Source organism: Caretta caretta, chromosome 1, assembly GCF_965140235.1.
Source record: "Caretta caretta isolate rCarCar2 chromosome 1, rCarCar1.hap1, whole genome shotgun sequence".
In the NCBI taxonomy this organism is placed as follows: domain Eukaryota; kingdom Metazoa; phylum Chordata; order Testudines; family Cheloniidae; genus Caretta; species Caretta caretta.
Window position 1 is genome coordinate 24,372,426 of NC_134206.1, and position 72,089 is coordinate 24,444,514.

The 72,089-nt window shown below is 44.9% G+C and overlaps 1 protein-coding gene across 1 annotated transcript; it reads right to left on the reverse strand.

Moving 5' to 3' along the window:
• Nucleotides 1–18,961: 18,961 nt before the first annotated feature.
• CTSC (cathepsin C) lies at nucleotides 18,962–52,809 on the reverse strand. Its single transcript, XM_048841906.2, has 7 exons — nucleotides 52,510–52,809; nucleotides 48,903–49,048; nucleotides 31,644–31,810; nucleotides 30,172–30,327; nucleotides 26,874–26,989; nucleotides 21,396–21,527; nucleotides 18,962–20,164 (listed from the first exon to the last, which is right to left on the reverse strand). The coding sequence occupies exons 1-7, from the start codon at nucleotides 52,673–52,675 to the stop codon at nucleotides 19,662–19,664; spliced, it is 1,386 nt and encodes a 461-aa protein (XP_048697863.1). The 5' UTR covers nucleotides 52,676–52,809; the 3' UTR covers nucleotides 18,962–19,661.
• Nucleotides 52,810–72,089: the final 19,280 nt, after the last annotated feature.

A 72,089-nucleotide genomic window follows, 5' to 3' on the forward strand; every position in this document is an offset into this window, starting at 1 on the left:
GAGAAAGGCAGATATGGGGGGGCGGGGCCACGGTTTGGGTGCCTGTGCTATTTATACTGGTGCTAGCTGAACAAGAGCTAGCATGAGTTTGTGTACATGAGCAGGGAAATCACACTGCTAGCTCTAGAGGGGTCTCACAACAACATTTTTGGTGGCCTCAGAGTGCGGCCACCAACTGTTGCTGGTGGCCGCTCTGACCATTTTTCCTAAAATACTTAATTAACTTGAGGAAAAAGAAACAAATTTGCACATATACATGTCCAAATCATTGTAATTTATTTATGGAGGGTTTTTTGCAGACTCAATAATAACATAATACACAGTTGTCTCTATTCTTTAGTGGACCTAAACAGAATAGAAAAAAATAAGGTGCTTTACATGTTCTTGTCTTTTTTGTTGTTTCTTTTGATTTCTTAGGCCTTGTCTACACTACGAAATTCGGTCAATTTTATAGAAGTCGATTTTTAGAAACCGATTTTATACAGTTGCTTCCATATGTCCACACTAAGCGCATTAAGTTGGTGGAGTGTGTTCTCACTACGGTGGCTAGCATCAACTTACAGAGCAGTGCACTGTGGGTAGCTATCCCACAGTTCCCACAGTCTCCGCTGTCCATTGGAATTCTGGGTTAAGCTCCCAATGCCTGATGGGGCAAAAACATTGTTGCCGGTGGTTTTGGGTACATGTCGTCAGGCCCCCGCTTCCTCCCTCCCTCCGTGAAAGCAACGGGCAGACAATCGTTCGCGCCTTTTTTCCTGGGTTACCCGCTCAGCTCACCATCACCATACGTCTCCTGGGTGCTGCTGGCAGACATGGTACTGCATTGCTACACAGCAACAGCTCCTTGCCTTCGTGACAGATGGTGCAGTAGGACTGATAGCCGTTATACATCTCCTGGGTGCTCCTGGCAGACCTTGGTGAGGTTGATCAGAGGCACCTGGACAGACAGGGCTATCCTCCTCTTAGAGCTCCAAGTGAGAGCCAGAGACTCCAGGTCATTCTCTTCTTCAAGTTTCATCTCATGGAGATTCAGTCCTGCCTGGAATATCATGAGAGCAGGAGGCTTCTGCCTCAGTCTGCTCTCCCAGCCAGCAGCACCACATGGTCACACCTACCCCTTGCTCCCATGGCTCATGAAGCCTGGACAGTAGTAAGGAGCAGTTCAGCTATAGGCTGAGCAAGTGCAGAATGGTGGTAGAATGTGCCTTTGGATGTTTAAAAGCTCGCTGGTGCTGTTTGCTGACTACCAACATTCCCATTGTTACTACTGCTTGCTGTGTGCTCCATAATATCTGTGAGAGTAAGGGGGAGACATTTATGGTGGGGTGGGAGGTTGAGGCAAATTGCCTGGCATCCGATTTTGAGCAGCCAGACACCAGGGCGATTAGAAGAGCGCAGCAAGGTGCGCTGCACAACAGAGAGGCATTGAAAACCAGTTTCATGACTGGCCAGGCTTCAGTGTGACAGTTGTGTGTGTTTCTCCTTGGTGTAAACCCCCCCCCCCTTTGTTGATTTTAATTCTATGTAAGCCAACCACCCTCCCCCCTTCAAAATAAAGTAACTATTGTTTTGAAACCATGCATTCTTTCTTTATTAATTAAAAAAATATATATGAGATAACAGACAAGGTAGCCCGGGTGGGGTGGGGGAGGAGGGAAGGACAAGGCCACATTGCTTATTGTAGCCACACTAAAAATCAAAATGTTTGAATGACAGCCTTCTGTTGCTTGGGCCACCACTCCAGGGAAGGAGGGGGACTCACACCAGCTGCCTGCCTCTCCGGCATCTGTGGTTCCAGAGGGGGACAGGGTCCAACCCCTGCTGACAGCCCTGGGAGAGGGACCATGCTGCCCCCCCTCCCGCCCCAATCACTGCCCAGGAAGCTATGGCCGCACAAAAAGTTCTCGGTGGCCACATTTGAGAAACACGGATTGAGGTAGCCTTAGTAGGGAAAAGGGTGACTGTCCTCCTGCTCTTTCAGTCTTTGGCTTCTTTGTGCAGGCAAAGGTAATAGCCTCAAATTGGTTCCTCCAAAACAATCAGGGCATATTTTTCCGAGGAGTGTTTAAAATACAAATAAATAATAAAATAAATCAATAATAATGGGACTAGTATCCCCATTATAAAAACAGCCACCATGGCAATTGTTACTAATTAGCAGCAACAAGGTCCAGAAGAAAATGAGGTTTCGTTTTCTTAGAAATGAAATGCTTTAGTTTAACTAAAGTCATTGGGCTCAATATAGGAAAATCTGGGTAAAAATTCAGAGCCTGTGCTATACAGGTTGTCAGACTGGATGATCTCATAGTCCCTTCTGGCCTTCAACTCCATGGCATCTGTTAAATGAAGTCTGATGAGTGTATGTCTACACTGCGAAATTAGGTTGAATTTATAGAAGTCGGTTTTGTAGAAAGTGTTTTTATACAGTCGATTGTGTGTGTCCCCACACACGTGCTCTAAGTGCATGTAGTTGGCGGAGTGTGTCCACAGTACTGAGGCAACCATCGATTTCCGGAGCGTTGCACTGTGGGTAGCTATCCCACAGTTCCTGCAGTCTCCGCCGCCCATTTGAATTCTGGGTAGAAATCCCAGTGCTGATGGGGCTAAAACATTGTCGTGGGTGGTTCTGGGTACATATCATCAGGCCCCCCTTCCCTCCCTCCCTCCCTCCATGAAAGCAAGGGCAGACAATCATTTTGTGCCTTTTTTCTTGAGTTTTCTGTGCAGACGCCATACCACGGCAAGCATGGAGCCCGCTCAGCTAACCGTCACCATAGTCTCCTGGGTGCTGGCAGATGTGGTACTGCATTGCTACACAACAACAGTTTATGGCCTTTTGGCAGTAGACAGTGTAGTTTGACTGGTAGCCATCGTCAATGTAGTCCAGGGTGCTCTTTTAACCGACCTCGATGAGGTCAGGGACACCTGGGCAAACATGGGAGTGACTCAGCCAGGTCATTTCCCTTTTAAGTTTTGTCTCATCATGATTGAATCCTACCAGCAGTGCACTGTCTTTCAATCTGCAGCCAGCAGAAGACGATGGCCAGCAGTCATACTGCACCATCTTCTGCCGAGCACCCAGGAGATGACGATGGCTAGTGGTCATACTGCACAGTCTGCTGCCAGCAAGATGTATAAAGATAGATGAAGTGAATCAAAACAAGAAATAGACCAGATTTGTTTTGTATTCATTTTTTCCTCCCTCCCTCTGTGAAATCAACGGCCTGCTAAACCCAGTTTTGAGTTCTATCCTTGAGGTTTTGAATTCTATCCTTGAGGGGACCATTCTGTTTCTTGCAAAGTCACCCCCTTTGTAGATTTTAATTCCCTGTAAGACAACCCTGTAAGCCATGTCATCATTCGCCCCTCCCTTTGTCAAAGCAACGGCAGACAATCATTCCGTGCCTTTTTTCTGTGCAGCCACCATACCATGGCAAGCATGGAGCCCACTCAGATCACTTTGGCAATTAGGAGCACATTAAACACCATATGCATTATCCAGCAGTATATGCAGCACCAGAACCTGGCAAAGCAAAACCGGGCCAGTAGGCGACATCAGCACGGTGACAAGAGTGATGAGGACATGGACACGGACTTCTCTCAAAGCAAAGGCCCTGGTAATTTGGGCATCATGGTGTGAATGGGGCAGGTTCATGTGGTGGAACGCCAATTCTGGGCTCGGAAAATAAGCACAGACTGGTGGGACCGCATAGTGTTGCAGGTCTGGGACGATTCCAAGTGGCTGCGAAACTTTTGCATGCGTAAGGGCACTTTCATGGAACTTTGTGACTTGCTTTCCCCTGCCCTGAGGCGCAAGAATACCAAGATGAGAGCAGCCCTCACAGTTGAGAAGTGAGTGGCAATAGCCTTGTGGAAGCTTGCAACGCCAGATAGCTACCGGTCAGTCGGGAATCAATTTGGAGTGGGCAAATCTACTGTGGGGGCTGCTCTGATGCAAGTAGCCAATGCAATCAAAGATCTGCTGATATCAAGGGTAGTGACCCCGGGAAATGTGCAGGTCATAGTGGATGGCTTTGCTGCAATGGGATTCCCTAACTGTGGTGGGGCCATAGACGGAACCCATCTCCCTATCTGAGCACCAGAGCACCAAGCCAGCGAGTACATAAACCGCAAGGGGTACTTTTCAATAGTGCTGCAAGCACTGGTGGATCACAAGGGACGTTTCACCAACATCCACGTGGGATGGTCGGGAAAGGTACATGACGTTCGCATCTTCAGGAACTCTGGTCTGTTTCAAAAGCGGCAGGAAGGGACTTTATTCCCAGACCAGAAAATAACCATTGGGGACATTGAAATGCCTATATGTATCCTTGGGGACCCAGCCTACCCCTTAATGCCATGGCTCATGAAGCCATACACAGGCAGCCTGGACAGTAGTCAGGAGCTGTTCAACTACAGGCTGAGCAAGTGCAGAATGGTGGTAGGATGTGCATTTGGACATTTAAAAGCACGCTGGCGCAGTTTACTGACTCGCTTAGACCTCAGCGAAACCAATATTCCCACTGTTATTACTGCTTGCTGTGTGCTCCACAATATCTGTGAGAGTAAGGGGGAGACATTTATGGTGCGGTGGGAGCTGGAGGAAAATCGCCTGGCTGCTGGTTACGCGCAGCCAGACACCAGGGCGGTTAGAAGAGCACAGGAGGGCATGGTACGCATCAGAGAAGCTTTGAAAACCATTTTCATGAATGGCCAGGCTACGGTGTGAAAGTTCTGGTTGTTTCTCCTTGATGAAACCTCCTGCCCCTTGGTTCACTCTACTTCCCTGTAAGCTAACCACCCTCCCCTCCTCCCTTCGATCACCGCTTGCAGAGGCAATAAAGTCATTGTTGCTTCACATTCATGCATTCTTTATTCATTCATCACACAAATAGGGGGATAACTGCCAAGGTAGCCCGGGAGGGGTGGTGGAGGAGAGAAGCACCGGGAAGGGTGGTGGAGGAGGGAAGGACAAGGCCACACAGCACTTTAAAACTTTAAAACTTTAAAACTTATTGAATGCCAGCCTTCTGTTGCTTGGGCAATCCTCTGGGCTGGAGTGTCTGGGTGGCTGGAGGCCCCCTTACCGCGTTCTTGGGCGTCTGGGTGAGGAGGCTACGGAACTTGGGGAGGAGGGTGGTTGGTTACACAGGGGCTGTAGCGGCAGTCTGTGCTCCAGCTGCGTTTCCTGCAGCTCAACCATACGCTGGAGCATATTAGTTTGATCCTCCAGCAGCCTCAGCATTGAATCCTGCCTCCTCTCATCACGCTGCCGCCACATTTGAGCTTCAGTCCGCCACTTACTCTCCTCAGCCCGCCCCCTCTCCTCCTGGTCATTTTGTGGTTTCCTGCACTCTGACATTGTCTGCCTCCATGCATTCGCCTGTGCTCTGTCAGTGTGGGAGGACAGCATGAGCTCAGAGAACATTTCATCGCAAGTGCATTTTTTTCGCCTTCTAATCTTCACTAGCCTCTGGGAAGGAGAAGAGCCTGTGATCCTTGAAACACATGCAGCTGGTGGAGAAAAAAAAAAGGAGAGTGGTATTTAAAAAGACACATTTTATAGAACAATGGGTACACTCTTTCACGGTAAACCTTGCTGTTAACATTACATACATAGCACATGTGCTTTCGTTACAAGGTCACATTTTGCCTCCCCCTACCGCGTGGCTACCCCCTCAACCCTCCCACCTCCCCGTGCCTAACAGCGGGGAACATTTCTGTTCAGCCACAGGTAAACAGCCCAGCAGGAATGGGTACCTCTTAATGTCCCCTTAAGAAAAGCACCCTGTTTCAACCAGGTGACCATGAATGATATCACTCTCCTGAGGATAACAAGGAGAGACCAAGAACGGATGTTGTTTGAATGCCAGCAAACATATACTGAAATGCTTTGTTCCACAATGATTCCTGAGTACATGCTACTGGCCTGGAGTGGTAAAGTGTCCTACCATGGTGGATGGAATAAGGCTGCCCTCCCCAGAAACCTTTTGCAAAGGCTTTGGGAGTACATCCAGGAGAGCCGCGAATGTCAGGGCAAATTAATCATTAAACATGCTTGCTTTTAAACCATGTATAGTATTTTAAAAGGTACATTCACCAGAGGTCCCTTTTTCGCCTGGTGGGTCCTTGGGTGGGTTCAGGGGGTACTGGCTCCAGGTCCAGGGTGAGAAACAGTTCCTGGCTGTCGGGAAAACCGGTTTCTCCGCTTGCTTGCTGTGAGCTATCTACAACCTCATCATCATCATTTTCCTCATCCCCAAAACCTGCTTCCATGTTGCCTCCATCTCCATTGAAGGAGTCAAACAACACGGCTGGGGTAGTGGTGGATGAACCCCCTAAAATGGCATGTAGCTCATCATAGAAGTGGCATGTTTTGGGCTCTGACCTGGAGTGGCCATTTGCCTCTCTGGTTTTCTGGTAGGCTTGCCTCAGCTCCTTAAGTTTCACGCAGCACTGCTTCGGGTCCCTGTTATGGCCTCTGTCCTTCATGACCTGGGAGATTTTGACAAATGTTTTGACATTTCGAAAACTGGAACGTAGTTCTGATAGCATGGATTCCTCTCCCCATACAGCGATCAGATCCTGTACCTCCCATTCAGTCCATGCTGGAGCTCTTTTGCAATTCTGGGACTCCATCATGGTCACCTCTGCTGATGAGCTCTGCACTCACCTGCAGCTTGCCACGCTGGCCAAACAGGAAATTGACATTCAAAAGTTCACAGGCCTTTTCCTGTCTATCTGGCCAGTGCATCTGAGTTAAGAGTGCTGACAAGAGCGGTCACAATGGAGCACTCTGGGATAGCTCCAGGAGGCCAATACTGTCTAACTCTGTCCACAGTACCCCAAATTCGACCCAGCAAGGCCAATTTCAGCACTAATCCCCTTGTCGGGGGTGGAGTAAGGAAATCGATTTTAAGAGCCCTTTAAGTCGAAAAAAAGGGTTTTGTCGTGTGGACGAGTGCAGGGTTAAATTGATTTAATGCTGCTAAATTTGACCACAACTCCTAGTGTAGACCAAGGCTGAGCTATATTTGTCCCTTCAGGTCAATTTAAGGGTCCACTGGCAGGGCAGTATAGGGAAGCTGTTGCTGCTGTTGCCCATGCTATACTTCAATCTGCTGGGCTGTCAATCCCTCCTTGGCCTGAGCACTAAATTCAATTTCTTCTAAAGGAAGAAAAAAATGACAAACAACATGGCAGAGAGCTTCTCCGTGGATGGAATTTTAGAGACTGGAGGAGGAAGGATACAGATTCACCAGTATCTGCACTCCTGCAGCTGCAGGGTAGTTTATAGCAGGGTGGGGTCTTAAGCTTGTTTGTAGTTCACTTCACACCATACCCTGATGGAGGAATGCCAGATGAAGACAACCTCCCAGCCCACTGGCCATTGCAGGGTCCATCTTTCCCCTTGCAAGATCCATGTGGCAGCTATAGCAATTATAGTCATTTCCCACGTAAACAAATACAACGATAGTATTTCATGTGTCTAGCTTCTTGGGAAGCAGTTTAGCTGTTGGTAATGAGGAGGAGAAGCCAGAGGAAAGTGAACTTCTCCCAGGGTGCTCTGGGGGTGGGGATGAAGAAGGAAATTCTTCACAACTGTAAAGCGCTGATCACTTTAACCATACACTTGCGAGTGGGAATCACCATGATATTTAAACTGGGAATATAGTGATTTTTTTTCCCTTTAGCCTGTATCAGATTTACTACCTTATTTATTTTACACTAATTTTTCCCTCATTCCAAAAAAACCACCTTCATTCAAACAGAGAAATGACTCAAAAGACATTTGGAACCTTTCTTAAATGGTCATTAACCTTCTGCACAACATTCTTCTTTGGCCCCTGGCTCCCATTCACACATTCTCCTCTGCAGTTCCCATCTATCAAATAAGTGCAGGATAAGCTGCAGAAAGGCATTCAGGAGCAGAGCAGAAAATTATCCCTATGTGGTTATTTTAAAAACACTTTGCCTTTGAAGTGTTTTTCCCCAGCAGCTCATGATAATTAAACAAAAATACAATGAAAACAGCTTTAAAATTACAAAGTTGTCAAACAGGGTGTGTGCATGAGAGAGAGAGAGAGAGAGCAAGTCCCACAGGGAGGAAAATAGGGGCCTGACAGCTGCCATAAAGATCGAATTGGGGGGATGGACTGGATCAAAGGCTGTCAGAGCAGTCTGCAAATATTAGGCCTGGTTATACTCATTACACAGGTGTAAACTGGAAAGTGATAAATCAGGCACAGTAAGGCCCAGGAGCCCTCTGAGGTAGTGGCAGCAAGCCCTGTATTTGCAGAGAGGTTTGTGCATACTGTATTATATTCGCAAAAAGAAAAGGAGGACTTGTGGCACCTTAAAGACTAACAAATTTATTTGAGCATAAACTTTCGTGAGCTACAGTTCACTTCATCGGATGCATCCTATGAAGTGAGCTGTAGCTCATGAATGCATCCGATGAAGTGAGCTGTAGCTCACGAAAGCTTATGCTCAAATAAATTGGTTAGTCTCTAAGGTGCCACAAGTCCTCCTTTTCTTTTTGTGGATACAGACTAACACGGCTGCTACTCTGAAACCTGTATTATATTTGTTACCCTGTCTCAGCCCACTTGCTTGTCCGATCCACCTGTTACATCTTGTCTTTTTGATTGTCTTTGAGGCAGAAATTGTCATTTATTATATGTTTGTACAGTGCCTAGTGTAACACACACTCACCAGTGGGTTACACTAGCATAAAGGGACCCCACCTGTCTGTGGCCTGTTGTTGCTACTGCAACAACAAAGGTTTAATGACTTATGACACGAGTCATTGGCAGAGCTGGGAATAGAACCCAAGAATCCTTACTCCTAGTTTCCTGCTCTTACTACTAGACAACACTTTTCTCAAGCCCACATGAATTTACATGCCCAAGTTCTGCAGAAAAGCTTATCAGAGGGAAAAGAAATGAATCACGCTAGGGATAGCAGAGAATTACATAGCTATAGCCATGTTCACAATTTTGTTATTTAACCATACAGGAAATTAACATTTTTACATTGTTCAAATCACATCCGAGAGGTCAGGTGGCTCTGGAACACTCTTGGGGCTCCTCACATTATTTCAACACACAGCTAAACAGCCCCATCTGCATCAGATGGTCATATCATGCTGCTCTGATAGCTCGTTGTTACTGACTCCCACCCATTGCTGTAGATATTACAACACCCAGAAGTCAAGCTGGCTGAAAAAAATAAAATTAATTGAAAAGTAATTTGGACAAAAAATGGCTTTTCCTCAAAAAATGGACATTTTAATGGGAAAATATCATTTTAATAAAAAGAAAAGGAGTACTTGTGGCACCTTAGAGACTAACCAATTTATTTGAGCATGAGCTTTCGTGAGCTACAGCTCACTTCATCAGATGTATACAATGTTTCATATTCTCTGTGTGTATATAAAGTCTGCTGCAGTTTCCACGGTATACATCTGATGAAGTGAGCTGTAGCTCACGAAAGCTCATGCTCAAATAAATTGGTTAGTCTCTAAGGTGCCACAAGTACTCCTTTTCTTTTTGCGAATACAGACTAACACGGCTGTTCCTCTGAAACCTATCATTTTAATGACATTGTCTGGGATGGGAGGAGGGAGCTCGCCAAAAATCAAAAAGTGAAAACTAAGAAATTTTCAGTAAAAATAAATTGTAATTTCAAGTTTTCTAAACGGAAAATGTTTACAGCATATATATATATATATATATGAGATTATTTTTATTTAAAATCGGTTTTAGTTATTTTTTCCCTGAAAACAACAAAAGTCATAGAAAATTTTGACAAAAACAAACAAAAAAAACTTTTAAAAATTTCCTGTGAAAAAACATTTGCCATTGTCCAGCCAGTTCAGTAATTGCCTCCTGAAAATCAAGTTTTTGAGGAACAAGGATTAAATACCCACTATGCCTAATGATGTGTTGCTTATTCTAGAGGGAGTCCTGTCCTAGGAAGAGTAGAAACCTTAAGGGTCCCAATGATCTTAACCTCAATGGGGCATATATAGAGAGGAATTTGTTCACAAAACTGGCTACCAGATCATTCAATCTCACAGACCTAAACAAATACCATAAACTGAACTTGGAAATAACTCATTTTCTGCCTCAGCTAAGATACCACTTAACTTCAGCATCATATGTGTGATTTCTAGTAGCATGTACACAAAGCAGTAATTCGGGAGATGAAAACTGATAAAACGCAGCTGTAATTTAAGCATTCATCATGTTTAGGGCCTTGCATTAAAGCTGCATCACTGGATGGGAGCATGATGAGTGAGGTCTCCAGCACATAATAAACAAATACTTAATCCTAGCATACCAATGGCTTGTATAACATCCTCCAAACCTTGCTACAATGATAAACTCCATTGGTGCAAATTGTGGCTTTCCGTACACTATAGGCTTGCACTGATGCAGGTACACTGCTTCCTCGACAACGATGGCTAAAAATTGGGCTAATTAATCCTCGGATGGACAAGGTCCCAAGATGACAGAACCACAGTGTTACCCTCAGTTTATATTTGGAATATAAACTTCACAGTCATATGAACTAGAAACTTTCGTAGGTTTTAAATGCTAAGACTAGAAGGGACCATTCTGACAAGCCAGTCAGGCCTCCTACATAACCCAGGCCATAGGACTTTCCTGAATTAATTCCTGCTTCAAGTACAACAGGTGGGTTTGTACAAGAGCAAATTTTTTTAGAACATCCAATCTTGATTTTAAAATTTCCTGTAACTGAGAATCTGCTACACAGCCCTCGGTAAGTTGTTCCAATGGTTAAGTAACTGTTAAAAATATGTGTCTTCTTGCCAGTCTGAATTTGTCTAGCTTCAATTTTGAGCCATTAGACATTGTTACACCTTTGTCTGCTTGACTAAAGAGCTCTCTATTATTTAATTCTGTTTCTCATGTAGGTGCCTATTGATTTTATTTCATCATCTGATATGACTATATCATCTGGGTTTTTCCTCAAACAGAGAACAGAAATATTTATGGAACACTTCTGCCATTTCTGTATTAACATTAACAGTTCTACCATTTCCACCTAGTAATGGACCAATCAGCGATGGCCCTAGATGTTTGGGAGCGTACAGCAGAAAATATTTTCAATGCCCCCACCCAAAGTCACAAGAGAACAAAACACTACAACTCACAGAGATTGGATGCTCCTGAATGTGATGATCTGGCATCCGAAATGTTGGCACCCTGGATGGTTGCCCAGGTCACCCATCTCTAAGGCTGGCCTTGGGACTAATACCATTGACGGGGTTCCAGTTGTTCCTGATATACTTTAAAACTCCTTATTGTCCTTAACTCTGGTGACCATAGACATCTCCTTGTGTCCTTTTGATTCCCTTATTAATTTTCTGCCTTCTAAATTATATTTATTACTATCAACTTCCCCTCTAGTCTATGTTATATATGTGGGTGTGGGTGTGGGTGTTTGTTTGACTGCCTCCTGCTCTCAGTTCCTTTCTAATCTAGGCTGTGGTTTTAATAAGTGTAGCCTTCTCTCTTGATTTTGGCTTTGGGGCATCTAATAAAGTGTCCTTAAGTAGTCCTCAATTGCCATCATATTTTTCTGAGTACATTCTTTCTGCCAGTTGATTTGGCTCAATTGTTTTCAGCTTTTTAAAACTGGCCTTTCTAAAGTACCAAATATATATATAATAACCGGTTGGGACTTTACTCTGTTTGCACATAGATGTAATCAAGTCATGATCACTTGTACTTAAGCAACCACTAATTTTTAGTTCTGTGATCGATTCCTCTTTATCTGTCAAGGTGAGCTCTAATACAGAATTACCCTAGGTCAGATGAAACACTTTTTAAGCTAGGAAGTTGTCACCTATGATTTTTAAAAGTTCCAAGGATGTTTTAGTATTGCAGCATGTCACCTCCAGTATATGTCACTCATACAGATGTCCCCTGATAATCCAGGTTCCCTACACATTATAGATATGTGCATAAGAAGTTCCTCATCCTGTTCTCTACTGTGATTTGGTGGTCTGAAGCAGACACTGAATAGTCCCCATCTTGCACTTTATCTGTTACACAACTGATCACTAAGTATTCAAGATCATTTGTGTGACATTACACTCCATATTCTTCATGAAAATATGCTTATGATATGGATATGACATAACTGAGAAGTACTTCATGCAAGATGGCTCATGTAAGGTATCATTGGAAAGGTTATAATTTACTGAATGTGTTTATCCAATTTGTATGCATGTATCATTTTTGTATCTGAAGCTGGGAATATCGACCATGTCTCTATATTTCAAATGTGCTACATTGGATGAGGCCAATGTTAGTGGCTTATTGAAGAAATGCACACAAGCATAAGGATCACCCCAGGAACTGTGTGCAACAGAAACCTCTCAGAGATAGCTCAACACAATGGGAACTGTTTGACCAAGGTCAGATAGTTCTATACAGTAGGAACTGTTTGACCCAGGTCACAGAAAAAAAACTTTCCAGCAAGTGGGGGAAAGATATAAAAGAGGGACAATGACAACATGAAGGGACCTCACTCTCCTTACCACAACACACCTGAAAACACCTGAGGAACAAAGACTGAACTGTGAGAATTGATGGTCTCAGGCTGGAAGGACTTTTAGCCTGTGTAAGAAAACCTGGGAAAGCCAAGGCAACTTGTGGCTTAAGAATCTGCCAGCCTGTTTATCACTCATGGTGAGAATCTGCAAATTTGTACCCTACCTCTCTAGTGTGTTAAGATAAGTTTGCATCTTTTGTTTATTTACTAAGGTAATCTGCTTTTTTCTGTTTGCTATCCCTTTAACCACTTTGTGACGGGTTGGATCACAGAACCTCCCTTGGGAACTGCCAGCTGATGTGCTGAGACTACTTCTAACCCATTTTCCCTGCCAGCTTGGAACTTCAGAAACTTGCCTTGTTTGAGCCAGACACGCTTGCCTGCTGCAATACAGACCCAGGTCTGAACCACATCCCCCTGAAAGCAGCAGGCTTAACTGAAAATGGCTTAAGAAGTGTTCTTATCTCTAACACTCAGATGCCCAACTGCCAATGGGGTCCAAACCGCAAATAAATCCTTTTTACCCTGTATAAAGCTTATACAGGATAAACTCATAAATTGTTCGCCCTCTATAACACTGATAGAGAGATATGCACATCTGTTTGTCCGTCTCTCCCTCCCCGCCCCCCCCAGGTATTAATACATACTTTGGGTTAATTAATAAGTAAAAAGTGATTTTATTAAATACAAGAAGTAGGATTTAAGTGGTTCCAAGTGATAACAGACAGAACAAAGTGAATTACCAAGTAAAATAAAATAAAACATGCAAGTCTAAGCCTAATACAGTAATAAAACTGAATACAGATAAAATCTCACCCTCAGATATGTTTCAATAACTTTCTTTCACAGACTGGATGCCTTCCTGGTCTGGGCACAATCCTTTCCCCTGGTACAGCCCTTGTTCCAGCTCAGGTGGTAGCTAGGGGATTTCTCATGACTGCAGCCCCCTTTTGTTCTGTTCCACCCCCTTATATAGCTTTGGCACAAGACAGGACTCTTTTGTCTCTCTGGGTCCCATCCCCCGCTGTCATAAATATAAAGGGAAGGGTAAACACCTTTAAAATCTCTCCTGGCCAGAGGAAAAACCCTTTCACCTGTAAAGGGTTAAGAAGCTAGGATAACCTCGCTGGCACCTGACCAAAATGACCAATGAGGAGACAAGATACTTTCAAAAGCTGGAGGGAGAGGGATTCTCTATGTTTGGAATCTAATTACCCTGTAAGGTATTTACCATCCTGATTTTACAGAGGTGATTCTTTTACTTTTTCATCTATTAAAATTCTTCTTTTAAGAACCTGTTTGTTTTTTTTCATTGTTCTTAAGATCCAAGGGTTTGGGTCTGTGTTCACTTATGTAAATTGGTGAGGATTTTATCAAGCCTTCCCCAGGAAAGGGGGTGTAGGGTTTGGGGAGGATTTTGGGGGGAAAGACGTTTCCAAGCGGGCTCTTTCCCAGTTATATATCTGTTAGACGCTTGGTGGTGGCAGCAATAAAGTCCAAGGGAAAAAGGAAAATAGTTTGTACCTTGGGGAAGTTTTAACCTAAGCTAGTAAAAATAAGCTTAGGAGGTTTTCATGCAGGTCCCCACATCAGTACCCTAGAGTTCAGAGTGGGGAAGGAACCTTGACACCCCCGCCACCCCTTCTAAATGGAAAAGCACCAGGTTTAAGATGGATTTCTATACCAGGTGACATGGTCACATGTTCTGTGAGATCCCAAGCCTTCATTCCTCCCAGCTTGACTCACAGGAAGGCCTGCAAGCAAACAGAGCCATCCACAGTCAATTGTCCTGGTTAATGGGAGCCATCAAGATTCCAAACCATCATAATGGCCCACACTTTGCATAACTACAATATCACCTCAGGGTTATATTTCATATTTCTAGTTTCAGATACAAGAGTGACACTTTTATACAAATAGGATGGCCACACTCAGTAGATTATAAGCTTTGTAATGATACCTTACAAGAGACCTTTTGCATGAAGCATATTCCAGTTACATTATATTCACACTCATGAACATATTTTCATAAAATCATATAGAATGCAACATCACACACTTAAAATCTACCTTCTGTAGTTAATGAACTTATTTTGTTTATTATTAAACCCAGGTTATGTCATTTCTAACTGGGGGGGTGGGCAAGAAGTCATGCACATCTCTCTTCACATTGAGGAAGAGGGTAGATTTTTATGAGCTTGGGCAGATTTTTCTATACAGTGCAAGACAGTATTATTTTAGGCTTATCTCCAGAAAGGGGTGTGCACTCGAGTGCTGGGGGAGTCCTCTCACACAGAGCTGACTTCAGTCTGTGTCTACAGCGGGGTGTGGCCCTACCTGTGTGTGTGTGCTGCAAAATGGCAGAGAGCTTAATTCAGCAAAGCAGGTAGAGGGAACCCAGGCTGGCTGAGCAGAAGAGGCTCAGTTAAACCCCAGTATGTCAGGTGGCATCCCGGACAGGGGGGGTTTAAAACCGTCACAATTTGCTTCCAAGTTACCTGTTTCCCAGCCACTGACAATGTCATTTCTGACAGAATGCCATTCTTCCTTCTCTTTGTCCCACTTGATCATATGTAAATAGATAGCTAAAGTCTTGTGGAGAAAGGTAATCCCATTTCATAGGGGATTTCAATATTTTGAAATTCGGTTGTGTTACGATTTGGAACAAAACCCCCAAAATTTCAAAATTCTCTGGGAACTACAAAGGCCCAAGGTCTGTAGCTAAGAGGTCTTGCGGGCTACCAAAAACTCAGGAGCTTGGAAGCCCAAATTGCTAAGGAGCTGGGTGGGTAAGCTGGTTTCCAAGGAACCTTTCCTGCTTTCCATCAAAACTTCATTGAAATTCAACGGTCTTAGAGGAAGAGTTTGATTTTGACAGTTCAGCATTCTCTGACAGAAAAATGTTCCGTCACAGAATTTTTGACCAGCACTAGTTATACCAGTGATAAACATTCCAGTCACACAAATCTTCCCAGTGAGTTTCAGAAATACCAACTAGGTTGAATTTATGCTCATAAGTGAGCAATTCAAATTCCTCTTATTACCCAGGCACCTAACATTGATGTATAAACAATGAAAGAGTTTCATCTTTTCATATCCCTTCGTGCCTTAATTAATTTTGTTCTTGACACCTTGATTTTGTGCTAAATGAGTGTTCAGTTGTTCTGCCTCTTCATTGTCTCTTTTTGTTGGTTCAATGCCCTCCTCACTAGTCCCCTGACTAGCCTGTCTCCCTGAAGATTGGTTGCCCTTTTCCTGAGATAGAAGCCATCCAAACTATGCAGGCTCCCTGTCCCCAACAAAGGTGGACCAATATTCCATGAAACCAGAATTTTCAATCTTACACCACTTACATAGACAGTGGTTCACTTCCAGAATCTTCTGTCTTCCTTTGCTTGTGGGACAGGAAGGATCTCTGAGGAAATCACTTGGCAGGCCACTGAAGGAGGGGAATGTCTGAGTTCTCTGGAGTAGTCTATAATCTGCAAATGCATCATGGGAAGCAGTGTCTCCACTGGTATTCACTATCACTAGTGGAGCCTTGCCCGCCAATTCTGGAATCCTATCCAATCTTGCAGCCACATCCTGGTTCTGGGAAGACAGCACATTGTCCTGGTGTCTCCATCTCTTGCAGACGATTCTTTCCATTCCTCTTAGCATGCAATCCCTAACAAAAACTAACAAAATCTTAGAATCCACAAAATCCAAGTGATTTATGCTGGCCATGTAAATACCTGAATTGGGCTGCGTGTTTGTCATTTCTGAAATATGATAATTAAATACAGTACACAGAAGAAAACAAATGAGTCTGGTTCTGAGCAAGAGTCTGTGACCACACAAGATTATGGGAAGACCACCACTATATTCAGCTGCCCCTGTGGGGTGCTAGTATAGAGGGGACACCAGTGTTTTTACTGGCTTGGAGCAGGTGTAGACAACATGGTGATAAGTAATAGTGAACACCAATGTCCTTTCTACACCAGCACTGCCATTAGTGCCCATAGGAGTGTAATGGTGGGAGATTTTAAATACACACCCACCCACCCACAGCAGTACAATGCCCAAGCTTTACAAAAACCCATGATATTTAAAAAAAAATCCATTTGGAATTATTTGCCTTCTGCACCTTTAGCAAGAAGCATTCATATTTTTAAGCTTATCTCCATAACCATAAGGGCTGCAACCCTTGTTTAAAGGAAAGCTGAGAAGCTGATGCATTCAATTAACTTCAGGGCTTTAAGAAAAACACCAGTTATCACTGAGTGTTGGCGACACAGTGATGACAGCCAAAGAACAGGAATCCTTGAACATACAATATGTTCAAAGTGTGTTACTAAGGATGAAACCATGACTATCCATTGTATAGTGGTCTCAGAGCATGAGACTGAAAACAGGCTTTTTTCCACTTGGAATATACAGCTCACATTCACAATCACACAAGTGTTTATAAGTTTGTCCACAACACTGCAAGTGCATTTGGTTGGAGCAAGTTATACCATGAATTGGGTCAACTGTGCACAGCTGCAGGACTAATATAGAATGAGAGTCCTGATGTTGCCTACACCAATCAGTTGGTCCTCACAAAAGAGCACAATACTCCAGTAACTGGCCTGTTTCAGAACTGGACATTTCCCATGGAAATTTCCATTTTGTTGAGAAAACTAGTTTTCATCAGAAAAGGTTAGAATGAAAAATGTTGACTGCAACAGCTTGAGGGAGGGCTGGGTTGGAAAAAAGACATTCATCATGGTTACAACTAGTCCCAGTGGCTCATGTGGGCACATGCCACCTTTGCAAAGTTACAATAATTGAGTTGAATGCTTGTAAACTGCAGTTCTTTAGTGGACAAGAACAAGCCAACAGATTGCTGAGTATCCGGAAGTTAAACAGTTTGACTGGCAGCCAGCCTAGTGGCAGTTAGCACCATTGCTGTAGTATACCAGCTGTTACGCCCTCTGTATATGCAAACAAAATGGGCATTTAAATAGCTCCATAGTAAAGCACAAGAGAAAGTGCTGCAAGCATTATTGATTTTACCACAGCAGAAAAATGCTATTCAGTGTTACACTAGATCCCAAGTAGCAACCTAAAGGATCTGTAAAATGATAGAAGAACAACAGGCTATGGATGACTGAGGCTGGTATCTAGTATCTACAAATAGCTTGTCTGCTTGTATTAAGTTGACTCAAAGATGGAAGAGGAGAAGAGAGTAGGAATAAGGGAAGAAGGAAATGAAAGGAGAAGCACAGCCTCAGATGACTCAGGGGTATCAGGGAAGACCTCTGGCCTTTTCTGATTCTGGGTGAGACAGCTTTGATGCTACAGCCAATTTTAGGGATTAGGATGAGACCTGAACGGGGGGCAGATTATCCCATATCTGCCTTCTTTTGCGGCTGCTCCCACCTTCCTCTGAAGCATCTCGGGCTGGCCACTAGTGGAGACTAGACAGACCTCAGATCTGATCCAGTCTGGGAATTCCTATGCACTGAGGGACTGTTGAGAGGTATGCACTTAAGTCTCTGCACCTCAGTTCTCCACCTGTAAAGAGGGATCAGAGCGCCTTTCTTCTACCCTTTCTCTTGTCTATTTAGACTGTAACCTTTGGGGCAGGGACCATTTTACCATGAGTTTGTGAAGCACATTGGGGCCCCCAATCTTTGTTGGAGCCTCTAGCTGCTATTGTAATACAAATAAACAAAGAGGCACTGTGAACAGAGTGTCTGTCTAGATATAAGGAGTGTGATTCTGCACAGCACTGATTTACTGTTGTATACCTGGTAAAAAGTACGAGCCAGTTAAGGACACAGAATGGACAATCCTGCATTAATAAGGGGCCCTGCTATGCGTCTGCCACATTATTCCTGTCTAGTTGCAGGAGGAAGCTATGTGACATCTCCTCCCTGCAGAGGAGGACTGTCTATGCTCACATCTCTTCCATCATGCCTGTTCACCATTCCTTTTCTTACCTACATACGGACATGGAAATAAGGGAGCAGACACATATGGGGCTTGAGGTATTCCCTTTTGGTGTAGAGGATTACAGCTGATATAGCCTTATTTACATCCACGCACAGATTATTATTAAAGAAGCTCTAATCATGGACTGGGACTGCACTGTGCTAGGCGCTGTACAAAGACTCTGCACAAAGACTCTGCTTGCGCTTGCACTAAAGAGCAACACCACGCAGTGTAAGAACCGATACCGAACAGAACTGGCTGGAGGACAGATGATTTATAATTCTCCTCCCCCACCCACCCCAAAATCTTCCTTACGCTAAAATACCTGAATATCCCTTCTCTATTTTGAAGCTGTTGGTGTAGGTCATAGCAATAAAAAGGCACCAACTTCAGTAAGAAACAACTCCCACAGCAATAGAGTCAGACTTTTATTGAGGATCAGCTTGGAATTGAATTCAAATGACATTCATAAAAATAGGAACTTAAAAAAACCGCCACATAAATGCAGTAAAAGGCCAATATGTAAAACGAACTTTGAGGTTCAGAGAGTTTGACATCTGACATTTTGCTTGCACGTTTGCCAAACACTTAAAGCTTTAAAGTTTCCCTTTAATCACAGTGTAATCATTCTCTGATGGACACTTAAGATGTCCAATTTTAAAAGACAATGATCCCCTGATGTCCCAGGAGTAAGGCACAATACTTTAAAAAGTGCCCTTTAAGTAATTATAGATTATTGTAGCAGTCATTTCCTTCTGAGGTCCAGTTTTAAGATTGTCCAAGGAGAAGAAAAAGAATATCAGGGCTTTATAAAATGATGAATAACTTCCACTTATTGTTAATCTAATGGCAATTGTGTTCTTAGAGAATTTACTGCCAGCCTCTATACACAGGAAGTGTATCTTTGTGTATCATAAACAAACAACAGAATTTTGAAGTGTCGTCAGTGGTAGAGAGTGAAAACTGCTCACTGGATTCTGAAAAATCTCATTAAAGCTCATTCTTAAGCTTTAAAATACTGCAGTAAAATTTTCCAAGTACAGAATATAATCAATACGCTCCTATGGCAATGAAATTTGCTTCTCAGAAATGAGGCACTAGAAAGGAGTTTTGCTTTATAATTTTGGAACAGGAGTTGCGGACACTGCTATACTTTCAATGGCACATTCATCAGTGCCTCGGCGGATTCTGAAGTAACCATTTTCTCCCCATGAGCTTCCCCAGCTATTTTTCACTGTCCAGAACTTCTCACCAGTATCTGGATCTTTGCCATACCCCACAAGCAACACAGCATGATTGGTCAACTCAAAGGGGTTGAACTCATCCTGCAGCCCAGTGTGATGGTAGATTCCTCCTCTATAGAGCATGAAATCACTATAAACTTCAAAAGCAACGGCCATTGGCCCATATATGACAAGTTCAAGCTTCATCAGGGCTTCATTGCAGCCTCCATAAAACCCTCCAACGTAGTGGTACTCAGAGGCATAGTAGTGGTAACAGTTCCGCTTCGGAGTACATGGAGAATCTGTGGCTGTGTAAGGGAAACACTCTTCCTCCAGCACACCAAAATCTTGGATGTATTTCCCAGCAATGAGGTATGGGAATCCACCATCACAACCTGAAATAGTCAGAAAAGATCTGATTATTCCTTGCAGAAGGTCTTTTTGGGATAAGAGAGAAAGCTGCAATTTTGCAAGTTCATTGTTTTAAAAATCACCACAAGTCTTTATTATCCCCGATATTTTGTATCAGACTGAGCATGGCTAATGCAGGTTACAGTTAAAAGGGAACCACTCTTATCTCTCCCCTGAGATCAAGAGGAAACAATGCCTAACATTCTTTTAACACCCAGAGCAGAGGCTCTCAAGCTGACTCACAGGGTGGACCACCTTAACACCCTCTTCCCTACTGCACAAGCTATCTCCTCAGCCATTTGTGACCATACAACATCCCCATGGTAACCACAGTAATTCCTTACATGGAAACATAGCACCAGTAAAAAACATATGTATTGTACCTGTCAGATACGGTGGAGGTGGTGTCCTTTTTCCCAAAAGAGAATCGCATGGTCTGCTGCTTTTTGCTTTTCCTTTTGCCTCCCCCCACCACTTTGTTCTTCCTCCCTCTGTACACGCTTCAGGGAGATTTTGTTCCCTTCTCCCTAGATGTGCTACCCAGTCTGGTGGCCTTCTCCTAACTCCCCTGGACAAACTGCCCAATTCCAATCTCCTCTGCTCCCCCTAGACATTCCCTCTTCTCTGCAGGTGGATTACAGCTCCAGGATCCTCTCCAACACAGCACATTCCCCTAGACAGGTTCCTTTCCCTTGTTTCCAGCTGCTTTTTGCAGCCATCCAAGGCGGTTTACAATGAAGCGCCTGGATGCCTGCACAAGCAGCTGGAGAAGGAGGACAGCAGACACCAAATGAGCAGACAGTCTCCACAGACCACTAGCTAGTGTTAAGCAAACCACTGGTGGTTCAACTCCAATACAACATTCCCATGCACACAGCAAAATGGACTCTAATAACCCTGGAATGAAATCTGGATCACTATGTTGGAGTCACAGAAGCCAGCTACCATAAAATGTAGTCCTAAGCATATGACACTCAAGAATTAGTCATTTCTTTCAGTCATGAAAGAAGCGTGTTCTAATACCCTGGCTTTCTGAAGCTGCTATTTCACAGCAAATGAGCTTCCCACCCCAAGACCACAGACAGGCTTACAAAAATGGTTGCCAATCAATTAGAAGAGACTGTCAACCCTTCCTCTCCTGTAGTGACAAAATCCTTGGGGTGGTGTCCTTCCCCCATCTCCTCAATACCAGGGGAACATCTCCAGTCCACTCACCTTGAGAATAATGGCTGCAGGACACAACCTGCTGAGGACTGAAGATTGGTGTCTGAGTATTGTTAGTGCGGATACGAATTCTTGCCTCCAACATGCCCACGGAAGCAAATGCATAGCAGCTGCCACATGATGCTGAGGAATACAGGAAATACAAAACATCAGCAAACTAAACAAGACCAAGACCAAAAGCTTTAGCAAAGCTTTTGACATGGTCTCCCACAGTATTCTTGCCAGCAAGTTAAAGAAGTATGGGCTGGATGAATGGACTATAAGGTGGATAGAAAGTTGGCTAGATTGTCAGGCTCAATGGGTAGTGATCAATGGCTCCATGTCTAGTTGGCAGCCGGTGTCAAGTGGAGTGCCCCAAGGGTCGGTCCTCGGGCCGGTTTTGTTCAATATCTTCATAAATGATCTGGAGGATGGTGTGGATTGCACCCTCAGCAAGTTTGCAGATAATACTAAACTGGGAGGAGAGGTAGATACGCTGGAGGGTCGTGATAGGATACAGAGGGACCTAGACAAATTAGAGGATTGGGCCAAAAGAAATCTGATGAGGTTCAACAAGGACAAGTGCAGAGTCCTGCACTGAGGACGGAAGAATCCCATGCACCGCTATAGACTAGGGACTGAATGGCTCGGCAGCAATTCTGCAGAAAAGGACCTAGGGGTTACAGTGGACGAGAAGCTGGATATGAGTCAACAGTGTGCCCTTGTTGCCAAGAAGGCCAATGGCATTTTGGGTTGTATAAGTAGGGGCATTGCCAGCAGATCGAGGGACGTGATCGTTCCCCTCTGTTTGACATTGGTGAGGCCTCATCTGGAGTACTGTGTCCAATTTTGGGCCCCACACTACAAGAAGGATGTGGAAAAATTGGAAAACGTCCAGCAGAGGGCAACAAAAATGATTAGGGGACTGGAACACATGAGTTATGAGGAGAGGCTGAGGGAACTGGAATTGTTTAGTCTGCGGAAGAGAAGAATGAGGGGAGATTTGATAGCTGCTTTCAACTACCTGAAAGGGAGTTCCAAAGAGGATGGATCTAGACTGTTCTCAGTGGTAGCTGATGACAGAACAAGGAGTAATGGTCTCAAGTTGCAGTGGGGGAGGTTTAGGTTGGATATTAGGAAAAACTTTTTCACTAGGAGGGTGGTGAAACACTGGAATGCGTTACCTAGGGAGGTGGTGGAATCTCCTTCCTTAGATATTTTTATGCTTTATGACAAAGCCCTGGCTGGGATGATTTAGTTGGGGATTGGTCCTGCTTTGAGCAGGGGGTTCGACTAGATGACCTCCTGAGGTCCCTTCCAACCCTGATATTCTATGATTCTAGGGTGCTGTAAAGGGAGGCAACCCTTATATTGCACAGACTGTTGAATCAAGTCAACCCTGCTTTGACATTGTCTTCAGTTTGACCAGAAGTTAGGCTCCAGTTCAAGAAAGCTATTCAAATATGCTTAACTGCAAGCACAAAAATAGTCCCACTGAAGTTAGCATTTAGAAGTCCCTTTAAGGATCAGCTGTGGTCATAAAGCAGTTTTGATGTCTCCTAAAAGGAAGCAGCAAGACCGAGAAGTTTTTTTTAATATAGTTTCTTTTAATATAGTGTAATATAGTTAAGTTTAACTTTTTAATTGTCTAGTTTTAAAAGCTGCATAATTGCTAAGCTGTTGCCTCTGAATGGTCATATAAAAAAATATTTGTTAGCATGGTGCGGAGGATGCTCATAACCAACTTTTTGAGGCTGCTCTTTGTGAAGCCCTCCTAAAAAGTGTCCTATGACCTGTGTCAACTGAACTCTGAACAAACTATTCTAGATATCCTCAGCACATTAGTGTATTTAGAGCCACAGTTTCCCACTGCACCACTATACTTATACTGCTGCTTCTAAAGTAATGGCTTGGTTTAGAGTTTGGCAATGTAAGTGTGAAGTTTAATTTTGTGATTCTCTCAAGCAGCATGCAGTCATACTCTGGCTTTTCAGAGTAGTTGTCCTCTGCTGACAGTAACAAGATAAGTCACCTAGCATCATATTTTACACCACAATTTAGTGTTGCCTTTTAGTTTTAGCTCCTTCGCCCCCTCTTGGTATTTTCTGTGATGTAGTAGAAACTTTGAAAGTGAAATAGCCACACTGCAGAGGGGGAGTTGCTTAGCTGAGGTCTTATTCTGACTATCACCCCTCACCCAGGCCCCCAACTGACTTGCCCACTACAAAGGAAAATACTGCAAAGCTTAAAAAAGGAATGAGGCTTTGAGAATACAAAAAGAAACTACCTCATGTCTCAAACTACGTATAGGAGGGCATCAAGCAGGGCTATTATAAAAGCAGGACTTTATGAAATTGTACCATTATTCAACATTAAGACGTTGGATTAAGACGTCTGAAGAGGAGGGGGTGGAAGTTACTCTCTGATCACACTGCTGGGCAAAGAGCATTCATGTTCAAAGTGGTGAAAGGTGACACCCATTCTTACACAATCATTCCATTGTTTGCTGATTGGCCACGCCACAGTAGGCCAAGTCTCATTCATGTAATCATTGTCCTGGAAGTAACTTTTTTAAAAAAAACATTCTCCCTATTAACTGCAGCAGTACACTCTGGGAACCTCCTAATATGGCACCCACACAGAAATGGAATATCAGTGGAGATCAGAGATAATTGCTGGAATTGTTGCATGTCAGATGCTCCCCACAAATTCAATTCCAAGTCAATCACAGACTTCACCGCATTAGATTCCACTCAGTCTGTGGCAAAAGGATCATTAAATGATGAAAAATGATTAAAGGGCCTAAAATGCCTTTAGAAGGTGAGGAATCAGTAGGTCACTATGTTTTTCCACCTACTCTGGTTTGAGAGGAAGATTACAGGAGTCAGAGCAGAGATTTACTGAGAATCCTAGCTCTCCTTGCTAAATTGGTTACTGTGATGTAATTGCCTAACAATATTTCCCCATAGTAGAAATTGACAGCAATGCATCCTCTCAAACTAATCTCTTCTGCAGAAGATATCTAAAGCACGGGAAGGGGGGTTCTTGGGACCGTGATTTTATTGAAGCTTAATTTGTATTAGAGTTCTTTGTTCTGTTTGCTTCTAGTTTCAAACTGAGCATTGGGCATGCCTGCACTACAAAGTTAAGTCAAGCTATGTTAGGTTGACTTACAGCCACGGCAGTAATTACCTGCCATGGTTCACTACCTTCCTTCTGTCAGTGGTGCATGTCCTTGCCAGGAGTGCTTCCCCCAACTTAAGAGGAGCAGTGTGGGGGGTGAGACCCTGGGCTCCCCACAGCCCGCAGGGAGCCCAGCTGCCCCCTCTCCGCAGCTCTCGGCTCCCAGCTCTAGCTGGAGCCCCTCACCCACCCTGGGGTGATAGCCCGAGCTGTGAGCCAGATGCCGGGTTCACAGCAGGGAACCTACTAGCCTTTCTTGTCAGTATCAAGGATCCAGCAGGAAGCCATGAAACTGACAAGAATGACAACCAACATAAGTAACAGTGTCTACACTGACATAAGTGGAGGTGGAGTTCTTATGTCAGTGTAGCAGAGCACTTACATCGGAGGGAGCAAGGCTGTGGTGTAGACTCTGACATCATTGGCTCGACGTAAGGTGCCTTACATCGACCTAAGTCTGTAGTGTACATCAGGCCTTTATCTCTTAAAGTGTTAGCTGGCATTAAAGGGTACAGTAATTCAGTTCTGTACTGAATAGTAAGTAAAGGAGGTTACCTAAAAAAAGGTGACTGATTATACTGGGGAATGCTGATGTGCTATCATAGATATAAATGAAGATTACAAACCAAGAAACCTGTGGCTGGAGGCCTGCCTCTGTAATGTTGAAGGATTATCTTCACAGACTAGACTTTTGTCCTTGTGAAATTCTTGTCCATTTGGGACAATAGTAGCGGCCACATGGTTCTAACAGTAAACACATGAAGAAAGCATGATCTTGCAGTGAATGCAGCACTGTCTCAACAGCTTAGCACGTGGAAGTTTGCCTAGCATGATTGGCTGTTTGAAAAAACATGCTTCTTGCTGCTTATGGTTCTGTTAGTCTTCAGTGCATTTTCAAACTTTCAGCATCTAAATCTTAATATTGTGCCATTGTTTTACTAATAACTATTTACAGCCATTGATGTCTGATGCCTCTGCAAATCTACAATAGCTCATTATTGTAAGGAAGATGAATTATTTGATATGTCAGCACTACGCATATTAATAATGTTATTATCTTTTTGGCTATTTATCATACCAAATATGCTCATTTCTGGCTGAATGTGACATGCAAACACAGTCCACCTGAATTCCTTTGTGTGTTGCAGGTGCTTTCTCAACACAATACGAGGGGGTTTAGGCAACTCCCATCCCTGAAAAGAGCAAAGCAAGACTCCCCATACTGAGAACATGTTTACAATGCTGCTTCAGGAAGAGGAAGCCTTAGATCTTGTTACCCACTGAATGAAGAAGGGATGATACCACATTTCTCAAGTGAACTGAAGGTACAAAGGAAGCACAGGTCTTTACACCGGTTAGCTGTTGATAATCCCTGTGTAAGCATTTCACTATTTCCAATCATCATTCAGCCACAGATCAGATTGTGAACCAACTCTCTCACATTCCACCAATACCCCCATCCTCCTCCTTCTTCCCTCTCCCCCCCATTTCCCCCAAAATCTTGTTAGGAATTCTTCAGTACACACACGTACACACACACGCCCCTCATGCATTGGAAAGGGACCAATGGTTTAAGGAAACAACTTCATTATATAGCAGCACTCCATTCCATTTGCCTCAAGAGAAGATTTTGAATCACTACAAATAAATAATAGTAAGACTGAACCTTTAAATCTAGCTAAGAAGGAAGATCTGTACTAGTGCAGGAGTGAGGCGAAAGCTTTACAGTAGTTGCATTTTGTTTATGGGGGTATCAGACGTTTACCAGTGTCTATGTTTTTCAAAGTATAAACAGACACCTATTTCTGTAACAGATCAGTCATGTAACTAATTATTCCTAAAATGATTTAAGTAATGAGACTTCAGGATGGTATAAACAATCCTTCAAGGGATTATTGGTTAAAATTGTATGATAATATGCTGTCAGCAACAATTAGCAGAAAAATTAATAACTGAACTTGCACTGTATCAGTTCTGAGATTGTGGTGGGCAGAAATTCATCATGATGACAGTTTGGACAAACAGAATTTGCTAGCAATCTCCATACAGAGAGCCATGGTAATTGACTTTCACTCCTGTACTGAACCGGATGGTCTAACAGGAAGTAGTCTTCTACTTTGGCAGGAAGAGCGAAAACTTTTCCAAGCCTTAGCAGAGGGTTTGTATATCAGGCGTGTTCTACTGCCTATCGCAGGGGACCATACAGCAAAGCAAATTCAGACCTTTCATGATACTGACATGCAATAGATTAAGCACGAGGTACTTTTTGCAGACAGTCTCATATGGGGATTATGAAAAACCTCGTACCTTGGTTTCTTACAGGACTGACATAGTTGACACCATCAATGTTCCTCCAGTCCCAGGATTCTGGCAAACCTGAAACTTGTTTGACTAATTCGGGCGTTAGTGGCGCAGGCTTCGGTCTAAAACACAAGAACATACATTTGACATTAACATACCATCACATTGTCTAGGCAGAGGAAAAGAGATTGCATGAGGAACTGACACCTCTAGCAATTTTGCTTCCACAGACTATTTCCTAACAGCAGAGGCAGATTAAGATTTAATGGGACCCTGGGAACAAAGACCTTTTGGGGCCCCTGCCCTCTGCTCCTCCTCTCCCCTGAGGCCATCAGGCTGTGGTAGGAGCTGCGGCAGCTGTCCAGGGAGCCAGGTCACTGTGGGGAGCCCCAGGGCGATGAACCTTTCATAAAAGGTGCTGCAGTGACCTGAGTGGAAGAGCTGCGGCCACTCAGGCAATTCAGACGCAAAGTGCCTCTACCCACCGCCCCCTGCGCTATCTCCCTTCTCCCTACCCCATCCCCTCTCCCCACCCCATCCTCCTTCTTCTCTTCCCTCTCCCACTTCCTCTCCCCACCCCATTCCCCTTTGTCTTCCCCTTCCCTATGCCATCCCTCTTCCCCATCCCATCCCCCTTCCCCTCACCATTGCCCCACCCTCTCATCCCCTTCTCTCCCCCCAACTCGCTTCCCCCATTTTCCACCCCCCCAAGCAGGACTTAGGCTTTTTTTTTCATGTGTTTCCCCATTTAGATCAATTTTCTTTTTAATTAAAGGCAGAGCAGAGCAACTCAGAGCTGCAGAAATGGGGGGGGGAGCAATGGCACATGACCCCTTGAACATCCCTCCATGCCTCACCCCTGTTTTGGGGATCAATGCCACCCCCAAACTACATCCATCCACTGCCTGTCTCAGGACCCTGCAACCTAACCCCCCACGCAAGCCGGGCTCCCTCTGCCCGGAACTGGAGTCATCTGCCACCTGCAGAGCCAGGGCTGGGAGCTGCAGCCACACACAGAGCCGGCCCTGGCTGAGCAGGGGCCAGCGCTGATGATACGGTGTTCCCTGCTCTCACTAAAGCAGGTTTCTTTTGTTAAAAAGTGGAAGGGCATAGCCCCCTTGGCGCCTCCTCCCCCCAGTTCTGGTGAAACCCCCTCCAAACCCTCCACCTATCCTGGGTGGCGCACCCCAGGGGGCAGGGACAAAGGCTAGGGGGCTGCTCTTGGGCCCCCCAGCCCTCTGCCCAGGACAGGTGAAAGGTTCAGGGCTCCCTGGGTGGCTCTGGCCCGGTTCCAGCTTCCGGCCTGGCCAGGAGGCAGGGCCACATGGGGGAAGAGGATGAGCAGAGTTGCGATGTTCCTGGGGGCCCCCAAATTGGCCGGGGCCCATGTGTTAATCCACCTAACTGTATCTAGAGATAGCAACCCCCTCCACGCACACTGAATGGGTGTCAAGTCTCACAAGTGATTCTTTATTGCTTACCTTCAGTGAGATGGAATATGGCAAGGAGAAAATAGTCTCAATCCCTGCTGGAGCAGACAAGGGTTTATTTATGCCATAACAACCTGCTGGTTAGGGCAATTAAATCAGTCCAAAAGTTTGTTTTTGTTTTGAAGTGCTGAACTAATACCACAATATCATCAAAGATGCCAGCCTTACAACCGACTTTGAACAGCTACTGAATATCTGTGCTATCAACAAAATTTCCTTAAGAATACACAGGGTTTCTTGAAAGTACACAAAATCACCAATTACGGTCAATGTGCATCAGTCAGAGGTGAACACAGTTTAACTGCAAGCGCTGACAAGGACAAAGTGTCCAGCCATGCTTCCGATGATCCTGGTTAAAGCATGCTTGGAGACAGCCACTTGAAGCCGACTTTCTCCGCAGCTATTGAAGTGGTTCTGAATGCTGACTGTCCCTGTCTATGCTTGCAGCTAAACCGTCCTCAGCGGCACCTATTGCCGGCGGATAGTCATAGTGCAGACAAGCCAAAAAGATTGCACAGGTAAGCATTCCACACACTTTAAAAGTCAAGTGCTTGTGAAGAGCATCAGGCTCACTTCTACTCTCAGCAGACCGGAGAGACCAGCCCAACAAGTGCTGCTTCAAGTGCACGACGAGATCTAACATTACACGCAGACGATGGAGGGTCTAAATGTTTGTGTGTCTGTACCTAGTGCTATTTTTCTGTGATTGTGAGGGCACGTGACTGTCTTCACAGGGACAACGCATAAACTTACCAATGTATCGGGAAGCCCCAACATTATCTGCATGCACAGAGCAAATATTTGGCATTCTTCGTAATCAGAGTAGCAAAAGTTAGAGATATTTCAAATTCTACCTGCACACTTGACTTCTATAGTACAGTGAAGTTTGGGGGAAAAGTATGAACAATATTTCTTCCCTACAGCCCCCTCCTACTTCAGGACATGGCTCAACACCATCAGAGTCAACCATCTGAGAGTGAAAAAAGACATCTGCAAAGCTACATCACTGCAAAGCAATGTTTGGCATAGGAAGGTAGCTTTACTCTCCTTCTTGCTAATGCACTAAAGGGAACAGCTACACAATGGGAAATTTCAAAGGAAAAACAATTTCTACCTCCAGTTACAAGTTTGGTCAGACTGTACTGAAATCAGAGGTTACGGTGTGCATACACAACTCCCTGCTGCCTGATATTGAATGCTGTGTGCCTTACTCAGTGTATAAAATATAGGCCAGCATTCTCCCCAAGTTATCTATAGAATGAGACACTGGGATGGGCAATTTGATACCGTGACAGAGAACTCCTTCTGAAAATCTGCATTGTCTATATTTCAGCCATGATTGCCTATGGCTGTTTTTGGACTGAAGGTTATGAACTCCCTAATTAACTTTATTTAAAGGATAAAAACACCTACCTGCCTGCCATAGCGGTGTGTGGGCACAACCTGAGCGATGGATGGTTAAGAGTTTAATTCTAAAATTCCCATTCTATACCCATGTCATCACCTCTTCCCTTAATCTGTATATTCTGAGGCAATTTCAGGACTGGATCAAACAGCGAAAACTCCCATTCATTAGAAGTGCTTGCAAGACAGCCAGATATGTTTGGATCATCAGGACTCAAACAGGCAAATATGCTGGCACTCAATCATACAGTAAAGGGTCTGAATACATCTGGATTCCACAGTATATTATATATAAACTGAACTAGGAGCCAGATCCATAGCTGATGATAATCAGCAAAGCTACAAAGAACTCAGTGAATGATTCTCACCAGCAGGCCTTGTGAGTGACCTAAGTAGGAAAACTTTAATACCTCGGAGCTCTGGACTTGAGACCTCCAGCTCTTCTAGTTAGCTCTTCCAGGGAGAGGCTTTCATATTCCTTGTATGTTGTTGCTGTCCAGGATTTCTGAACAGTATTGATAGCCTTCACAAAATCAAAGTTTTGTACATAAGGCCTCCTTGAAAACCTGCAGACAATCAGGAATAGTACATTAAGATAAAAGTTTGGCCTGAAGACTATTCACTATTCACACAACTGCTGTGATTAGACAACTTAACACTTTACCACTCGCTTAGGAGCAGACTCTTGTAAGCCAGCTGTAATACTGAGGTATAGTCTACCCTACTGACCTATAATGGCATAACAACATTGCTCAGGGGTGTGAAAAATCCCCCCCTTCCCCGCTCCAAGTGTCGTAGTTATAGTGACCCCTAGCCCCTGGTGTAGACAGCACTTCCGCAGACATAGCTACCACCTGTTGGGGAGGTGGATTAACTATGCCGACAGGAGAACTCTCTCCAGTCGGCTTATTGTCTTCATTAAAGCACTGCAGCAGGGCAACTGTGCCGAAGCAGCGTTTTAAACATAGACTTGCCCTGTGGTGTGGGGGAGAAACAAATATCAAGCCAGTTATTTTTACCTTAAGTAGTCCCAGTAGTTAAAGAGGACATTACATGGGATCATTTGCCTGAAAGGGATTATTTGGATTTAAGATTTAAATTCAGAACTTTTCCTCTATTCCCTGGATTTTCTGAATGCAGAGATGACCACTTCCTAACCTTCTTCTTCAAATTCCCACACCCAGTGCTTTAGATCTTCAGTCTAAGTCTTTCTATTCTATTAGAACTGGGTTGATGCAAGATTAAGGTTCAAAGTATGAGTGTACCTCAAAGAGCCAACTGGACAAGCACACCAGGTTATTTAGACAGAGGTTCTCCAGCTTTTTCACACTGGGGATCAAATCTCAATCCAAAGCTTAACTAAGACCACCTCTCCTCCCATTTGGATTTATGACTGAATAATATCCAGTGACCACAATAATTTCTTATGTTGAAAAGTAAGGATATTCACCATTTAGCTGTTAGCAGCTGAAATGAATGGCCGGCATCGGACAACACTTAAACTGGAATAATTGTAGACATCCTTATTGCTACGGATTCTGCACGTTTCATCCAGGAAGCTTACAAACATCTCCAGATCTTTTTTAAACAGATTAAATGTAGCTTTCCATTTTGACTGTGATTAAAGTCGAGCTTAAAGACAGCGTGCCGTATCTGAAGAAAATGGAAACCCTGTCCACTAAACTGCCCCATCACCACTACTTGCTTCCCCCAGGCCTAAGGAATTTAGTTTCATTTGGACCACAAACTTCCTGTGATACTATAGCTTTGTATCTTGCCCCGGAGCCAGTCCACACATTTAAGTCTGGAATTTAAAGCACAACTGCTGATGTCACCATATTTCAAAATAAAAAGTCATCCTCCATTCACTGTGTGCACTCACCTTTCCCTTGGTTTCTGATGAGGGAGCTGGTTCACATGAATGCTGGAGGGAGAGGGCGAAACTTTGTGTCCGATAAAACATGCCCAGTTATGGCCTAGCACGTCATGCACCCATCCTGGCAAGGTCTCATGGCAGTAACTGGTTACGTTTTGTCCTTCCTTCTTGTACTGTAAACCAAACAAACTCTGTTAGACACATGTACAGCCACATCAAGACTCCTGCGTTTAAGGGGTGACACCTGTAATTTGCTACTAAGCCACTCTCCACAGAACGAGTACAGCTATGTATCAGTTTTATTCTGGAAAAATCTTACATAATAGTGCATCTGGAGGACATGCACACTGTAGTCTCAGTGCATGTGGGGCAATGCATTCGGGACATCTGAGAACACAGATCTAGGAGGAATGCCAGCCAGCCACCGGACACAGTCCTGTCCACACAATAAAGTTAAAATTATGAACTTGTTATAGGAAGACAATCAGGTTCGAGCTTGGCTTCTGGCAAGGGCGAAACCACAGCCGGTTGCCATAGTTACCAACCAAGTCCTAATCTGGTACAAACTGGGTTAAAATCAGTAGTTTAGGCAGGGCATTAAAATCCTCTGCACTTATGGCCCTCAGGTACCGTGGCAATACGGTCAATGAAAGAACCGTGACAAAACACACACCCTTGGTGTGATGCACTGCCTTACTGAGAGGCTGCTCTTTCAAGGTCTGAAGGTGGCACGCCAAGAGAACAGACAGCATCTCCTCACAGTCCTTCAGACAGAACTACACCTCCTAGTTTTCCCATTTCAGAGAGCTGCACCAGGAAGCAAGTTTCCCTCTAGTTTGTGAGTTGTGTCAACTGTATGTAAGGAAACAGGTTCACCTTGACAAGTTAAACAAAAATTTTTCTAGGCGCAGTGAATGTTGATTCAAAGAAGGCAACTTCAAAGAACAGAGTGATGTGTTACTGAAATCCATTTGCATATAAATGCTGTATTGATTGTAAATACAAATACTATTTCCAGTGCATTAAAACTTCAATGCTTCCCTATTGCTCATCTTATCTCTGAAAGCCAACACTCATTCAATGTTACACCCTCTGGAATTTTACCAGCTAAAAGTGGGGGTAAAGATTAAGTTATCTAATGAGATCAATCTCTCCATCCAGATTTACAGTAAAGCTTTGATATCTTACTTTCTGGATTAACAGGGCTTTGAAAGCAGAATACTTAGGGAATGTCTTCACTAGCAACGTTAAAGTGCTGCCATGACAGCACTTTAAAGGCTGCGTAGTCACGGCACCAGCGTTGGGAGAGAGCTCTCCCAGCTCTATAAAAAACCCACCTCCATGAGGGAAATAGCTCGCAGCTCCCAGCGCTGGTGCACTGTCTAAACTGGCACTTTACAGCACTGAAACTTGCAGCGCTCGGGGGGGTGGGTGTTTTTTCACACCCCTGAGCAAGAAAGTTGCAGCGCTGTAAAGTGCCAATGTAGACAAGCCTTTAGAAGAGGGAGTGTCAAAGGAGTGGTGGTGCTGAGATTCTGTTTAAGACCAAGTGACACGAGAGTGTCTGGGGAACCACTGCAACTACGTTGTCACCTGACTTGTAGCTCCTTCTTGCAGTGTAGAATAAATGGTTAACAGCGCCTCCGGGTCATTCCATAGCCCTGCTCAGCCCAAGGACACTATCAGAACATGGTCAAGTCCCACTGATACCGAATATTGGGACACTGTTGTCAACACGCTAAAGTACATCGTGTCATATAGCCACTGCTGTCTACAGGCCCTCTAGCCCAGAAAGGTAGTGGCTGCAGTTTGGAGAACCAGCCCCTCAGGGATAACCCAGACAATGCAGCTAATAAAGAGAGTAGGAGGTAGGGGTGTTTGTCGGGGCTCTGCAGGGAACACATGGTAAAATAATTAAGTCTACCACATTCCAAGAGAAGTTCAGAGAGTTTTAATCTTCCAATGGTTTTACAATGTCGGAAGTTCACTCCTGTTACCAGTTTAAGAGCTGCGATGGGATCACTTCTACATTCAGAAGACAAGCATGTCTCCTCCCAATGGGGGCACCAAAAAACAGTGTTATTAGCAGGGCTGGCTTGAGGGGTGGGTGACCTGGGCAACCGCCTAGGGCACTCTGTGCGCAGTGCTGTGGTACCTGCCCTGTGTTCTCCCTGGCTTCCCCAATTGATTGGTAGCCGGAGCTGCCGCAGGGCACTTCTGCTCAGCAGTGGCGCATGGAGCTGGCCAGCACAGCGAAGAGGGCCTGGGGCGTCCCCCAGTCCAGCTCTGGGAGCGCTGACTTGGGGGGCAGAGAAGTACAAACTGGCCTCTTGTGCAAGACACCATTGCAGGGATTCACTGTAGTCTGAGCTTTAGCCCCCTCCCCAGCCTTGCCGCCTGCGGGCTTTACCACAACTAGCCTAGATGGGTTTCTCGGCTGGCGTTGAGGCTTCTGCACCCCCCTCATGGGCCACTGCTTGTGGCAGGCACCTTTGGGGGTGATGGCTTGGCGCCGCGCTCCGAGCTTGCTGCCAGCATGGGGCTGGCTGGCAGCTGGGAGACACGTGAAATAATCATGGGCGGGGGGGGGGGGGTGTCATCCCCTTCTCCCGTGTCAGGGTAGGGGGTTCCCAGCTTTGCATCAGGTGGTTGGGGACAGGCTGCAAGGAGCATGTCCACATGCGGCCAGCTCCGTCCCCCAACCCAGCCGTGCTGTTTCCAGAGGTGACCCCCTGCTGCAGCACCCTTCTCCCTGCTTGGCTGCTGGGGCGGGGCGGGGCGGGAGGTGCAGTTACTGCCTGGTGGGAGCAGAGTCCCCTTTGCTGCACCCAGTGAGCCGTGCAGACTGGGAGAGGAGAGGGAAATGTGCTAACGTGCACCAGTGCATGCTTCCCCCCGGGATACCCCCCATTTCCTTCTCTTCTCCTTCAGATCTGCTCTGGGGATCCCCACTGAGGAGGCCAGCCCTGGCTCTGTCTCCCCCCAGGAAGCTGGCACGAGGGAGGCCTGGCTGAGGAAGCCAACCACTGATCTCCCTTCCCTTGCAGCAGTTGTGTATGGGGGGGCTGTCTGTTTGGGGGAGGGGACACCTGAGGATCACACCTCACACACAACACACTCTGCTGGCTGGCCAAGCCATACAAGTGTGTGAGATAGGTGAGGCCCTCTACCCCCTCCGCCTTGGGGGAAGAGAGACGTTACCTCCTCCTTCTCCTCCTCCTCTCCATATCCTTTACAGCAAAGGAAAGCCACAGCCTAGCCTCTGCCTGCTCCAGTTTATCTGAAGCGATGGGGTGGGGAGGAGCCATAACCCTCTCAGCCGGTAGCAACCCCACACAGCAGCATATGGGGGTCTGGGGAAGTGGGGTGAGTTCAGCCAGTAAATGGAAGGAGACTTCCCGCTAACCTGGGGTGTGGGAGAGGTTTGGTTTTCAGCAGCGGTTCTCAAACTTCATTGCACTGTGACCCCCTTCTGACAACAAAAAATAATACATGACCCCAGGAGGGGGAACGAAGCCTGAGCACCGCCCCCCCGCTTGGGGGGGCCCAAAGTCCAAGCCTCACTGTCCCAGGTCGGGTGGCCAAAGCTGAAGCCCAAGGGCTTCAGCCCCGGGCAGGGGGCCTGTAACCTGAGCCCTGCTGCCCAGGGCTCAAGCCCTTGGGCTTGGGCTTTGGCTCCAGGTGGTGGGGCTTGGGCTTCAGTTTAACACCAGCCCTAGCGACCCCATTAAAACGGGGTCACAACCCACTTTGGGGTCCCCTGGTTTTGAGACCCCTGGTTTAGAGGAAGCGTGTGGGGGGGTACTCCTTAGCTGAATCAGGAGCAGAAGCAGCTGCTGCTGTTTCCTGGGGAACCTGCTATTGGAAGGAGGCTGTAGGGAGTTCCCAGGGCAGAGGAGTAGGAAAGCAACAGCAGGGCCAGTCTTAGGGGTGAGCGCTAGGGGTGGTCAGGAGGGCAGCCTGGTACAGGAGACAAGGAGCAGGGCAGGCCTGGGGTGCGAGGCTGCGGAAGGCAACTCGGGCAATGGGGGGGAAGGGTGGAGCCCGGGGAGACACTGGGGCAGCGTTCCCTCTAATTTTTTACACCCATGTGTGGAATGAATTTTGTTACGTGCACCAATATGACGCATCAGCTTCATATTGATGCACATAATAAAATTTATGTGGTGGGGGTGGGCCAAGGGCTTTGGTGTGTGGGAGGGGGTTCAGGGATGGGGCAGAGGGTTGGGGTGTGGGAAGGATGAGGGCTCTGGCTAGGGGTGCGGGTTTTAATGCGGGTGGGACTTTGCATTTGTTCTATAGTCTGGAGGGATTCTCAAAAAAACAGTGCTGATAAAGCCCAGACATTCTGTATCAGAAACAGAAAGTTATTAACTTTACATTAATAAATATTCACTGTGAGTGTACTGTACTTGGCTCTCCATAATAGCCTGAATATGCTGTTCCTGAGGAGTATTGACCTTGAATCTTAACAATCCATACCCACCTGCTTGCCACCCTCCTTCTAACAAACCAGACACAGGCTCACAGCATTTGTCTTGTGTTCAAAACAGGACGGTGGCAACATTGGCTGAAGACAAGCCCCAAGCTACCCCACTCACTATTTATTTATGTGATCCAACAGTATACATCTAGGCCCAACAGGAACTGCATTTTAATAATCTAAAACTGCCTCCCTGACTTCTTTTGGTGAAAAAACTTCAGGCTTTCTTTATAAATCATGAAGAAACATAAAAGAGGTCACAAGCCCAATTTTATTCCCTTTGCTGCAGGTCCCTCCATCTTCTGAAACTGACTAGTTTCTACGTGGATCTTTTAGTGGTTTCATTGTTTTTAAGCAAATTAAAACTCAGCCTTTAGAAAGGAAAATCATTGACAGATTTTATTCAGATGAATAGAACACCTTGGTGTATAACAGCACTATAAATAGGATATTACAATAGGAGAATGTGAAATTACCAAGTGACTCATATCCTTCTAATAAGCAGCCTTAGGCATTTTATCCTCTTTCCTCGCCTCATAACATTTTCAGTAAATTTGAACACTCAACACTGAAATTTCATGAACTTAAGCAAAAACTACAGATTAAATTAAAAATAAACCCCATGTCTTAAACCCACAGAACTAGGGCTTTAAAACCTTCCCCTTTTAATGAGCATTGTAGGCCCGTGCTGCACTGGTATCGCAGAATATACCCTCAAGCAGGCTTATTCTAAGCGCATGCAGTTCAGAACCTGAACAACATAGTCATTCACAGAACTGAAGATCCATGTTCACTTCAGCTGTTTGACGTGGTTGCTAAAAATGGGTGTGTTTTTAACACTTGGTAACTAATACGTTAAAAAACTTAGTGTAGACAAGGCAAGTTGTAGTTTTAACACATATTAGCTGGTCAAAGTAAACCTTAGTACATGTTAAGAATCTTTTGCCTTCTTAGGCTATGTCTACACTATGACAAAGGGTGGGGTTTTAGTATGTTAGCTAACATAAGATCCTAGTGTAGACAAGGCAAGCTGTAATTTTAACACTTTCTAGGGTTTATCTTGACCTAGGGTGACCATATTTCCCTGGTCATACTTGGTAAAATTACTCGTATTCAAGCCAGTTCAACAGCAATCAATCCGAACTATGCAGTACAAATGTTCAAATTAACATCAAGTTGACTGGGCCCGTTAAAAAACAATACTGCGTAGTTGGATTCTTTTTATTTACCTTCTTATCTTTAAGGGTTTAAGATTCACACGGGGAGGGGTGACACACACACCTAACCTCCAGATACACAGGGAGATATGTGAGACACACACTCACTCCCTTACACCTCTCTCACACAGCAGGGGTGACTGACCCCCTGGACGGACCCGCCTCTCCTGGTACCTGGCACCACATCCTAAGGCAACACGTGGGCAGCACATAAGGTCACATGCCCTTCCCCCCCGCTCCTCAATTTCTGCCACGGTTCACACCAGAATGTGGCCAGCAGCAGTCTTTCAGCACTGTGGAGGAGGGAAGGGACGGGAGCTGCTTCCAGCCACGGGGTGGGGAGGATGACCTGGCCCGTCCGTGTCTTTGCAGAGCTCATCTCTTCACGCCCCCCACCCAGCTGGAAGAAGCTTGTCCCTTCGGGCCTGCACAGTGTCGAAAGGCAGCTAACATCTCCAGGCTGCTGCTGGCCACTGACGTAACCTAGCCGCCTCCGGATGCATTGTGCATCAGGGCCCAGGGAACCTGACTGCACGGACTTCAGCAGAGCGGGCCAGAGAGGTGTCTCAGCAGGGGAGGGTGCAACCCACCCCACTCCAGAGCTTAGCTGAGTGGTGGAGAGGCTTCCCTGTGCCAGCACTATGCGGGGCTTTGGAACATGCAGGGCTTTGCTCCTCCTGGCCAGTGCCCCGGTCCAGAGGCTTTCGGCTTTCCCAGGGCACTGGCCCAGCCAGAGGCAGTGGGGGAAGGAGAGCTGAGCACTCCGACTAGGGGCTGGCTCTCCGCACAGCACTGGGAGTGGGATGTGCCCCACCGGGGGGGATAAGGACGAGCAGAAGGGCAAGGGGCGGGGGCAAAGCAGGGAGAGGACAGCGAGAGGGGGAGCGCATAAAGGGCCGATAGGTGGACAGCAGAAGCAACATGTAACCGACCACCGCCTGGTGCCTGCCTGCATTCATCAGCCACCACAGCTTGCAGCATGCAGCCAGCGCGGGCAGGAAACAGGATGTGGGAGCGAGGTCCTGCTGGCCGAGAGCTGGCATGCAGTGGGGGCTGCGGTGATGGAGCAGCAGGGGGAGCTGCCAGCCCCGCATCTTCATCCTGCCACCAGCCTTGCACACTCACCCACATTGTTGGCCACTGGACCCCCTACCCCGCCCCACCACCACCACTGGTGAGTGGGTGGCTGGTGAGCCGGAATCCAGCCAGCAGCAGGACCCGCCAGTACTGATTGCGGGGGGAGACAGAAAATATGGGAAATTGCCCATTTTTAAGAAAAAGTCGGGACACCAGCAGGAGGGCTTAAATACAGGACTGTCCCTTTAAAAATGGGAGGTCTGGTCACCCTACCTTGACCAGCTAGTATGTATTAAGACTACAGCTTGCCTTGTCTACACTAGGATCTTCTGTTAGCCGCTGTTCAAACCCACATTTATCATAAAATAGACACAGCCTAAGAACCAAAGAGATTTTTAATCAGACTATTAGTTAACTTTTGTAACCTCCAATGTGCAATTATCATTTTGGAGACAGGAAACTTTTGTTAAAGTTTCAGCATCTCTGCCCCTTCAATTAAGGCAAGAGCTATACATCCTCAGATATATACAACCAATCCAACAAAGCATGAGAAGATAAGTTTACAGTCCTCATACCTCAGATATGAAGCAACAAAAAATGTCTTTTAAAAACCCCTTTCAGGCATACTTTATACATACTACAGGAGTCCAAAAGAGACCAATTTATTAAAATCCTTAGGTCATCTTTAAGACATGAGTAGCCTTGCTTACAAGTTGTGTGAGAAAATAGTGTGGCATTTTACTGAGATAACTAAGGGCAGAATAAACTTTTGCAAACTGGAAGTGAAATTTACAGAGAAAACTGCTGTCAATTAATACCTCAGATGTACAAGTGGGGTGCCAACTTCTTTATGTTTATTTTTAAGACTTCTTTTTCCAGCAGAAAAACTACATCCCCAAGAATGTATGTAATGCTCTCCCTTATTGCTCAGCCCTGGATTTTTTCAAAACAACTGCTACTAGAGAACAGTGAATTAAGGTGAGAAGAGACTGCAAAGCACTGTTCACTAGAGGACACAGCATCAAACAGATAATGCAGATCTTTACTCCTGGGGGCATTCTGCACCAAAAAATTAAAAATTCTGCGCACAATATTTTAAAATTCTGCATATTTTATTTGTCAAAATAACACTACATAATAACACCGGTTTCAATTATTTTGGTAATTTATTTCAAAATACCTGGCAGCAAATATGTCTGTAACAATACAGACACACACAAAAATTTCCCCAAGAGTAGAGAGTTAAAGAAACCCCTATGACAACCCAGTTCCTATTTTTCCTGCCCCCTTCCCCCACACAGAGCCCAGCTGGGGGGCCAGACACCCACAACCCCTCCCTCCCTCCCCCCCCGCAGCAGCCCCACCCCAGCCAATACACCCAAACCCCCTTCCCCCCAGAGCCCACAGGGGACCCCGGGCCCAGATACCAGCATCCTCCCTCAGAGCCCAGCTGCAGGGCCCCCCTTGCCCAGATACCAACACCCCTCTCTTCCACCCAAGAACCCACCCCCTTCCGCCCCAGAGTGCAGCTGCAGGGCCCCAGCCCCCTTATCCAGATACCCACAGTCCCTCCCTCCCCAGAGCCCAGGGATCCAGAGGGAGAAACAGCCTGACGCTCGGTCCCATGCTTGCATGGAGTTTCCTGCGCACCCACTGCCTCCTTCCCTCAGGCCATACTGAGAACCGCAGCTGCCAGGAACCCTCTAGCAGTCTAGCTCAGTGATTCTCAAACTTTAGCAACCTGAGAACCCCCATTTTGTTTTAAAACTTTTCACAGATCCCCAAGCCTCCCACTCAGCCCCAGACCCCACCCCACCTCTTCCCAACCCTGCTCCACACCTGCCCCACCTTTCTGCCCCCTCTCCGTGCCTCCTGCACGCCACTGAACAGCTGTTCCCTGGCTTGCAGGAGGTGCTGGGAGGGAGGAGGAGTTGAGGGAGGGAGCGGGAGAAGTTGATCAGCAGGGCCCACGGACCCTCTGGAGTACCCTTGCGAACCCCAGTTTGGGAAACTCTGCTCTAGCTCCCTCTCAGCAGTGTCTTCTATGGCCCCTAATGGCAGCTAGCAGTACTGCACCCATTTCTGTGAGGGAAAGGAAATTTTGAACGCACCATGTTAATTTCTGCAAAATTCTGGCGCAGAATTCCCACAGGAGTATCTCTTTGCTACCTAATCTGATTTAAGAGCACAAATTCACAGATTTTAAAGCCAAAAAGGAGCCATCTGAACATCTAGTCTGCCCTCCTGCATACACAGGTAGAATTTTACCCAATAGCTCCTGGTATGGAGGAAATATTCTTCCCTACTATGTAAATGAACATTAACTAGACAAACAACCAGTGGCTGAACTACGTCTGCCTTTAAAAAGGCATCCAGTCTTCATTTAAAGACTCCAAGTGATGGAGAATTTACTGCATCCCATGGTACTCTGTTCCAGTGCTTAATTATCCTCACTGTTAAGAACTCAAAACTTATTTTCTGTTTGAATTCTACTAACTTCATAGATTTTAGGCGAGAAGGAACCAATAAGGAACCAACTGACCTCCTGTATAATGCAGGGCACAGATATTCACCAAGTGATTCCAGCACTGAGCCCCTAACTTCAGGTGCCGTGAAGGCACATCTTGATTTAAAGACTTCTAGCCACTGGATAGTGTTATACCCTTGCTAGATTAAAGTACTCTTTTAATGTCAAATTTTCTCCCTGTGTAGGTAATTCTAGATTATATAATGACAGTTGTTCCTGTTGAGGTTCTTATATTTCCCATTATGAAGCATATTTTTCAGTCTTACAGAGCTTCTCTGAAACCTTTTCTAAGTTTTCAACATCCTTTTTAAAGTGTGGAGACCAGAACTGAACACAGTATGCCAGCAGTGAGCATACCAATACCTAAAGAGAGGTAATACTGTCTTCCTACTCCTGCTCCATATTCCTTTATTTAAATATCCAAGGATCATGTTAGTTCTTTTGCCTCCATCACACAAACATTTAAAAGTTTTAGGAATATGGTTCAGAGCGCAGCATGGAATAGCTATGTTAAAGCCTAACGTCTTTAACAAAGCCTAACATCTTGAACAATTTTTCTCCTATTTGCTCCTTTTCTCCTGTGAAATGTATAGTGAGATGCTTAAGATTTTAGTGAGAAAGACCTATTTCATAATTCCAATCAGACTCCAGGGCACACTAATGGGCAATGCATACCTAAACGTTGACAGAATGAGATGCTACCCAGAGCAGTATACCATACTACCTAATATTGGATTCACTATCTATACAAATGTAAACCACTGGACAGGAAATGCATTTTTGCACTGGCATCAGGAGAGCAGACCAGACAGCTATTCTGCAGCAGAAGAAGGTTTACACTTGAATGTATTTCTATTTCACACATTAAGGCTAAGCAAACAGCAGGTGCATGTTATTAAATCACACTCAGAAGTGTGAAAATTATTAATTTCGATTCACTAACAGGATTAAAAGATGATCCACAAATCTAATGGTCCAAACCAAGGTGCATTCAAATTTCAAACCTACCAAGAACATACCTTATTTCTTTGGCAGATCCTGAAGTCTAGGCCGACAACCAGCTATTACTTGCTGCAAATACCCAGCATGCACTATGTTGGTAATGTCTTACACCGCTGACCCATGCTTTATCCTTACACTGGTTCCAGCAAGTTCCTGTTTTGTTGGCATCAGGTGAGGTCACTTTGCAGCCACTTAGCAACTAGGCACTTTAGCCATCATTTTGTGCTCCAGAATCAAAATTCTCATTTAATAAATTAAAGGTGACTGGGATTTTTTAAAAACAAATTGGGCTTGTGACATTTTTTTAAAACACGTTTGATATATAAAGGTGGCCTGAACCCCACTTTTAAATTTAAAAAATCATACCAGGAATGTCAAACTTCAGTCTTCCCTGGTTTTGCTGGAGAACTTGTTGGAGGAGGGCAGGCCTCAGAGGTTGTATATTAGCTCACACCTTAATTAAGGAGGCAGAGATGTTGAGTCTTTAGCAGACTTCCTGCCCCCAAAATGTACGTTAGTCACGAAGGTTAAATAGGTGTTACCACAAACTAACATAAAAGATTGAAACACTGACTAAATTCTTCCCCTCGTGCTCAACTTTCACACTCTAAGCTCTTGTGATATCACTGTTTTACTAACTCTCCAGTCATCACGTGCTAGGCTCTTAAGATATGAATTTCTAATGTGAGAAACAAGCACTGAAAATTCACTTTGTAAAAACTGTTCGGGTCTTAGTAAGGAAGGTCACAAACTCATTTTTTCCCCTTTGTAACTCACCTTTAAGAGCCTTTCTTTATGGTTGCAAACATCAACTTTTTAAATGTAAGTCAAGTGTCTGATACTGAGGTCTGTCTGAATCTACAAATTGACAAACAGCTCTAAGAAATAGGAACTGATCACATTCATATCAACGGGATGTTGACTAATGTAATGATTTCAACATGATGTAACTATTTCACTGCTGATCAAAGCAGATGAGAAAGGAGATGGGCAATCATATTAAGATATGTGAGTGATGCCTATTTTGGCATCATGAGAGAGCTGATGCTTGGGAGAATAACATTTATTTTATCCCACAGATCTCACCCTACTGTTTTAATATTGTAACGTTTGCAATCGTTTATTACACAGGATAATGGATAAACTTCAGAAGAGACCCTGTATTACAGAATCCAGTTCCACTGGGACCTGTGGTAGGTTTGATATAGTGCACGCTGGATTTCAACATGTAGCAGACAGCAATCTTGTGTGGGCCTAGATTTCAGGACCTGTAGAAAAAACAAGATACATTCTTAAAAAGTTACATGACCCTCTTAATAGTGGGCACCTAGAAAATTAATTAAAAGTTCCATTTTAAGAGGCTTAATCTTATTAGTCACCTTTAGAAGGGACAGCATAGCTACCTGCCTTATCTTTACAGTGGTTGCAGGCCAGGATGAACTCCTTTGTGTGATAGGTGTGAAAGCCCAAGGGCTTGTCTTCTCATTCAGTGCTACAGTGGTGCAACTGCACTGCTGTAGCGCTTTAGTGAAGGTGCTACTACGCTGAGGGGAGAGCTTCTCCCATTGGCGCAGTTAATCCACCTTCCCGAGAGGTGGTAGATAAGTCAATGGGAGAAGCTCTCCTGTCAATGTAGTGCTGTCTACACAGGGGGTTAGGTTGGTATAACTACGTTGGTCATAGGGTGTGGATTTTTCACACCCGAGCAAAATTAGTTAAGTCCATTTAGGTCTGAAGTGTATACCTGGCTCAAATTAAATGCTTCTCCTTCTTTGGGACATCAGTAGGTTGCTATTTATGTAGCACACTGCAAGTGCACTGAATGTCTTAAGAGACCACAGTTACAAGATCCTCCCTTTTTCATATGTTGCAATAAACATTCACCATAAAAACTACGACTTGTGACAAACGGGAGCTCTGGAAAATGCAGTAGGACTCTGCATTTTTAATGGTTCCAAGGCTAAGGAGGTTGGGAGGAGGGGAAGAGTAAGATTCTAAAGTTGGGCCCACACAAAAAGCTATCAACAAGCCCTCCTTTACTAGGTAATATTTACACAAACTACTGACAGCTAAAAAAATATATGGATAAGCTCACCCAGTCCATTCCTTTGGTGTGACAACTCATTTCCCCACAGTGCCCAGGCGTAAGAACAAATGACTTGTAAAATCAGTGAGATCCTAAGAAAATTTTACAGTGGGTGACTGGTAAGTAGGTTGCAAAAACAAAGGAAAATTATATATATATATATATATATATATACACACACACACACACACACACACACACATATATATATATAAAATCAATAGCAGACATGTATTAAGATCAGACTTCTCATATATGTATCCTTAATGCAAAATACCGTCATAACCATTGTACACGTACACAAGCTCACAACACCCCTACTAGTACTGAGTTATATAAATATTATGCCCAGTTTACAGAAAAAGAGCAAGAGCTAAAGGTTAAGTGACTTACCCCAGTACAAATGGCAGTTAGTAGCAGTTTGCTCTGTGTACACTAGAAAAGGAGTACTGGTGGCACCTTAGAGACTAACCAATTTATTTAAGCATAAGCTTTTGTGAGCTACAGCTCACTTCATTGGAATGCATACTGTGGAAAATACAGAAGATGTTTGTTTTTATACAAATAAATCATGAAAAAATGGGTGTTTATCACTACAAAAGGTTTTCTCTCCCCCCACCCCACTCCCCTGCTGGTAATAGCTTATGTAAAGTGATCACTCTCCTTATCATGTGTATTTGTGTGTATAAAAACAAACATCTTCTGTATTTTCCACAGTATGCATCCGATGAAGTGAGCTGTAGCTCACGAAAGCTTATGCTCAAATAAATTGGTTAGTCTCTAAGGTGCCACAAGTACTCCTTTTCTTTTTGCGAATACAGACTAACACGGCTGTTACTCTGAACCCTGTGTACACTAGGGGGAACACAGGAATTGCCATTCTGGATCATAACCCAGTCCATCTAGTCCAGTATCCTGTCTCTGACAGTGGCCGGTACTAGATGCTTCAGAGGAAGGTTTAAGAACCCTGCTGTAGGTAGATGTCTGATAATCTCTCCCTCCCCACCCCACCCGCCCAGGTCTGACACACATGGTTGAAATCAGGGTAAATCTGCTGTGTAAAAAAGACCTCGGTAGTGGGACCAATCCCCGGCTCAATCCTGTACTTCTAGCAAGGTTACAGTTTAGCTTGTCAAAGGAACACTAAAAACAAACTCATTTGACTTTGCTGCACCCTTAAACGAGCTAACAAAGAGATGGCCATGGAACAGTGGTGAGGCAGCCTTCATGTTGGTGTACTGCTCTTCTGATACTCAAATCTGCAATTTCTTCAAGAGGAACAGTGGCAAACTTAAATTCAGGGGTGAGGAAACATGACCAACTTCACACTTTAGAGTTATGTCTGCTGCATGATATGTGAAATAGTAACATTATATATATCTATATTATATATAGATATAAAAAGCAGTGGGAGCCCAATTAGCTACCTAGTGATGGGTGAATCAGCACTTAGTTGACCCAAAGAGAAAGTTTCTTTTATTCTAAAAAAACTAACATCCTATGTACATTGTAAAATAAAAGTGTCCAGGTCCCTCTTTACAGACATGATGATAGCACTGTGAAAAGATAGTTAAGATTCTGTTTTGTGCCAGCTACAATTTCAAGACCAAAGTGTGATCTAGCAATATCATGGGGCTGCTATAATTAGATCTGCTGATATAGTGAATTTTACAACATGAGTAAGAACATAAGGGACAATTAAACCTAATTTTGGTTTCAAGACTAGTTTTGCGGGGCATTTAATTTGTAATCCCACTCCTTTATCATGGGCTGTTAGTAAACTCAAGGCTCAATGTACGTTTTATTTGAACTTCTGCTTCTAGTTTAGTTAACTCTTCTACTCAAGTTTCCCTCTGCAGCGGTTCCATGTGTAAACCACTAATAATCCTGCAAAGAACAAGAGAAATGAAAGGGAAGAACTCAGAGGAAGAATGATCTTGTAATGCTAGAGAATAATTTCTGCCCTGCCAATGAGCTGTGAGGTTCCAAAGTTAAGGTGAAGTGCATTCTGATAGTCTACCCTAGTCGTCTACCAAGCATTCACTTGTATTAACTAACTAAAGTAAAAGGTTTTCAAATAGTAGAGAGATATTTAGAAATAAGTTTTTGCCAGGAAAATTGGCTCCTTGCACTGAGATTTCTAATATTTACCCTTGCTCTTCGAGATAAGCCCAGCAAGACAGAGGCTATGTCTACACTACACAGCCTTTAGGGACATGGCTGAGTTGCCACAGCCGTGCCGCTAAAAGTCGTGCAGTGTAGCCGCTGTTTGTTGGCTCTCCTGACAACAAAAAACTTCTACTCCCAACGAAAGGCATTTGCATTGTCAGCAGGAGAACGCTCTTTGAAAGAACGGAGACTTTAACCCAGGTATGGCCTGCTGAAGGAATCTGAAACATTAATCGTCAATGGTGGTGTAATAGCCTACCTATTCAATAGGCACCTTTTATGTCTCCAACTACTAACAGCATCCGCAAAACCAGGAATGGATCAAACTGCCATGCAATAGCGAGTCTCAGATATTTTTCCTCTGAATCTCAAAGAGTCTCATTCTTCCTTGTTCATGCATTTATTTGAGGAATAGTCAGAATACTCATTAGGTAGCAGTTACCACCACATTTCAAGGCACTGAACCAGCTTTCACAAACATATAAGAATAGGTCAGACCAGTGTTTTTATCAGTCTGACTTCCACGGCCCTTTGACTCAGTTAGTGCTCTCCAAATGAACTTTGATTTCACATGAGCCAAGTTTAATCTCTTGTGAATGCTACTGGAGCAGCACTGTTACCCAGCAACTCTTGCACCGGGGGAGCCTATCTGTGGAAATGCAGCTTGTTTACATTTCTTTCAGAATTCACTTGCTGTTTCTACAGTTTATCAAGATGTAACTTGATAACTGACATTTGTCTCAACAGCTCACTTTATTGGCTCTTGAAGCAACTCTTCACATTTAATGTGAAAGACATCAGCCTAAGGATCCCACTGTCTGTGTCGGTCTAGTATTTCCCCTAAGTGTGTCTGTCAAGGAAAGTAACATTATTATGTTCAATTCTGACAGATGGAATTAATAGTTCAGTCCTAGGTGCGTGAAAGAAAACAAGCCAGTATATTGGGCTCCATTACCTTAGTAATGGCAACAATTCATAATTCACGGTGAGATATGCAGCGCCTCAAGGTAATTAAAGTTTATTTAGGGATTTACCTTTACATAGTCCCAGGTGAACTGCAATGCAAAGCAAACATAACTAGATCTCATTCTTTCCTACTTTATATTCTTTAAAATTTCATAGATTTCAAGGCCAGACAGAACCATTATGATAGTCTAATCTGACGACCTGCATATTACAGGCCAGAGAACCTCATCCAATAATACCTGCCTCAAGACCATAAATTCTGGTTAAGCTATAGCATATCTTTTTGAAAAAAGATAGCCAGTCTTGATTTAAAGAGGTCAAGTAATGGAGAATCCAGATTAGCTCATCAGAGCTTTACTTCCCTCACTGTTAGACTTGCCTAATGAAGCAGCATGAGGCTGTCCCCCAAGCTGCCCCTCTCTCTTCACCCCTAGCTGTGGTCCTTCCACCCTGCTTGGGGTGAGGGGCTGGAGAGAGGGGAGGGGTGAAGCTGCAGCTCAGTTTACAGTCTTATGTGACATTATTCACACCTAATAAGGACTTGTCCAGATGGCGAAATTAACCAGAATAGCTATTCTGGAATATCTTTTTTTTTCTGATTTTGCTTAACCCACTTTAGAAGCAGATTAAGATAAATCAGAAAAAGGAACTTTTTATTCTGGAATAAGAATATCCATATGGGGGATGGGGTGGGAGCAATTCCAGAATAGCTACTGCACTTTATATTGACACCCTGCCTTTATTCTGGAATAATTTCCCTATGCAGACAAACCCTAAAGTGCCTACCAAGGCCCTCTCTCAAAAGGAGGGCTATTTTTAATGTGTAAAGACTATTTAAAAAAAAAAAAAAAAGAGAGAGAGCAAGAGAGCGAGATTTGAGGAAATCTTTTATTCACTATAAAGCAGCGTTTCCCAAACTTGGGACGTGGCCAGCGGGAGCCGCGATCAGCCGAACCTGCAGACGCGGCAGGTAAACAAACTGGCCCGGCCCGCTGAACAAGCGGTGTCCCAAGTCTGGGAAACCCTGCTATAAAGAATCAAAGAAACAAAGGGACTGTTTTGGATCCCAATTACTTTTAGCTGATTAATTTATAGTTAAATACAGAGTATTTTGGTCTAAATACAACAAAATGGCCACTAAGTTATTTAAAATCAAGAGATGAACAAATTTCAGATCCTGAACAGTACCAATCCAAAGACATCAGCCCAGTTGATGTTGGTTTCCCCATTCAGTTAGGAAAGTAACCACACCCAAATTTGTCATTTTGGACAAGATCAAACCAGTCCCTCAGGAAAGTATTTTCCCTATGAAAGACTGTCAATTCTTTTCATCAGAAAAGAGGCAGGACAAAAGACTGTCCATAATATAGCTGGCTCAGCAAGAATGGCTGGATCAGCAATCCACACCCTACACTGGTGAATAGTTTGAGGGGTTTTTTTAATATAAAGATACTTAGGAGTCCTTATATCGTGCTTTTCATCAGTAGATCTCAAGGGAGGTCAGTACCGTTACTCCCCTTTTAAAGAGGGGGGATAGGATGCACAGTTAGGTGAAGTAAATTGCTCAAGCTCAACCAGCAGTCCAGTGGCAGATTCAAGAGTGGAACTCAGGCCTCTTGGACTCCCAGTGCTGTATTCTAGCCACTACGCAACAAGGCTATGAAGAGAAATCAGAGTACGGACAGGTTTTTTTTTGTTTTTTTTGGGGGGGGGGAATGTAACAAAAATTAAAACTTACCTTAAAAAAGGCAAACCATTTGTAATCATTTATTACAACTTCGAAGCCTTGATTGTAAATTATGGTGAAGAAGCCAAAATTGCCCAGATCATCTTGAGCCACAGCCACCTTCTGAAGAGTCACAACTACCTTTTTTTCCACAGGTCCTGCAGAGATGAGACAGGTTTTACACGGATGAGTTAAACCAGAAAGTTACTACGCCACTTCCGCCGTTACACGACCAGACTTGAAAATAAAGTACTAGCATTAGGGCTGCCGTGACATGCAGAAAGCACTACTCCGGCAGACAAACTTTTATCAGGCTCAGTTTTTTGCTTGATGTATTTTTCCTGTTGGTGCACTTGACTTCTTCTTTCAGAGCTTTATGGTTTTTATATATATCTGGGTTTGGCACGTGAGAAGTACTGAGCACCTGTTGCAGGAATAGATTTATTTTCCTGAAGTGGAATCTATTACACAAGCTTTCTTAACTCTGGATATTAATAGCAGTGAAATGATTGGCCCCATCACAGCAAAACTGGAAGTGGCTTCTTGACACACATCTGTCGCAAAGTATTATCAGTACTCTGCCATTCAGTGCCATGCAGCCTAGAACAGACATTGCATGGCAGTTCCAACAGGGGCCCCCTTCCTCTCCTCAGAATCCCCAAATAAATTGGTTAGTCTCTAAGGTGCCACAGGTACTCCTTTTCTTTTTGCGAATACAGACTAACACGGCTGCTACTCTGAATCCTCCAAGCTTGCTTCCCACAACTAAAATCTCAACTCTGGGTAAGAGAAGCAGCAGAGCACCAGGCAGACTGAAAAGAAAAGACGGCCAACCCAGAAAAATATGAAAGAGAAAATGCTCTCTCCTCAGGGCAGTTCTTTCCCACCTCCCTTCCCAGTAGGTCTGTTTCAATCCCTCTTGATCTGATCAGCCTAACTGTGACTGTAAACTCCTTCAGTCAAAGAACCTGTCTTTTTGGCTATGAAGTGCCAAGTGGAGCAATAGAGCTACATTACACCATCCATCCACACCCAGGGAGTGGGGAGAGAAGTGAAGTGTCCAAGAAGTCTGCCATTAAGATGGAGGCAGATGAGTGAAAGGCAGAGAATGGATGGTGGAGTGAGTGGAAGCAGAGAATGGAATTTAGGGCAGGGAAATGCCAAATAAAACTACCACCGGGGCAATATGAGAAAGAGGCCCAATTTTAGATGACTTATGTGCATTCCTCATACTGGGCTAGGGGAGAAAGCAGCTGTTGGACAGTTTCACCAATGGCACTCGATTAAATTCACATCCACATAGGACATTTAAAATATTTTTGAAACCATTTTTAAATATGGGGCGGCAATCAGATTTGCATATAGCCATGTTCCAAACCACTGTAATTGTTTTAAAAGAAAAGGTCTCTGGCCCCGATCCACTGCAACGACTGACTTTTAGATGCTTAAAAGTCACAGAAGCACACTGTGATCCCCGAAGTCTGAGTTAGGCACCTAGGTTCCCCAAACAATGCATGGGGAGAAACAGGTGACTTAGAATGTGATCCACAAATCCTAGCAAGCTGGGCAGGGAGCTGCCTAAACTAGCCAGTGGAAGATGCCAATGACAGCAGTGTGTCTAAGACCAACCCTTTCAGAGAGAGGCACCTAAGCCCCAGCTGCAGGAGGTGCCTATCTCTGGTCTGGAACCAGAAGACGACAGTTATTCCACTGTGTAACTTGTCTGTATAGGACCAATCCAGTAAGTGCACTCAGAGGCTGTATAACCCCACACAAAACATTTAGGCCAGTGGCTAAAGTACTCACCTGGGATGTGGGAGACCCCCATTACAAGTCCCTCCTCTGCCAGATGAGAAGGGATTTGAACAGAGATCAGCTACCTCGCAGGTAGCGGGGCAGGACAAGAGGTTCAAACTACAGCAGAGCAGATTTAGATTAAATCTCACGAAAAACTTCACAAAAAGAAAAGGAGTACTTGTGGCACCTTAGAGACTAACCAATTTATTTGAGCATGAGCTTTCGTGAGCTACAGCTCTGATGAAGTGGAAGCTTCTTCACTGGAGATTTTCAAAAGGAGGCTGGATAGCCATCCGTCTCGGATGGTTTAGACCCAACAAATCCTGCACCTTGCCAGGGGTTAGCCTAGACGACCCTTGGGGTTCCTTCTAACCCTATGGTTCTATGATTCTAAGGCAGCTCCCTGCTCTGTGGATCACTCTGTGGTTTAGGAGACAGGGCATATTTACACCACTTTGAGATTGGGTGTGATTCCTCGATTGAGGAGATATACTCATGCTAACAATAAAGCAGAGCTGTGGCTGCACAAGAGGGGGGCGGAGCCAGCAGAATCTGTGATGGGCCCTAGCTGGGGTGGTTAGCCCCTCCCACTGCTTGCACTATAGCAGCTACACTCCATTTTTAGTGCACTAGCTTGAGGAGAGCTAGCATGTGTATCTCCTCGAGCTGGGAATCAGTCGCACACTCAGCTCGAAGTGAGTGCATGCCCAGAGGCAGGGTCAGGCACACTTTACTGCAAAAATGTAGGTGCCAAGCGAATTTAGGCACCTATGGGGTTAAGCTGCAGTCAAGCAGGAGTTTTGTAGATCACAGTGGCTTCTAAAAATGGGAATTAGGTGCCTAAATCTGGGGGTTAGAGACTTTAAGTACCTTTATGAATCCAGGCCCCTGCCCAATTAGAAAAGGCATCCAAGACTAACTACAACCACTTTTTAAACACAAAAGTAGCGAAGTCTTGTTCCTGGCATAAGCAAGGTCAAAAAGCCAAGTAAAATGAAATCAGATGTAACTTTCCTTTTTAAAAGGAAGGTACAAGCCTTAAAAACATAAATTACTCAAATGTGTAGGCTTGGTTTACTTGTAACCAATGTGCCCTTTAGCATCCCATGGTGAGCAGGAAGGGAAATACCATTGTTGGTCACTATTCCCATCCTAACCTCCGGAACTTATCATAACATATTGCTGCTTAGTAACAGAATAAAAATGCCTGTATTTGTAAGAGAAAAGTTCTGAAACAGTTTTTACAGCTCACATTGAGTTCCCTACAGAATTGTTGGGGCTAACACCCAATTTCTCATTCTACTTCCTCTTTTGATATCTGAATCGATACATCAGAGTGGGAATTTCCTAAGACAGGCCAGCTAAACGTTAACCAGAAAATAATTTAAAGAGAAGAAACAAATACACAAGTTTCTACGAACTCGGGTCCAAGGGCCACGTAATCCAGACAATCTTTTTACAAAAATATCTCGTGTGGTTTTACAGTCACCCACTAAATGAATTAGGGGGCAGATTTTGGGGGGGCTGGGGTGGAGAGAAAGGATCTGTTCAAACAGGAGTGGATCAGACATATCCCATGGTTTTTAAAAACCAGGGGAACAGAATGTGTTTTACCAACACTCTTAAGGGGGCCAAGGGGGCTTTTTTGTTCGTTTTTAAAAGGATTTTAACTAAAGCGTGTTTGTCTGAGATTGTCACAAGCTGATTATCGTGCTGGCCAGAGGGGGGGAAAAGCAAAAAGAGAAAACCAGGTGGAGAAAGAAAATGGTGGAGGGAGGGGGAAGAGAGAGAGAGAGAGAGAGAAATGCCCCCCAGCACTTACCCATCTCGGAGCAGTTAATGTGTCGGTTCTGGCCCCCCTTCCCTACCCGGAAGACCCAAGTGCCCTCCAGGTCCGCAAAGCTGCAGTTGGCCGGGGTGTCGGCCAGCGACTCCCGGAGCTGGCAGAGCAGGAGGACGGGGAAAAGGCACCATGCCAAGCGCCCCATGCCTGCGGGCGGCGGCGCCACACAGCCCCGCTGCTGGGGGAGCCGAGTCACCGGAGGGGCGCTGAACCGGGCGGCGCGGAGACAGCCCAGCAAGGGCGGCAGCGGCCTCCCTCTCCCGGCTCTGCACGCTACCAGGTTGGGGCCGGCGGGGATGAAGGGCCAGACCCGCCCCGGAGGGATCACGTGGAGAAGGGGAAGGTGGCCTCCTCCCCTGCCCTGCCCTGCCCGGGAGCGGGCCTACCGGCTGCAGCAAGCCGGATGCAGCAGCAGCAGCAAACCCAGCTCGCTCGTGGGGTGACAGGTCTGTTATCCCGGGCTAGCCGCGCACCGTCCCCCAGCATCATTCATGCTCTTCCCCGGGGCTTCAGACAACGCAGAGACCTGGCTAGAGCAGATCCGCCCCCCCACTGAACAACCTGTGGGCTGGCGCTTTAAAAAAAATCATCCCCCCCCCAAAAACAAACAAACAAACAAAAAACAAACGCTGGCCATCCAAAAACTTTCCACTTTTGACAAAATCCTCATTTAAGTACAACAACAATCTTTAGTCAAAACATTTTCAGCCAGCTGTGTTAGAAATACCCCCCCCCCCATTATAGAGATGGGGCAAAACCAGTGTTGCCAGTTCCTCCCTCTTCCACCTCCCACTGAATTGGGGGGTGGGGGGTTGAGGGAGGTTCATATGAAATAGAAGCCAGATCCAAACTGTTTCTGGTTGTAGCGAATTGGTTCCTAGATCAGAACCACCGCTGCTTCTGATTTGGCAACTCTCCATTGACCAGTTTTTACAGAATCAAAATCAAACCAGCTTGATTTGTCTGTTGCAGAGATAGAGCAAACTCCCAACCCTTTTGTGTGTTGACTCTCCCACCACTAAATTTGGGGGATTCAAATTAAAGAGAATCTGCCTAGTTTTGCAAACCCCAGGCTTACAAAGAAGGAAGTGCAAAACCAAACCACAGAACCCCTCCAGCTCATCAGCTGATAAACTAACCATCCAGCCTGACTTACACATTCAGAGAAATCCTGGCGTGTTTTGAACTTCTTGTTCTCCCTCATATTTTAATACAGCTTCTTCAAACGTAAAACATTGTGTCCCTTTTTCCCAGCTGCCTTTCTCTTCTGCTCAGAGGGCACAGTAATTACATGGCAGCTAGGGCTTGTCTACACTAGTGCTCCCACCATTTCCCCATAATTATTAATCAGGCTAAGTAATGCCTAGGGACCTGCTGACAAGAGGGTCCTGTTGTGCTGGCACTGTATAACACAGAGTACCAGACTGTCCCTATTCTGCAGCACTTACATTCTAAGTAGACAAAACACATATAATTTTTACAGACAGTAGCAAACATCCAAGTTCGAATTTTCAAACGAACATGTATTAGCTAAATAGCCTGTCGGAATACTCAAATTTGCAGCCTTAGGGGTGTCTTCACGTACAGCAAGACAAGGAAGAACTTTAGTGAAGATGCTACTTCACTGACGAGAGAAGAGGTAGCCGTGTTAATGGGAGAAGCTTTCCCATCGACACGCGCTGTCTACACAGAAGGTTAGGTCATGACACTATGTTGCTCAAGGCCATGGATTTTTCACACCCCTGAATGAAGTGGTTGTACCAATATAGGGCTGTAGTGTAGACTTGGCTTCAGTGGCTTACAAGGTCCTTTCAAATGAGTAGACTGCCAGAATATGACAGGTATATCCAGTAACCATGGATAAGCACATGAAGAGAAAAGGAGTACTTGTGGCACCTTAGAGACTAACCAATTTATTTGAGCATGAGCTTTCGTGAGCTACAGCTCACTTCATCGGATGCATCCGATGAAGTGAGCTGCAGCTCATGAAAGCTCATGCTCAAATAAATTGGTTAGTCTCTAAGGTGCCACAAGTACTCCTTTTCTTTTTGCGAATACAGACTAACACGGCTGTTACTCTGACACATGAAGAGAGTGTTCCTGATAAGAACATCAACTGTGAAATGGTTAACTGTGTGAGCATTTACATGCAAACCCATGGAATGAAGGAGTTCACATTTCTCTTAATGGCTGTTGTTTCATTGTGTCTGCAGATTCCAAATGTGCATAGCTTTCCATTCTGAAGGTTATGTCTACAAAAAGAGAAACTAGACAATTTATGCAAGAGTGAATGGATTCTGGGGAGGAGCAGCGGGGAATAAGATACATAGAAATAACCTATGCTAGTGGAAAGAAAAGGAGTACTTGTGGCACCTTAGAGACTAACAAATTTATTTGAGCATAAGCTTTCGTGAGCTACAGCTCACTTCATCGGATGCATGCCGTGGAAAATACAGTGGGGAGATTAATATACACAGAGAAAATGAAACAATGGGTGTTACCATACACACTGTAACCAGAGTGATCAGGTAAGGTGAGCTATTACCAGCAGGAGAGCTAGGGAGGGGTGTGGGGGGGAACCTTTTGTAGTGATAATCAAGGTGGGCCATTTCCAGCAGTTGACAAGAAGTCTGAGGAACGTTAAGGGGGGGAGCGGAAGGGGGGGAATAAACATGGTGAAATAGTTTTACTTTACTGTATATAATGTCTTCTGCAGTTTCCACAGTATGCATCCGATGAAGTGAGCTGTAGCTCACGAAAGCTTATGCTCAAATAAATTGGTTAGTCTCTAAGGTGCCACAAGTACTCCTTTTCTTTTTGCGAATACTGACTAACACGGCTGTTACTCTGAAACCTGTCAAATAAATATGTTAGTCTCTAAGGTGCCACAAGTCCTCCTTTTCTTTTTGCGGATACAGACTAACACGGCTGCTACTCTGAAACCTGTGCTAGTGGAGTTTGCAGAAATTTAAGCAATGAAGTGTTGACACTGAAATTAATGCATCACTTTGACTAAAGGTGTATTTTTAAACTGTTTAAGTTAAACCAGTGGAAACCCCTGTGTAGACACTTATTTTGGTTTAAAAGTGGTTTATAGCAGTTTAGCTTAAATCAATTCATAAATGAGTTAAGCAATACCTGGTTTAAACCAAAATCAGAGTGTCCACATGGTCTTCTGCACTGGTTTAACTAAATTAGCTTAAAATCACACCTTTAGTTAAAAGAGAGCACTGAATTTCAATGCTAATACTTCACAGCTTGAATTTCTTCCAGTCATCCTTAAGGGGAGGAATTAGTTTCAATGTCAACATTGCTAGAACCATCATCTAGTAAAGTCCTTGTTCAGGGCAACAAAAAAACAATAACAAACTGTACTTATTCAGAGACTATCATTAGACGTTTTACAAAGGTGGGTGAAGTAAAATTCCTCCCACATTGCAGATAAGGAAACTGGCATAAATTCAATGCAGTGAAACTTTGCTGGGATGAGAAGCTATACAAACGTTAGGTTTCAGAGTAACAGCCGTGTTAGTCTGTATTAGTTAGTTAGTTAGTTAGTCTGTTGTCAAGGTACCGAAATAAAAAAGGAACAGACCCCTAATGGATATGACAGAGGTCGCTACAATTTGTTTTCCATATGCACTGCCATTTCTGACTGTTCCTGATCTGGTGACAGGTGGCTACATAGCATGATGCCATCTCTTCTGACTCTCACCTTTAACCCATGGTGTCAGGACACAATGTTTACCTCCTCGCTTTCTGAGGGCAAGTTTTCTTGATAACTTGAGGAAATATCCTTCTTGCACTTCCTCTTATTTTGGAGCAGAAAACATCTCTCTATCTTAGGGCTTGCCTACACTTTCAGCACTCTGCCACTGTAGCGCTTAGTACTTATGCTGACGGCATAAGTACTCCATCTCCCCAAAAAGAAGTAGCTTTGTCGATGAGAGAAGCCCTCCTGTTGACACAGTGTTGTCTACACTGGAGTTTAGGTCAGTATAACTACATCACCCAGGGGTGTGGAATTAGTTACACCTCCGTAAGTTTGTACTGTAGACCAAGCTTCAATCTCTCCTCTGTCACATTGATTGTATACGGGTTTGGACTGTGCTTTGTGCCTCCCTTTCCACGTGTAGTTGATGGTCGCTGAAGGCTTGTCTACATGCTAAGTTGCACCTGTTTAACTTAAATCTGTTTAGAGTCACACCTTTAGGCTATGTCCACTTGTGTAACTCCTTGCCAGAGATGTTGTGAAGGCCAAGACTATAACAGGGTTATAAAAAAAACCCCAAAAACCTAGATAATTTCATGGAGGATAGGTCCATCGATAGCTATTAGCCAGAATGGAGAGGGATGGTGTCCCTAGCCTCAGTTTGCCAGAAGCTGGGAATGGGTGATGGGATGGATCACTTGATGATTACCTGTTCTTTTCATTCCCTCTGGGACAGCTGGCATTGGTCACTGTTGGAAGACAGGATATTGAGCTAGCATGGACCTTTGGCCTGACCCAGCATGGTCGTTCTTATGTCTTCACTGCAAATACAGGTATGTCTTTACATCGAGATAGCTAATGATATAAAATCCTTGTGGAAATAAGGCACAGGTAGATTTTACCTCCAGGTAGCTAGTGGAACTCAACCTGTATCCCCTACCTGACATTTACCTTGAGTAGCTACATGGAGTTAAAAGCTACCTGTGCCATTTCTCTGCTAGGACTGTACATTGAGATAGTTATCACAATATCACCCAGGGAAGATACAGACTTAAACTTCTACCACTGTGCATGTAGACTAGGTCTTAGGTAAGATTCAGCCTTGGTTTTGCAGATTTCAATGCAGTGAGTTCTAACTTGATAGTTTGGAACAGAAGTGTTAACAGTGTTGTCTCTGTGTTGTTGTAGTCATGTTGGTCCCAGCATATTAGAGGGACAAGGTGGGTGAGGTAATATCTTTTATTGGACCAAATTCTCAGTACCTTTCCTAGACCTGAAGAAGAGCTCTGCATAGCTTAAGCTTTTGTGAGCTACAGCTCACTTCATCGGATGCGTGCCCTGGAAAATACAGTGGGGAGATTTTATATACACAGAGAACATGAAACAATGGGTGTTACCATACACACTGTAACAAGAGTGATCAGGTAAGGTGAGCTATTACCAGCAGGAGAGTGGGGGTGGGGTGGGGGTGGGGGGCGGGGGAAGAAACCTTTTGTAGTGATAATCAAGATAGACCATTTCCAGCAGTTGACAAGAACGTGTGAGGAACAGTAGGGGAGGGGGAAATAAACATGGGGAAATAGTTTTACTTTATGTAATGACCCATCTACTCCCAGTCTTTATTCAAGCTTAAGTTAATTGTATCCAGTTTGCAAATTAATTCCGATTCAGCAGTCTCTCGTTGGAGTCTGTTTTTGAAATTTTTTTTGTTGAAGAATTGCCACTTTTAGGTCTGTAATCGAGTGACCAAAGAGATTGAAGTGTTCTCCAACTGGTTTTTGAATGTTATAATTCTTGACATCTGATTTGTGTCCATTTATTCTTTTACGTAGAGACTGTCCAGTTTGACCAGTGTACATGGCAGAGGGGCATTGCTGGCACATGATGGCGTATATCACATTGGTAGATGTGCAGGTGAACGAGCCTCTGATAGCGTGGCTGATGTGATTAGGCCCTATGATGGTGTCCCCTGAATAGATATGTGGACACAGTTGGCAATGGGCTTTGTTGCAAGGATAGGTTCCTGGGTTAGTGTTTTTGTTGTGTGGTGTATGGTTGCTGGCGAGTATTTGCGTCAGATAGGGGGGCTGTCTGTAAGCAAGGACTGGCCTGTCTCCTGTCTGTGAGAGTGATGGGTCGTCCTTCAGGATAGGTTGTAGATCCTTGATGATGCATTGGAGAGGTTTTAGTTGGGGGCTGAAGTGATGGCTAGTGGCGTTCTGTTATTTTCTTTGTTGGGCCTGTCCTGTAGTAGGTCACTTCTGGGTACTCTTCTGGTTCTGTCAGTCTGTTTCTTCACTTCAGCAGGTGGGTATTGTAGTTGTAAGAATGCTTGATAGAGGTCTTATAGGTGTTTGTCTCTGTCTGAGGGGTTGGAGCAAATGCGGTTATAACATTCAAAAACCAGTCGGAGAACACTTCAATCTCTTTGGTCGCTTGATTACAGACCTAAAAGTGGCAATTCTTCAACAAAAAAACTTCAAAAACAGACTCCAACGAGAGACTGCTGAATCGGAATTAATTTGCAAACTGGATACAATTAACTTAAGCTTGAATAAAGACTGGGAGTGGATGTGTCATTACACAAAGTAAAACTATTTCCCCATGTTTATTTCCCCCCCTACTATTCCTCACACGTTCTTGTCAACTGCTGGAAATGGCCTAGCTTGATTATCACTACAAAAGGTTTTTTTCCCCCCCGCTCTCCTGCTGGTAATAGCTCACCTTACCTGATCACTCTGGTTACAGTGCGTATGGTAACACCCATTGTTTCATGTTCTCTGTGTATATAAAATCTCCCCACTGTATTTTCCACGGCATGCATCCGATGAAGTGAGCTGTAGCTCACGAAAGCTCATGCTCAAATAAATTTGTTAGTCTCTAAGGTGCCACAAGTACTCCTTTTCTTTTTGCGGATACAGACTACCACGGCTGCTACTCTGAAATCTGCATATCTTGAAAGCATGTCTCTTTCACCAACAGAAGTTGGTCCAATAAGAGATGCTACCTCACCCACCTTGTCTCTTTAACTGGTTCAGCTAGCTTCCCTGATCTGTGCAGAGTGTCTTATGACAGAAGCAAGAATAGAGAATTCTGTGTTGGCAAAGGGCGGGGAGGGAGGGGAGCAGATGATGGGTCTGGACTGTGACCGTTTAAATGCTAATATTATAAAGTGCTGGGTAAATCACAAACTCAACAGGAGTCTAATAGAGTTTGGATTTGTTTCTTTGACAGCTAGGATGCCATAACATTAGCATTTATATAGTCCTGAGTAGGCTCTGAAGTTAACATCTCACTGAGAGGGTCCACAACTTTGTTGCTGTTATTTTTTGTCTGTGGACAGTTTTCTGCAAGGTCTGTCTCCGATGCCAGCTCTACACTATGAAATTAGGGCAGTATAACTACGTCGCTCAGGGTGTGAAAAATCCAGATCCCTGAGCAACGCGGTTAAACCAACCTAACTCCTGGTATAGACATGGGGAGTATGTATAACGCAGGCAGCATCTTAGATATATAGATATTTAGGTCAGAAGGGACCATTATGATCATCTAGTCTGACCGCCTGCACAACGCAGGCCACAGAATTTCACCCACCACTCCTGCAAAAAACCTCACACCTATATCTGTGCTATTGAAGTCCTCAAATCGTAGTTTAAAGACTTCAAGGAGCAGAGAATCCTCCAGCAAGTGACCTGTGCCCCATGCTACAGAGGAAGGCGAAAAACCTCCAGGGCCTCTTCCAATCTGCCCTGGAGGAAAATTCCTTCCCGACCCCAAATATGGCGATCAGCTAAACCCTGAGCATATGGGCAAGATTCATCAGCCAGATACTACAGAAAATTCTTTCCTGGGTAACTCGGACCCCACCCCATCTAATATCCCATCACAGGCTATTGGGCCTATTTACCATGAATATTTAATTATCAAAACCATGTTATCCCATCATACCATCTCCTCCATAAACTTATCGAGTTTAATCTTAAAGCCAGATAGATCTTTTGCCCCCACTGCTTCCCTTGGAAGGCTGTTCCAAAACTTCACTCCTCTGATGGTTAGAAACCTTTGTCTAATTCCTAGTCTAAATTTCCTGGTGGCCAGTTTATATCCATTTGTTCTTGTGTCCACATTGGTACTGAGCTTAAATAATTCCACTCCCTCTCCGGTATTTGTCCTCACTGAAGCACTACAGCAGCCCAGCTGCAGCATTGTAAGTGTAGACCTGCTCCTAGTTGCATGGCTTTGAAAAGTGAAGCTCTGTCTACAAAGGCTTTGTCTTCACTGACTTTTTTGTTTTTTACAGTGAGAAAAGGAATGAAACTGAGACCTTTTCACAGGAGGGGAGGAGAGAGAGAGAGAGAGAAAGACGTGTTATGAAAAACACCTTTATCCCCATAAAATTGCATTAAAAACTATTAAAGTGTTATACAATTAAATTATATACACAAAAGCATATGAATAAAATAAAGCCAAACACCTTTTAAAGAAACACTAAACATGGATCACTAAAGCGGCAGGTTTCAGAGTAACAGCCGTGTTAGTCTGTATTCGCAAAAAGAAAAGAAAAGCGGCAGGATCACCAAGTTCACTCCAAATATTGTTAACACACCAAGTCAACCAAAAAGTGTCCAGGTTACAAGTCAATTTGTAAAAGGTGTAACCAATTTGCAGCCAGGCCACAATCAGTGCACGGAACAGCTCTGGCACCTCACATCACTTTATCCGGGCCATTCTGTTGTGGTGAGATTTCAAAACAGCTAGTTTTGCCTGAACAAGCAAAACCTTAGCCAGGCAGGAAACTGGCCAAATGCGAGCACTATATCTTACTCTGAGAACAAACCAGGAAGCACTGGCTAAGAACCCCATTAATCTTTAAGACATTAAAAATGTTGTACAATAAAGAAATAAATGAAGAGAACACTGACCTGATCCCGAAAGCTTCTAATGTTTTGAAAAGATAGCTATGGTTAACTCTATCAAAGGCCTTTTCCTAGTATCATTGAAACAAGCCTCACATCCAGATTACAAAGTTTGCTAACAGTAAAAACATCATAAATTAAAAACAAATTCTCAAAAATACAGAGATACAAATAAAATATGTTTGATCTGGGTGTATCAAAGAATCCAGACAGTCCTTCAGTCGGTTGGCTAAAGCCCTGAATAAAATCTTATAGTCAGAACCAGGAAGAGAAATAGGTCTCCAGTTCTGTAAGTCACAGAGGTCCCCTTTTCTCTGCAGCAGGGTGATCACTGCCCTCTGGGAACTGAAGGGCAGCTCTTTCTTCTGGATGCACTCCAGCACCACTAGAAAAATGTCAGGACCAATGAGATGCCAGAAATGCTTGTAAAATTCAGATGGCAGCTCATCAATGCCGGCGGGCCTGGCCTGAAGAGAGCAGCTGGACTGCAACAGAGAGCTCCTGTGGTGCAGTGGGGCATCCAGGCATTGCTGTTCCTCACCAGTCAGACGGGCTAACCCCAGGTGCAGCTCTTCCGTTTCCAGCACACCACGGGTCTCAGGTGAGTACACGGTACTGTAAAAAGAAACAGCTGCTTTCCGGATCTCATCAGGGTCAGGCATCAGACAACCATAGGGCTGCCAACTTTCTAATCGCATAAAACCAAACAACCCTTCCCTGCCCCGTCTCTGAGGCCCTGCCCCTGCTCACTCCATCCCACCTCCCTCTATCACTCGCTCTCCCACACCCTCATGCACTTTCACCGGGCTGGGGCAGGGGTTTGGGGTGTAGGAGGGGGTGAGGGCTCTGGCTGGGGGTGTGGTCTCTGGGGTGAGGCCAGGGATGAGGGGTTTGGGGTGCAGGAGAGGGCTCTGGGCTGTGGCCGAGGAGTTTGGAGTGTGTGTGTGGGGGGGGGTGCAGGCTCTGACTGGGGGTGTGGGTTCTGTGGTGAGGCCAGGGATGAGGGGTTTGGGGTTCAGGAGGGGGCTATGGGCTAGGACAGGGGGTTGGGGTGAGGGAGGGGATGCGGGGTCCCAGCGGCACTTACCGTGGCTCCCAGGAAGCGGCCGCCAGCCACATGGGTGGCCAGTGAGGCTCTGTGTGCTGCCTTCATGCCTGCAGGCGCCACCCTGCAGCTCGCATTGGTCACAGTTCCCGGCCAATGGGAGTGGCTTAGCCAGCACCCGGGGCGCAGACAGCAGGAGGAGCCTTTCTGGCCACCCATGTGCCTAGGGGCCACAGGGACCTGGTGGCCACTTCCAGGAGCCACCTGGATCCAGGGCAGGCACGGAGCCTGCCTTAGCCCCGGGACCGTGCTTCACCATCGACTGGACTTTTTATCGGCCCGGTCGGCAGTGCCAGAGCCGCCATGGTCCCTTTTCGACCAGGTGTTCCGGTCGAAAACCAGACACCCGGCAACCCTAGACAACCATCTGGCAGCTGTAGGCAAAAAATCTGTCAATGGTCTGTAGACTTTTTCTCCAACCTGAAAAAGAACCTTGTGGAAGTGTCAGTTTCATGGAGCAGAGTAAAATGGGACCAAACCAGTCACCTTCTCTTCCAACAAGCAGGAGCTGGCTGGTACCTCTCAATTAAGGTTTAGTGAATCTGCTCCGGTATTTCCATATCAAGGTTGCCATGAAGGCCCAGGATGTCTTGTTGCAGGGCATTCATGGCCTAATGCAAGGGACCATGTGGCAGCTTGGGTATCCTGCTGGCATCCCACCACCGCCTCAGGGACTCATACAGGGGCTCGTGCTGTCACCAGTGCTCCCAAAACACAGCAAACCTCTGGGTGAAATTCAAGTCCTGTAATAATTTGATGTTAGAGCACCAGTGGAAAGCACAGGCAGGAAGCGGGAGAGACACACTGACAGAGACATAATGATAATCAAACAAGTGAGTGGAAGACCGAACAAACGTATTCACGCTGGTCTTCAAGGTATCAAAGCGATCCAGTCTAGCCCCTGAGACCTGGTTGGGAGTAGCCTTCAGCCAAGAGTACTGCCTAACAATGGGGTGAGAGAACCTCCAAACATCTACTAGCCCAAAGGTCTGCAGGAGACAATGCAGTTCCCTGGCTGACTGATGGTGTGGCTCCTCATGGTTCCTGTCTAAACATGATCTCTAGAACAGTGGTTCCCAAACTTGGTTCGCGGCTTGTTCAGAGTAAGCCCCTGGTGGGCCACAAGACACTTTGTTTACCTACTGCTGCCAGGAGCCCTGGGCCCCAGGGAAGCTGCCCCTTTTTCCCCCCTGACAGGACCGGCTTACTTTCACCTCTGGGTATTACTCAACCAAAGCAAGTCTAGCAGAATCTGGTTGTAGAAATGTAAATATCATTCCTTCAGTTTGCTTGTCTGGGTTTTGTCATTTGATGAATTCTAAGCTCACTGGGAGCTTTTTGTTCTGCGTTTGTACAGCACCTAGTACAATGGGGTCCTGGTCTCTGGCTAGGGCTCCTAGCTGCTACAGTAATACAAATAAATAAAAAAAATCCTGCCAACTTTTCATTGAAGGTGGCTCACATGGTTCTAGACTCTATATATGTACAGGATTGCTCTTGAAAAATCTGTTTTTGGCTTAAACAAACAATGCTGATTTCAAGTTTCCAGTTATTCACGCTGCACCTTTTCACTTGTTAATATGTGCATGCTGGAGGTTTGCTTGAGACTGTTATTTTGAGGGCCAACAAAACAATAATGCAAATTTAGTGTTGATTAGAAAACTGTTAGGTACTGCTCTAATTAGGGCAGAATAACAAGAAATATGGCAGTAATTAAAGCAATATGAAAATTCCATTATCTCAGGAACTACCTGGAGCTCAGTATCTTTTAAATGTAGAGAAACTAAAGTGAAAACATTCATTTCACTTGTATTGATGCAGGTATACAAACAGAGAGACTATTTTAAAAAAGATTTAAAGAAAACAGAAAGTGAGTTGCAGATGGTGAAGACTGTAAAATTAAGTGACATTATCAAGATTCTTAGGCCTCAAAACTTACTTTCCTTAAAGGAAATGTCATTCTTCAGAACGGGTGCCTCTCTCATAAAGACAAGATTTCACTCATAATGGTTGGTACTTACTTCAAAGGGTTTTACAAACCTAATCTAATTAATCGACATGATCCCTGTTAGGTAGATAAGTACTATTATTTTTACTTTGAAGGATGAGGAAACCAAAGCAGAGAAGTTAATTTGGAGTTTCTTTAGTATCCTATAGGCTGATGCCTATACATATAAAATGATGGGGTCTAAATTAGTTGTTACCACTCAAGAAAGAGATCTTGGAGTCATTGTCGATAGTTCTCTGAAAACATCCACTCAATGTGCAGTGGCAGTCAAAAAAGTGAACAGAATGTTGGGAATCATTAAGAAAGGGATAGATAATAAGACAGAAAATATCATGTTGCCTGTATATAAATCCATGGTACACCCACACCTTGAATACTGGGGTCGCCTCATCTCAAAAAAGATATATTGGAATTGGAAAAGGTTCAGAAAATGGCAACAAAAATGATTGGGGTATGGAATGACTGCCGTATGAGGAGAGATTAATAAGACTGGGACTTTTCAGCTTGGAAAAGAGACGACTAAGGGGGGATATGATAGAGGTCTATAAAATCATGACTGGTGTGGAGAAAATAAAAATAAGGAACTGTTATTTTCTCCTTCTCATAACACAAGAACTAGGGGCCATCAAATGAAATTAATAGGCAGCAGGTTTCAAACAAACAAAAGGAAGTATTTTTTCACACAATGCACAGTCAATCTGTGGAACTCCTTGCCAGGGGATGTTATGAAGGCCCAGACTATAACAGGGTTCACAAAAGAACTAGATAAATTCATGGAGGATAGGTCCATCAATGGCTATTAGCCAGGATGGGCAGGGATGGTGTCCTTAGCCTCTGTTTGCTAGAAGCTGGGAATACATGACAGGGGATGGATCACTTGATAATTACCTGTTCTGTTCAATCTCTCTGGGGCACCTGGCATTGGCCACTGTCAGAAGACAGGCTACTGGGCTAGATGGACCTTTGGTTTGACCCAGTATGGCCATTCTTATGTTCTTATACCTCTGTACTTGGGTCAAGTGGAAAAGGGGGTGGCAATGGAAACTAGAAATCCTGATACCAGGACAACCGTATCAGTCTGAGCTAAATAAGAACAGAGAAAAAAAGAAATTTGGAATTTCCAATCAACTATCATGTAAATAAGTAGTTACAAATCTAAAGCATTTCACTTTGCAAGTATTTGCTTGGTTAAATTTTTAGCTTCATTTTTAGCTTTCCAAACCTTTTCTCCATTTCTAAAAGATGGGGAAACTGAGACACAAAAGTTAAGTGTTTTGCCTAAATCTCAGAAGGAAGTCAGTGGAAGAACGAAATGGAGAAGTCAGATGTTTTAAAAACTTTTGTTTCTGCATTTTGTTTTTTAAATGGTGAAAATATAAAAAAAATTACACATCCTTCCTCCTAAACACAAAAATTAGGAACTTCGGTGCATTTGCTGCAGACCGAAACTCAGCAGTTTCACAGATAACTATTGCAGCCAAACTGCTTTTTGCTGCTTCGTAGGACTAGAACTCTCATGAGAAAAGCTTTTCCTGGAATACATTAGAACCTCAGAGTTACGAACACCTTGGGAATGGAGGTTGTTCGTAACTCTGAAATGTTCAACAAAATATTATGGTTGTTCTTTCAAAAGTTTACAGTGAACATTCACTTAATGCAGCTTTGAAACTTTACTATCCGGAAAACATGCTGCTTTCCCTTTATTTTTTAGTAGTTTACATTTAACACAGCACGGTACTGTATTTACTTTGTTTTAATTTATTTATATATTTAATTTTGGTGTCTGCTGCTGCTTGATTGCGTACTTTTGGTTCCAAATGAGGTGTGGTTGACTGGTCAGTTCATAACTGGTGTTTGTAACTCTGAGGTTCTACTGTAGCCCCTTCTGGACCTGTTTAGAACCTAGAAATGCACAATATGCATGAGGAAACAAAGGCTAACTAGACCATTTAAAAATTGAAGGATTAGTTTAATGGATGGACTGCAGATTAGGGTTAGTTTGTGTTTACTTCAAACACTGTTCCCCACCCTTATACACATATTCCTACTCTGTGGTACTGGTCATCAGTTCACTAAAACATTTGCTCACATAGGGTTTCATCTATATTAGGCAAGGAGCTCGTCAGTTACATCTGACCTCTTCATATTATAGAAAATGGAAATAGACCTCAAAGAGACTTTCAAAAAATAACAAAGTAATGCACCAGCTTAGATAGTGTATATGTACATGACAAGTGGCCAGGGTGTAACATGGCATTCATGAGCCATTACTACATTGTACAGGCTGATAAGGTAAGGGTGAACAAGGCAAGATTTCAGTTAAATATCAGCCCCTTGATTTTTATAGCTATTTATAGCTACTTGTCATATGTAAGAGAAGCTTCTATCTCAGTAGGATATGCAACATGCTCCTTGTTGAGGAGAAATGAAAACCAACGGAAATTTGCAATCATACAAATGTTTAATAGAATTGTTCTTAACCTATTATTTTTGCCTGCCTTTCCAGCTCAAATCATACTTAACCTTAAAATGAAGCTGTATTTTAGGTAACATATGGCTATGCATGCTGAGCTGCATAGTGTGACCTCTACACTAAGTAGCAATTAACCTCTATATGCATTGAAAAGGAATATTCAATGTCCTATAGATTAATGAAAACGTATGTTATTCGAAGTTTTTTGTTATTTTTTTAATTTTCATCTTTCAGTTCTTTGCTTGTTGCTCCCAGCTGCCTTATGAATTGAAGCATCTTAAGTATGTCAAGAGCTTGTCAATTTCTAGCAGTTTTCCTGAAATCTTGTCAAACCTAACATTCCATTTTTCCATCAGATTTGAAGGGGGGGGGGCGGGTAACATTCTCCTCAAAAAACTTACTCTAATTGCCTGCCTGTTTGTCATCAGCTTCAAGGCCTAATTGTTTTTTATCCTCTGACACTGTATTAAAAAAACAAACTCCCTCCTGGACAGACCCCCTGCTTTCTTCCCCCCACCAACATATATTATCTATATTAGAAATGGCCAAACCCAAAGCCTTTTATCTGACATCCCTCCTGTGCACATTGGAGATTCAGATATAATGGCACCTAGATCCCAACCACCCTTCGTACAACCTTCCTTTGATTTGCTAATTTTAGAGATGGCACAAAACTTAAGCAGTTTCACAAAAATTTCACCTACTTTAAATTTTGGTGGCTTCAACTAAAGGGAACCTGTTACAGTTCTGCAAAAAACAACAAAAAGCACTTCATTGATGACTGTTGCACAATCAAATCATGGCCTAAATCAGCAACCTCGTAATCTACAGTACACCCTTGGGCTAACAGTTAGTGCATTCTGGGGAAAAGTGGGCAACTATTCTATGGGTATGTCTACACTACGGAATAAGGTCGAATTTATAGAAGTCGTTTTTTTAGAAATCGGTTTTATATATTCGAGTGTGTGTGTCCCCACAGAAAATGCTCTAAGTGCATTAAGTGCATTAACTCGGCGGAGCGCTTCCACAGTACCGAGGCTAGAGTCGACTTCTGGAGCGTTGCACTGTGGGTAGCTATCCCACAGTTCCCGCAGTCTCCGCTGCCCATTGGAATTCTGGGTTGAGATCCCAATGCCTGATGGGGCTAAAACATTGTCGCGGGTGGTTCTGGGTACATATCGTCAGGCCCCCCGTTCCCTCCCTCCCTCCGTGAAAGCAAGGGCAGAAAATCGTTTCGCGCCTTTTTTCCTGAGTTACCTGTGCAGACGCCATACCACGGCAAGCATGGAGCCCACTCAGGTAACCGTCACCCTATGTCTCCTGGGTGCTGGCAGACGCGGTACGGCATTGCTACACAGTAGCAGCAACCCCTTGCCTTGTGGCAGCAGACGGTACAGTACGACTGGTAGCCGTCATCGTCATGTCCGAGGTGCTCCGGGCCACGTCGGCTGGGAGCGCCTGGGCAGACATGGGCGCAGGGACTAAATTTGGAGTGACTTGACCAGGTCATTCTCTTTAGTCCTGCAGTCAGTCCTATTGAACTGTCTTATGGTGAGCGGGCAGGCGATACGGACTGCTAGCAGTCGTACTGTACCATCTTCTGCCGAGCAGCCATGAGATGTGGATGGCATGCAGTCCTTCTGCACCGTCTGCTGCCAGCCAAAGATGTAAAAGATAGATGGAGTGGATCAAAACAAGAAATAGAGCAGATTTGTTTTGTACTCATTTGCTTCCCCCCATCCCCTGTCTAGGGGACTCATTCCTCTAGGTCACACTGCAGTCACTCACAGAGAAGGTGCAGCGAGGTAAATCTAGCCATGTATCAATCAGAGGCCAGGCTAACCTTCTTGTTCCAATAAGAACGATAACTTAGGTGCACCATTTCTTATTGGAACCCTCTGTGAAGTCCTGCCTGAAATACTCCTAGATGTAAAGCCACCCCCTTTGTTGATTTTAGCTCCCTGAAGCCAATCCTGTAAGCCGTGTCCTCAGTCGCCCCTCCCGGCGTCAGAGCAACGGCAAACAATCGGGCATCTGAGAGTGCTGTCCAGAGCAGTCACAATGGAGCACTCTGATGGGGCTAAAACATTGTCGCGGGTGGTTCTGGGTACGTATCGTCAGGCCCCCGTTCCCTCCCTCCCTCCGTGAAAGCAAGGGCAGACAATCATTTCGCACCTTTTTTCCTGAGTTACCTGTGCAGACGCCATACCACGGCAAGCATGGAGCCCGCTCAGGTAACCGTCACCCTATGTCTCCTGGGTGCTGGCAGACGCAGTACGGCTTTGCTGCACAGTAGCAGCAACCCATTGCCTTCTGGCAGCAGACGGTGCAATACGATTGGTAGTCATCCTTGTCGTGTCCGAGGTGCTCCTGGCCACGTCGGCTGGGAGCGCCTGGGCAGACATGGGCGCAGGGACTAAATTTGGAGTGACTTGACCAGGTCATTCTCTTTAGTCCTGCAGTCAGTCCTATTGAACCGTCTTATGGTGAGCAGGCAGGCGATACGGACTGATAGCAGTCGTACTGTACCATCTTCTGCCAGGCAGGCAAGAGATGAGGATTGCTAGTAGTCGTATTGTACCATCTTCTGCCAGGCAGGCAAGAGATGAGGATGGCTAGCAGTCGTACTGTACCATTTTCTGCCGAGCAGCCATGAGATGTGGATGGCATGCAGTCCTTCTGCACCGTCTGCTGCCAGCCAAAGATGTAAAAGATAGATGGAGTGGGTCAAAACAAGAAATAGACCAGATTTGTTTTGTACTCATTTGCCTCCTCCCCTGTCTAGGGGACTCATTCCTCTAGGTCACACTGCAGTCACTCACAGAGAAGGTGCAGCGAGGTAAATCTAGCCATGTGTCAATCAGAGGCCAGGCTAACCTCCTTGTTCCAATAAGAACAATAACTTAGGTGCACCATTTCTTATTGGAACCCTCCGTGAAGTCCTGCCTGAAATACTCCTTGATGTAAAGACACCCCCTTTGTTGATTTTAGCTCCCTGAAGCCAACCCTGTAAGCCGTGTCGTCAGTCGCCCCTCCCTCCGTCAGAGCAACGGCAGACAATCGTTCCGCGCCTTTTTTCTGTGCGGACGCCATACCAAGGCAAGCATGGAGCCCGCTCAGCTCACTTTGGCAATTAGGAGCACATTAAACACCACACGCATTATCCAGCAGTATATGCAGCACCGGAACCTGGCAAAGCGATACCGGGCGAGGAGGCGACGTCAGCGCGGTCACGTGAGTGATCAGGACATGGACACAGATTTCTCTGAAAGCATGGGCCCTGCCAATGCATGCATCATGGTGCTAATGGGGCAGGTTCATGCTGTGGAACGCCGATTCTGGGCTCGGGAAACAAGCACAGACTGGTGGGACCGCATAGTGTTGCAGGTCTGGGACGATTCCCAGTGGCTGCGAAACTTTCGCATGCGTAAGGGCACTTTCATGGAACTTTGTGACTTGCTTTCCCCTGCCCTGAGGCGCATGAATACCAAGATGAGAGGAGCCCTCACAGTTGAGAAGCGAGTGGCGATAGCCCTGTGGAAGCTTGCAACGCCAGACAGCTACCGGTCAGTTGGGAATCAATTTGGAGTGGGCAAATCTACTGTGGGGGCTGCTGTGATGCAAGTAGCCCACGCAATCAAAGATCTGCTGATATCAAGGGTAGTGACCCTGGGAAATGTGCAGGTCATAGTGGATGGCTTTGCTGCAATGGGATTCCCTAACTGTGGTGGGGCTATAGACGGAACCCATATCCCTATCTTGGCACCGGAGCACCAAGCCACCGAGTACATAAACCGCAAGGGGTACTTTTCAATAGTGCTGCAAGCTCTGGTGGATCACAAGGGACGTTTCACCAACATCAACGTGGGATGGCCGGGAAAGGTGCATGATGCTCGCATCTTCAGGAACTCTGGTCTGTTTCAAAAGCTGCAGGAAGGGACTTTATTCCCAGACCAGAAAATAACTGTTGGGGATGTTGAAATGCCTATATGTATCCTTGGGGACCCAGCCTACCCCTTAATGCCATGGCTCATGAAGCCGTACACAGGCAGCCTGGACAGTAGTCAGGAGCTGTTCAACTACAGGCTGAGCAAGTGCAGAATGGTGGTAGAATGTGCATTTGGACGTTTAAAGGCGCGCTGGCGCAGTTTACTGACTCGCTTAGACCTCAGCGAAACCAATATTTCCACTGTTATTACTGCTTGCTGTGTGCTCCACAATATCTGTGAGAGTAAGGGGGAGACGTTTATGGCGGGGTGGGAGGTTGAGGCAAATCGCCTGGCTGCTGGTTACGCGCAGCCAGACACCAGGGCTGTTAGAAGAGCACAGGAGGGCGCGGTACGCATCAGAGAAGCTTTGAAAACCAGTTTCATGACTGGCCAGGCTACGGTGTGAAAGTTCTGTTTGTTTCTCCTTGATGAAACCCCCCGCCCCTTGGTTCACTCTACTTCCCTGTAAGCTAACCACCCGCCCCTCCTTCCTTCAATCACCGCTTGCAGAGGCAATAAAGTCATTGTTGCTTCACATTCATGCATTCTTTATTCATTCATCACACAAATAGGGGGATGACTACCAAGGTAGCCCAGGAGGGGTGGTGGAGGAGGGAAGGAAAATGCCACACAGCACTTTAAGCACAGCACTTTAAAAGTTTACAACTTTAAAATTTATTGAATGACAGCCTTCTTTTTTTTTGGGCAATCCTCTGTGGTGGAGTGGCTGGTTGGCCGGAGGCCCCCCCACCGCGTTCTTGGGCGTCTGGGTGTGGAGGCTATGGAACTTGGGGAGGAGGGCGGTTGGTTACAGAGGGGCTGCAGTGGCAGTCTGTGCTCCAGCTGCCTTTGCTGCAGCTCAACCATACACTGGAGCATACTGGTTTGGTCCTGCAGCAGCCTCAGCATTGAATCCTGCCTCCTCTCATCACGCTGCCGCCACATTTGAGCTTCAGCCCTGTCTTCAGCCCGCCACTTACTCTCTTCAGCCCGCCACCTCTCCTCCCGGTCATTTTGTGCTTTCCTGCACTCTGACATTATTTGCCTCCATGCATTCGTCTGTGCTCTGTCAGTGTGGGAAGACAGCATGAGCTCGGAGAACATTTCATCGCGAGTGCGTTTTTTTTTCTTTCTAAGCTTCACTAGCCTCTGGGAAGGAGAAGATCCTGTGATCATTGAAACACATGCAGCTGGTGGAGAAAAAAAAAGGGACAGCGGTATTTAAAAAGACACATTTTACAAAACAGTGGCTACACTCTTTCAGGGTAAACCTTGCTGTTAACATTACATACATAGCACATGTGCTTTCGTTACAAGGTCGCATTTTGCCTCCCCCCACCGCGTGACTACCCCCTC

What these genes read in the sequence shown, in the direction of transcription:
- CTSC (XM_048841906.2), bottom strand. Translation starts at nt 52,675, where the DNA reads ATGGGGCGCTTGGCATGGTGCCTTTTCCCCGTCCTCCTGCTCTGCCAG. An exon ending in CAGTCCTGTAAGAAACCAAG is followed by an intron (nt 21,528 to 26,873) that starts GTACGAGGTTTT and finishes TGTATTCCTCAG; the next exon opens with CATCATGTGGCAGCTGCTAT. An exon ending in CTGCAGCCATTATTCTCAAG is followed by an intron (nt 20,165 to 21,395) that starts GTGAGTGGACTG and finishes TGACTATTTCAG; the next exon opens with GTTGTGATGGTGGATTCCCA.